Genomic DNA, 72,089 nt, shown 5'->3' with positions numbered 1-72,089 from the left:
ATTTAACTTATTTCCAATAAATATGCCACCAAAATTATACAAACATTACCCCCACAAGATGTAATACCATTTTGTAAAAAAATGGACCAAAACATCTTTGGAGGGGGTGAAGGGGGAGGGTAGGAAGGTGGAATTCTTGCTTTTTCTGGGACCCTAGAGGCAAAACTCTATCTAATGCCCTTTGTCCCATGTCTCTAGCCCTTCTAGATGTACCCGTACTTTTTACCACCTGAGAAGTAGCTATATATATATAATGTAAAATATGATGGTTTTTGAAGAGTTATACGAAATATGAATAAAATATAGAATTATAAAGGAAAATTCAAGGTACTGCGTACCCTAGTGGTTAGCGTGGTAGTCTCATAGCCAGAAGGTTATTGGATCAATGCTTGCCTGGATGTTGTATTTTTCTTTTTTTGGATTATTTTAAAATTTTTTTTTTTTTATTTTGTTTAAATTTTGTGTTTTATTTTTTTTAATATATAACAGATAAATGTTATATAAAAGTTTAAAGAAAATTTCCAAAAAAATATTCTTATAATAGTTTGGAAAAATTCGCAAAAATTTTAAGTACATAAATATGTATGTATGTATGTATATTTTTTTTTAAAGCTTCCTGAGTAATTTTTTTTAAGCTTTCTATATGAATTGAATAATATTCAAAACTGTAGAATATATAGAAATAAATTTTAAACGCATAATTATTAAATCATGGGAGTAAACATATAAAAATTAATTTTTCAAATAAAGAAAAGGTTTAGTCAAAAACAAAATAATAATTTATGTATGTAAAAATATGTGTATGAATGTATATATGAATATATGTGTGTTTGTATATATGAATGGATTAGAATTGAAGATTTTAAAATTTTTCGTTCCAACATATGAACGTATGTACATATTAATGTATTAGAATCGAAAATTTTGAAATTTTGCTGTTGGAAAAATTATAAATAAAATTATAAATGCAAACATACATAATTATGAATGGATACCTGTTTTTTTTAAACTGTGGGTAAACATATAGGATTGAATTTTAAACATAAAGAAGAGGTTTAGTCAAAAACAAAATAATAATTTATGTATGCAAAAATATGTGTATGAATGTATATATGAATATATGTATGTATGTATATATGAATGGATTGGAATTTAGCATTTTTTACAGGTTTTCGCTCGAACAATAAAAATAAAATTTTAGGTAGATACATATGTACATAAATTGTGTATGTATATTTTTTTAAAGCTTGCTGGCGAAACATAATATTCAAAACAATACCAAATGAAGCATTAATATTCAGTTGCCACAAAACATCTGATGTCTTTTATAAAATCTGACATTTATTTAATTTTATTTCGATTTTTCGAAATTAAAATATATGTGAGATCATTGCATTTTCAAATATTATTTATTTCTCGGTTTGTGTTTCTAATAATAAAAATAACGTAAAACGTATCATTTATTTCTTGGTTTGTGTTTCTAATTATAAAAAGTATAAAAGAAAAACGTGCTTTTGTTATACAAAAATTTTTTCAGAAAATCTTAAAATAGAGCTATTTCGGGGCTAAAAAGTTCCAATGTCAGATTTTTCTGGGACCCTGGAGGCAAAACTCTATCTAATGCCTTTTGTCCCATGTCTCTAGCCCTTCTAGAAGTACCCGTACTTTTTACCACCTGAGAAGTAGCTATATATATATAATGTAAAATATGATGGTTTTTGATGAGTTATACGCAATATGAATAAAATATAGAATTATTAAGGGAAATTGAAGGTACTGCGTAGCCTAGTGGTTAGCGTGGTAGTCTCATAGCCAGAAGGTTATTGGATCAATGCTTGCCTGGATGTTGTATTTTTCTTTTTTTGGATTATTTTAAAAATTTTTTTTTTTTATTTTGTTTAAATTTTGTGTTTTATTTTTTTTTAATATATAACTGATAAATGTTATATAAAAGTTTAAAGAAAATTTCCAAAAAAATATTCTTAGAATAGTTTGGAAAAATTCGCAAAAATTTTAAGTACATAAATATGTATGTAGTATGTATATTTTTTTTAAAGCTTCCTGAGTAATTTTTTTTAAGCTTTCTATATGAATTGAATAATATTCAAAACTGTAGAATAAATAGAAATAAATTTTAAACGCGTAATTATTATATCATGGGGGTAAACTTACAAAAATTAATTTCTCAAATAAAGAAAAGGTTTAGTCAAAAACAAAATAATAATTTATGTATGTAAAAATATGTGTATGAATGTATATATGAATATATGTGTGTATGTATATATGAATGGATTAGAATTGAAGATTTTAAAATTTTTCGTTCCAACATATGAACGTATGTACATATGAATGTATTAGAATCGAAAATTTTGAAATTTTGTTGTTGGAAAAATTATAAATAAAATTATAAATGCAAATATACATAATTATGAATGGATACCTGTTTTTTTTAAACTGCGGGTAAACATATAGGATTGAATTTTAAACATAAAGAAAATGTTTAGTCAAAAACAAAATAATAATTTATGTATGTAAAAATATGTGTATGAATGTATATATGAATATATGTGTGTATGGATATATGAATGGATTGGAATTTAGCATTTTTTACAGGTTTTCGCTCGAACAATAAAAATAAAATTTTAGGTAGATACATACGTACATAAATTGTGTATGTATATTTTTTTAAAGCTTGCTGACGAAACATAATATTCAAAACAATAACAAATGAAGCATTAATATTCAGTTGCCACAAAACATCTGATGTCTTTTATAAAATCTGACATTTATTTAAGTTTATTTCGATTTTTCGAAATTAAAATATATGTGAGATCATTGCATTTTCAAATATTATTTATTTCTCGGTTTGTGTTTCTAATTATAAAAAGTATAAAAGAAAAACGTGCTTTTGTTATACAAAAATTTTTTCAGAAAATCTTAAAATAGAGCTATTTCGGGGCTAAAAAGTTCCAATGTCAGATTTTTCTGGTACCCTAGAGGCAAAATTCTACCTAATGCCTTTTGTCCCATGTCTCTAGCCCTTCTAGAAGTACCCGTACTTTTTACCACTTGAGAAGTAGCTATATATATATATAATAATGTAAAATAGGATGGTTTTTGAAGAGTTATACGAAATATGAATAAAATATAGAATTAATAAGAGAAATTCAATGTACTGCGTAGCCTAGTGGTTAGCGTGGTGGTCTCATAGCCAGAAGGTTATTGGATCAATGCTTGCCTGGATGTTGTAATTTTCTTTTTTTGGATTATTTTAAAAATTTTTTTTTTTATTTTGTTTAAATTTTGTATTTTATTTTTTTTTAATATATAACAGATAAATGTTATATAAAAGTTTAAAGAAAATTTCCAAAAAAATATTCTTATAATAGTTTGGAAAAATTTGCAAAAATTTTAAGTACATAAATATGTATGTATGTATATTTTTTTTAAAGCTTCCTGAGTAATTTTTTTTAAGCTTTCTATATGAATTTAATAATATTCAAAACTGTAGAATATATAGAAATAAATTTTAAACGCATAATTATTAAATCATGGGGGTAAACATACAAAAATTAATTTTTCAAATAAAGAAAAGGTTTAGTCAAAAACAAAATAATAATTTTATTCATATATATGTATGTATGTATGTATGAATATATGTGTGTATGTATATATGAATGGATTAGAATTGAAGATTTTGAAATTTTTCGTTCCAACATATGAACGTATGTACATATGAATCTATTAGAATCGAAAATTAAAAAAGAAACAAAAACAAAATAATAATTTATGTATGTAAAAATATATGTATGTTTGTATATATGAATACATGTGTGTATGTATATATGAATGGATTAGAATTGAAGATTTTAAAATTTTTCGTTCCAACATATGAACGTATGTACATATGAATGTATTAGAATCGAAAATTTTGAAATTTTGCTGTTGGAAAAATTAGAAATAAAATTATTAACACAAACACACGTTATTATGAATGTATACCTAGTTTTTTTAAAACTGCGGGTGAACATATAAAAATAAATTTCTCAAATAAAGAAAAGGTTTAGGTTAAAATAAAATAATAATTGTATTCAAATATATAAATGTACATATGAATGTAATTTTTTTAAATAAAGAAAAGGTTTAGGCAAAAACAAAATAATAATTTTATTCAAATATATGTATGTATATATAAATGTATTAAAATTTAGCATTTTACAGTTTTCCGTTTGGAACAATAAAAATAAAATTTTAACTACATACGTACATACATATATTCTGTATGTACATATATTTTTTTAAAGCTTGCTGACGAAACGTAATGTTCAAAACAATAACAAATGAAATATTAATATTCAGATATCACAAAACATCTGATGTCTGATAAAAGCTGACATTTATTTACGTTAAAATTAATTCGTTTATCCGCAACAAAAATATGTGAGATCATTATATTTTCAAATATTATTTATTTCTCGGTTTGTGTTTCTAATAATAAAAATAATGTAAAACGTATCATTTATTTCGTGGTTTGTGTTTCTAATTATAAAAAGTATAAAAGAAAAACGTGCTTTTGTTATACAAAAATTTTTTCAGAAAATCTTAAAATAGAGCTATTTCGGGGCTAAAAAGTTCCAATGTCAGATTTTTCTGGGACCCTAGAGGCAAAATTCTACCTAATGCCTTTTGTCCCATGTCTCTAGCTCTTCTAGAAGTACCCGTACTTTTTACAACCTGAGAAGTAGCTATATATATATAATGTAAAATATGATGGTTTTTGATGAGTTATACGATATATGAATAAAATATAGAATTATTAAGGGAAATTCAAGGTACTGCGTAGCCTAGTGGTTAGCGTGGTAGTCTCATAGCCAGAAGGTTATTGGATCAATGCTTGCCTGGATGTTGTATTTTTCTTTTTTTGGATTATTTTAAAAATTTTTTTTTTATTTTGTTTAAATTTTGTGTTTTATTTTTTTTTAATATATAACTGATAAATGTTATATAAAAGTTTAAAGAAAATTTCCAAAAAAATATTCTTATAATAGTTTGGAAAAATTCGCAAAAATTTTAAGTACATAAATATGTATGTAGTATGTATATTTTTTTTAAAGCTTACTGAGTAATTTTTTTTAAGCTTTCTATATGAATTTAATAATATTCAAAACTGTAGAATAAATAGAAATAAATTTTAAACGCATAATTATTATATCATGGGGGTAAACTTACAAAAATTAATTTCTCAAATAAAGAAAAGGTTTAGTCAAAAACAAAATAATAATTTATGTATGTAAAAATATGTGTATGAATGTATATATGAATATATGTGTGTATGTATATATGAATGGATTAGAATTGAAGATTTTAAAATTTTTCGTTCCAACATATGAACGTATGTATATATGAATGTATTAGAATCGAAAATTTTGAAATTTTGTTGTTGGAAAAATTATAAATAAAATTATAAATGCAAATATACATAATTATGAATGGATACCTGTTTTTTTTAAACTGCGGGTAAACATATAGGATTGAATTTTAAACATAAAGAAAATGTTTAGTCAAAAACAAAATAATAATTTATGTATGTAAAAATATGTGTATGAATGTATATATGAATATATGTGTGTATGGATATATGAATGGATTAGAATTGAGGATTTTAAAATTTTTCGTTCCAACATATGAACGTATGTACATATGAATGTATTAGAATCGAAAATTTTGAAATTTTGTTGTTGGAAAAATTATAAATAAAATTATAAATGCAAATATACATAATTATGAATGGATACCTGTTTTTTTTAAACTGCGGGTAAACATATAGGATTGAATTTTAAACATAAAGAAAATGTTTAGTCAAAAACAAAATAATAATTTATGTATGTAAAAATATGTGTATGAATGTATATATGAATATATGTGTGTATGGATATATGAATGGATTAGAATTGAAGATTTTAAAATTTTTCGTTCCAACATATGAACGTATGTACATATGAATGTATTAGAATCGAAAATTTTGAAATTTTGTTGTTGGAAAAATTATAAATAAAATTATAAATGCAAATATACATAATTATGAATGGATACCTGTTTTTTTTAAACTGCGGGTAAACATATAGGATTGAATTTTAAACATAAAGAAAATGTTTAGTCAAAAACAAAATAATAATTTATGTATGTAAAAATATGTGTATGAATGTATATATGAATATATGTGTGTATGGATATATGAATGGATTGGAATTTAGCATTTTTTACAGGTTTTCGCTCGAACAATAAAAATAAAATTTTAGGTAGATACATACGTACATAAATTGTGTATGTATATTTTTTTAAAGCTTGCTGACGAAACATAATATTCAAAACAATAACAAATGAAGCATTAATATTCAGTTGCCACAAAACATCTGATGTCTTTTATAAAATCTGACATTTATTTAAGTTTATTTCGATTTTTCGAAATTAAAATATATGTGAGATCATTGCATTTTCAAATATTATTTATTTCTCGGTTTGTGTTTCTAATAATAAAAATAACGTAAAACGTATAATTTATTTCTTGGTTTGTGTTTCTAATTATAAAAAGTATAAAAGAAAAACGTGCTTTTGTTATACAAAAATTTTTTCAGAAAATCTTAAAATAGAGCTATTTCGGGGCTAAAAAGTTCCAATGTCAGATTTTTCTGGTACCCTAGAGGCAAAATTCTACCTAATGCCTTTTGTCCCATGTCTCTAGCCCTTCTAGAAGTACCCGTACTTTTTACCACCTGAGAAGTAGTTATATATATATATAATAATGTAAAATAGGATGGTTTTTGAAGAGTTATACGAAATATGAATAAAATATAGAATTAATAAGAGAAATTCAATGTACTGCGTAGCCTAGTGGTTAGCGTGGTGGTCTCATAGCCAGAAGGTTATTGGATCAATGCTTGCCTGGATGTTGTATTTTTCTTTTTTTGGATTATTTTAAAAATTTTTTTTTTTATTTTGTTTAAATTTTGTGTTTTATTTTTTTTTAATATATAACTGATAAATGTTATATAAAAGTTTAAAGAAAATTTCCAAAAAAATATTCTTATAATAGTTTGGAAAAATTCGCAAAAATTTTAAGTACATAAATATGTATGTAGTATGTATATTTTTTTTAAAGCTTACTGAGTAATTTTTTTTAAGCTTTCTATATGAATTTAATAATATTCAAAACTGTAGAATAAATAGAAATAAATTTTAAACGCATAATTATTATATCATGGGGGTAAACTTACAAAAATTAATTTCTCAAATAAAGAAAAGGTTTAGTCAAAAACAAAATAATAATTTATGTATGTAAAAATATGTGTATGAATGTATATATGAATATATGTGTGTATGTATATATGAATGGATTAGAATTGAAGATTTTAAAATTTTTCGTTCCAACATATGAACGTATGTACATATGAATGTATTAGAATCGAAAATTTTGAAATTTTGTTGTTGGAAAAATTATAAATAAAATTATAAATGCAAATATACATAATTATGAATGGATACCTGTTTTTTTTAAACTGCGGGTAAACATATAGGATTGAATTTTAAACATAAAGAAAATGTTTAGTCAAAAACAAAATAATAATTTATGTATGTAAAAATATGTGTATGAATGTATATATGAATATATGTGTGTATGGATATATGAATGGATTAGAATTGAGGATTTTAAAATTTTTCGTTCCAACATATGAACGTATGTACATATGAATGTATTAGAATCGAAAATTTTGAAATTTTGTTGTTGGAAAAGTTATAAATAAAATTATAAATGCAAATATACATAATTATGAATGGATACCTGTTTTTTTTAAACTGCGGGTAAACATATAGGATTGAATTTTAAACATAAAGAAAATGTTTAGTCAAAAACAAAATAATAATTTATGTATGTAAAAATATGTGTATGAATGTATATATGAATATATGTGTGTATGGATATATGAATGGATTAGAATTGAAGATTTTAAAATTTTTCGTTCCAACATATGAACGTATGTACATATGAATGTATTAGAATCGAAAATTTTGAAATTTTGTTGTTGGAAAAATTATAAATAAAATTATAAATGCAAATATACATAATTATGAATGGATACCTGTTTTTTTTAAACTGCGGGTAAACATATAGGATTGAATTTTAAACATAAAGAAAATGTTTAGTCAAAAACAAAATAATAATTTATGTATGTAAAAATATGTGTATGAATGTATATATGAATATATGTGTGTATGGATATATGAATGGATTGGAATTTAGCATTTTTTACAGGTTTTCGCTCGAACAATAAAAATAAAATTTTAGGTAGATACATACGTACATAAATTGTGTATGTATATTTTTTTAAAGCTTGCTGACGAAACATAATATTCAAAACAATAACAAATGAAGCATTAATATTCAGTTGCCACAAAACATCTGATGTCTTTTATAAAATCTGACATTTATTTAAGTTTATTTCGATTTTTCGAAATTAAAATATATGTGAGATCATTGCATTTTCAAATATTATTTATTTCTCGGTTTGTGTTTCTAATAATAAAAATAACGTAAAACGTATCATTTATTTCTTGGTTTGTGTTTCTAATTATAAAAAGTATAAAAGAAAAACGTGCTTTTGTTATACAAAAATTTTTTCAGAAAATCTTAAAATAGAGCTATTTCGGGGCTAAAAAGTTCCAATGTCAGATTTTTCTGGTACCCTAGAGGCAAAATTCTACCTAATGCCTTTTGTCCCATGTCTCTAGCCCTTCTAGAAGTACCCGTACTTTTTACCACCTGAGAAGTAGCTATATATATATATAATAATGTAAAATAGGATGGTTTTTGAAGAGTTATACGAAATATGAATAAAATATAGAATTAATAAGAGAAATTCAATGTACTGCGTAGCCTAGTGGTTAGCGTGGTGGTCTCATAGCCAGAAGGTTATTGGATCAATGCTTGCCTGGATGTTGTATTTTTCTTTTTTTGGATTATTTAAAAAATTTTTTTTTTTATTTTGTTTAAATTTTTTATTTTATTTTTTTTTAATATATAACAGATAAATGTTATATAAAAGTTTAAAGAAAATTTCCAAAAAAATATTCTTATAATAGTTTGGAAAAATTTGCAAAAATTTTAAGTACATAAATATGTATGTATGTATATTTTTTTTAAAGCTTCCTGAGTAATTTTTTTTAAGCTTTCTATATGAATTTAATAATATTCAAAACTGTAGAATATATAGAAATAAATTTTAAACGCATAATTATTAAATCATGGGGGTAAACATACAAAAATTAATTTTTCAAATAAAGAAAAGGTTTAGTCAAAAACAAAATAATAATTTTATTCATATATATGTATGTATGTATGTATGAATATATGTGTGTATGTATATATGAATGGATTAGAATTGAAGATTTTGAAATTTTTCGTTCCAACATATGAACGTATGTACATACGAATCTATTAGAATCGAAAATTAAAAAAGAAACAAAAACAAAATAATAATTTATGTATGTCAAAATATATGTATGTTTGTATATATGAATACATGTGTGTATGTATATATGAATGGATTAGAATTGAAGATTTTAAAATTTTTCGTTCCAACATATGAACGTATGTACATATGAATGTATTAGAATCGAAAATTTTGAAATTTTGCTGTTGGAAAAATTAGAAATAAAATTATTAACACAAACACACGTTATTATGAATGTATACCTAGTTTTTTTAAAACTGCAGGTGAACATATAGAAATAAATTTCTCAAATAAAGAAAAGGTTTAGGTTAAAATAAAATAATAATTGTATTCAAATATATAAATGTACATATGAATGTAATTTTTTTAAATAAAGAAAAGGTTTAGGCAAAAACAAAATAATAATTTTATTCAAATATATGTATGTATATATAAATGTATTAAAATTTAGCATTTTACAGTTTTCCGTTTGGAACAATAAAAATAAAATTCTAACTACATACGTACATACATATATTCTGTATGTACATATATTTTTTTAAAGCTTGCTGACGAAACGTAATGTTCAAAACAATAACAAATGAAATATTAATATTCAGATATCACAAAACATCTGATGTCTGATAAAAGCTGACATTTATTTACGTTAAAATTAATTCGTTTATCCGCAACAAAAATATGTGAGATCATTATATTTTCAAATATTATTTATTTCTCGGTTTGTGTTTCTAATAATAAAAATAACGTAAAACGTATCATTTATTTCGTGGTTTGTGTTTCTAATTATAAAAAGTATAAAAGAAAAACGTGCTTTTGTTATACAAAAATTTTTTCAGAAAATCTTAAAATAGAGCTATTTCGGGGCTAAAAAGTTCCAATGTCAGATTTTTCTGGGACCCTAGAGGCAAAACTCTACCTAATGCCTTTTGTCCCATGTCTCTAGCTCTTCTAGAAGTACCCGTACTTTTTACCACCTGAGAAGTAGCTATATATATATAATTTTCTGAAAAAATTTTTGTATAACAAAAGCACGTTTTTCTTTTATACTTTTTATAATTAGAAACACAAACCAAGAAATAAATGATACGTTTTACGTTATTTTTATTATTAGAAACACAAACCGAGAAATAAATAATATTTGAAAATGCAATGATCTCACATATATTTTAATTTCGAAAAATCGAAATAAAATTAAATAAATGTCAGATTTTATAAAAGACATCAGATGTTTTGTGGCAACTGAATATTAATGCTTCATTTGGTATTGTTTTGAATATTATGTTTCGCCAGCAAGCTTTAAAAAAATATACATACACAATTTATGTACATATGTATCTACCTAAAATTTTATTTTTATTGTTCGAGCGAAAACCTGTAAAAAATGCTAAATTCCAATCCATTCATATATACATACATACATATATTCATATATACATTCATACACATATTTTTGCATACATAAATTATTATTTTGTTTTTGACTAAACCTCTTCTTTATGTTTAAAATTCAATCCTATATGTTTACCCACAGTTTAAAAAAAACAGGTATCCATTCATAATTATGTATGTTTGCATTTATAATTTTATTTATAATTTTTCCAACAGCAAAATTTCAAAATTTTCGATTCTAATACATTAATATGTACATACGTTCATATGTTGGAACGAAAAATTTTAAAATCTTCAATTCTAATCCATTCATATATACATACACACATATATTCATATATACATTCATACACATATGTTTACATACATAAATTATTATTTTGTTTTTGACTAAACCTTTTCTTTATTTGGAAAAATCAATCCTATATGTTTACCCACAGTTTAAAAAAAACAGGTATCCATTCATAATTATGTATGTTTGCATTTATAATTTTATTTATAATTTTTCCAACAGCAAAATTTCAAAATTTTCGATTCTAATACATTAATATGTACATACGTTCATATGTTGGAACGAAAAATTTTAAAATCTTCAATTCTAATCCATTCATATATACAAACACACATATATTCATATATTCATACATACATATATTTTTACATACATAAATTATTATTTTGTTTTTGACTAAACCTTTTCTTTATTTGAAAAATTAATTTTTATATGTTTACTCCCATGATTTAATAATTATGCGTTTAAAATTTATTTCTATATATTCTACAGTTTTGAATATTATTCAATTCATATAGAAAGCTTAAAAAAAATTACTCAGGAAGCTTTAAAAAAAAATATACATACATACATACATATTTATGTACTTAAAATTTTTGCGAATTTTTCCAAACTATTATAAGAATATTTTTTTGGAAATTTTCTTTAATCTTTTATATAACATTTATCTGTTATATATTAAAAAAAATAAAACACAAAATTTAAACAAAATAAAAAAAAAAAAATTTTAAAATAATCCAAAAAAAGAAAAATACAACATCCAGGCAAGCATTGATCCAATAACCTTCTGGCTATGAGACTACCACGCTAACCACTAGGGTACGCAGTACCTTGAATTTTCCTTTATAATTCTATATTTTATTCATATTTCGTATAACTCTTCAAAAACCATCATATTTTACATTATATATATATAGCTACTTCTCAGGTGGTAAAAAGTACGGGTACATCTAGAAGGGCTAGAGACATGGGACAAAGGGCATTAGATAGAGTTTTGCCTCTAGGGTCCCAGAAAAAGCAAGAATTCCACCTTCCTACCCTCCCCCTTCACCCCCTCCAAAGATGTTTTGGTCCATTTTTTTACAAAATGGTATTACATCTTATGGGGGTAATGTTTGTATAATTTTGGTGGCATATTTATTGGAAATAAGTTAAATTCTATAAGTGTGAGTTATAACAAGAAAACAAAAAATTAATAATATCTACATATAGTTTTATAGCATGTACGATTACATTCACATTTACTTATATACATATGTATTCTTTTTGCAATTTGCTACAAAGGTATAATCAATTATACTAAGGTACAATCGGAAAGTAATCGATACAGCATTGATATGCAATCATGTAAAAGACCTGTATGAAAATGTTTTAACAAAGTTTGGTTCCCAAAAATGTCAAAAATACGCATAGAAATCGTATGCAATACATATTACCCTATATACGTTAGAATTGGTGTTAACTCATTCTACAGTCACGCGTTTTATTCGCATGTATTATAAACTTCAAATACATACGTGCATGAATTGTAGTTTATAATTAACAATAATTTATGGCTTAAAGTGTTTATTGTGAAAGGTAGTTTACGATTTTACGCGACATAACTGAAAGTGAAGTTTTAAAATAAATTACTCGAAAGGTATTAGATTTCAAAGGAACTAATTATTTGTTTAATTATATATTTTTGGGTAATTATTTCTCAGAACTTTTTTATTTTAAGTTTTAAGTTTTATCTTATTATTTATCAGGAAAAAACATATCTATATGTATATTATGGGTGTGTTTTTGAAGAAATAAAGTAAACTTAAAATATCTCAGCCACAGAATGGAACACAATTTCAAAACTACAGACATCATACTTGCAACGCTTGCAATGCAAGCACACACGACTAGTTATATATATATAGCTACTTCTCAGGTGGTAAAAAGTACGGGTACTTCTAGAAGGGCTAGAGACATGGGACAAAAGGCATTAGATAGAGTTTTGCCTCCAGGGTCCCAGAAAAATCTGACATTGGAACTTTTTAGCCCCGAAATAGCTCTATTTTAAGATTTTCTGAAAAAATTTTTGTATAACAAAAGCACGTTTTTCTTTTATACTTTTTATAATTAGAAACACAAACCAAGAAATAAATGATACGTTTTACGTTATTTTTATTATTAGAAACACAAACCGAGAAATAAATAATATTTGAAAATGCAATGATCTCACATATATTTTAATTTCGAAAAATCGAAATAAAATTAAATAAATGTCAGATTTTATAAAAGACATCAGATGTTTTGTGGCAACTGAATATTAATGCTTCATTTGGTATTGTTTTGAATATTATGTTTCGCCAGCAAGCTTTAAAAAAATATACATACACAATTTATGTACATATGTATCTACCTAAAATTTTATTTTTATTGTTCGAGCGAAAACCTGTAAAAAATGCTAAATTCCAATCCATTCATATATACATACATACATATATTCATATATAAATTCATACACATATTTTTGCATACATAAATTATTATTTTGTTTTTGACTAAACCTCTTCTTTATGTTTAAAATTCAATCCTATATGTTTACCCACAGTTTAAAAAAAACAGGTATCCATTCATAATTATGTATGTTTGCATTTATAATTTTATTTATAATTTTTCCAACAGCAAAATTTCAAAATTTTCGATTCTAATACATTAATATGTACATACGTTCATATGTTGGAACGAAAAATTTTAAAATCTTCAATTCTAATCCATTCATATATACATACACACATATATTCATATATACATTCATACACATATTTTTACATACATAAATTATTATTTTGTTTTTGACTAAACCTTTTCTTTATTTGGAAAAATCAATTCTATATGTTTACCCACAGTTTAAAAAAAACAGGTATCCATTCATAATTATGTATGTTTGCATTTATAATTTTATTTATAATTTTTCCAACAGCAAAATTTCAAAATTTTCGATTCTAATACATTAATATGTACATACGTTCATATGTTGGAACGAAAAATTTTAAAATCTTCAATTCTAATCCATTCATATATACAAACACACATATATTCATATATTCATACATACATATATTTTTACATACATAAATTATTATTTTGTTTTTGACTAAACCTTTTCTTTATTTGAAAAATTAATTTTTATATGTTTACTCCCATGATTTAATAATTATGCGTTTAAAATTTATTTCTATATATTCTACAGTTTTGAATATTATTCAATTCATATAGAAAGCTTAAAAAAAATTACTCAGTAAGCTTTAAAAAAAAATATACATACATACATACATATTTATGTACTTAAAATTTTTGCGAATTTTTCCAAACTATTATAAGAATATTTTTTTGGAAATTTTCTTTAAACTTTTATATAACATTTATCTGTTATATATTAAAAAAAATAAAACACAAAATTATATAAAATTATATAAATTAAAATAAAAAGTGGTCTTATAAATGGCCTGGGTACAGTAATTATACTTTTGTATAACTGGCAACATGGACGCCAATGATGTCCAAAAACTTAATCAAGAGATTGAAGCCACAATTAGGAACGAAAATACGTTAAATAAAAATCAACAAGTTCAAAACTTAATTAATAATAATATGGTAGAGAGATTCGAAAATATAACGAATCACATTAATAATGACCAAGATATTATAATGGAATATATAAATAAATTTCGAAATCAATTGGAAAACAGTATTAGATCTGAAAAATCTAAATTTAAATATATTCAATATCTCAATCAAATAAATTATAATATTGAGATGTTATATACACATTTAAACGATATAGCAGAAGCTGTGATTCTCGCTAAACTAAATATAATATCCAAACAAATCCTAAATCCTTCAGAAATTTCAGAAATACGTAATAAATTCTTAAAACAAAATGTAACCCTTAACTCTGATGAAAGTATGTACGAAGTATTAGAACTTCAAGCCTATTAAAATGGCACTAACATTATATTCAACATACAAATTCCTATAATTTCCCAAGAATCTTATTCTCTATTTCATTTAATTACACTACCAATTAATGAACACAAAACAATAATCATAACACCATACATACTTATCAATGATAATACTATTCAATATCTCAACACAAAATGTCCATATGTGGAAAACAACTATTTTTGTAACACTATTAATCATAAAGAAAAGTTAACAGATTCAAAATGTATTGGAAACCTCTTAAGCAACAAACCAGCCAATTGTGAACTATACAACAGAGAAGCAGACATAGAAATTCTACATTCAGAACCAAATTTCATAGTAATAATCAACATTCCAGAAACCAATATTACCACAACATGTCTTCCAAACAATATTACAATTAAAGGCACAATTCTTATACATTTCAACAATTGCGAAATCACAATTAATGGCATAACATACACAACCGTCAAGCATAATCATTGGGATGAAATCATTATTCATCCTGCAATATTCAATGAATTAAGTATCACATATATCAACAGTAACACAACCTTTAAAAAATTAGAGAACTACCAATTTACAAAAAGCGAACCATTTAACCCAATTGAGTTTCATGACAACAAATTACACAACACAATAAACATAACTATAATAATTACATTCAATATAATTTTGGTGACTTCAATAATCATCGTTTTGGCATTATACCTACTTCATCATCAAAAAGTATACATCGTCAACTCCAGAGCTTCAATCAACACAATGCAAGTTCCTGCCGTCGAACTTCAGAAACCTCAGTTCATCTGGCCGTAACTTAAATCTAGGGAAGGAGTTACTCCACTATATAAATTCATATATAATATAACTATAACATATAATAAATATATATATTAATTACCAATGATGTTTTTTCGGGTCGTCCAGTGGGAACACACGTTATTAGATGGTACGCAGATGGGGCTGAGTTGCACGCCATTAAAATGTGCGTGCGGTTCAGCCTGGAAAGGGGGTATCGGGGACAGGGGATAATGATTATGTCGGATATCCGGGCTGCGATCGGAGCGCTGAACTCGTTTTCAATATCCTCCGCGGCAGTATGGTGTTGTCTTGAGATGCGCTTGTAAGGAAGATGGCAAACACACCTCTTCTTGGGCCGGAGCCCTTCTGCGAAATCGGACTACATACTATTCGTTCGGAATTAAGGAAGGAATTAGAAACAAGGCGGTCGGAGCGTTGGAGAAGTCTTCCGGGGCTGCGGCAAGCCAAGGAGCTCCTGGGAGATTATGACCAGAAGCGATTTAAGAAAATTATAGGGATGGACAAGAACCATGTGAGAGTCTTCACCGGCATTTTGACGGGTCACTGCAGGCTTAGGGGATACCTCAGTCGGCTGGGCCTGGAAAATGAGGATACTTGCAGATTCCGTGGGGAGTATGGAGAGACCTCGGTGGTCCTCCTGGGGGAATGTGATGCTCTTGTTCGTAGGGGGGCGAGGTGCTGGGGGGCTTTGATCTAACGGTGGCGGAGTTACGGTCTTCTGGTCCTCACAAGTTGCTTGAGTTCATCAGCAGGGCCGCGAGCGTATGTTGTAGGGTATGACCCGCACTCAGATGGGGGCGCACAATAGATCCTTATACGTGGTCGCGGTGCACTGTTGCCCCCGTTGAACAAATCTACAATCTACAAATCTACTTTACTGACATTCCAATTTTTAATTTTTAGAACTAATAATAATAAAAAAATAATAATAACAGTCACTTTTAAGAATAAACACAAATAAAAGAATAATAAAAAAAAAGAACGATATAAGTATATAAAAATCTAAATTTAATACCAGTTTATTACATCAATAGTAAACGTAATTTAATATAAAGAAAAGAAATTTTATAGAAAAATTAATAATAATAAAAAACAAAAAAGTATAACAGAAAAGAAAAAAAAATAAGTATCAGGGAAACACAAAAGTATACAAAAACAAGTATATTAGCTCCATCTCAGTTTGATCATCCGAAGGAAACCAACAATAACACTGCGGCAACGGTTATGCAGGCTCCAACCACACGAGCGAGACCAAGTACATCGAAATTGACGCTAATGTTGGATTCGATGAGGTATATAGTGGACCTCCCAGATTTTAATGGTAAGTCAGAGGAATTATATAAGTTTCTAGATTTAGTCGAAACTATAATACCGTTAATGGCAAAATGTGATAAAAATAGTCAAATTATTTTGATCAATAGAATTAAGGGTATATTAACAGACAGAGCTAGAGAGGTTGTTGAAATAAACAACCATGTTATAACCTGGCTTGAAATAAACAAATTCTAATAGATAATTTTGGCGAAAGGAAAACAGCTTCGCAACTTTTCGAAGAATTGTAAAGCGTAAAATTCAAAAGAACAAATATAGACCTATATAATGAAATTGAAAAAGTTTTGCGTAGAAGTTGAGCCAAATGCGGACGCCATTATCCGAGCCAATACTCAAACTGGGTTGCGAATATTTAAGGAAAAAGAACCTGAACCAATGCGTTCAATAATTTTTAGTCGCAACGCAGCCTCATTAAAAGATGCTATTGAAGTCCTCTATGAAGGTAATTATGCGCATTTTAACCCGTATAATAAATTTGAATCCAAATAAAAATTTCTTTAAAAATAAGAGATCATATTATAGCAATATTTATATCAACAACAGTAAACATTATAATATTAATCCTAGTAATACTAATTCAATAAATAATTTTAGAATAAAACCAAATTACTCTACTAATCAAAGAAATTTCGATTGTGATAATAACGCAGAAAATAATTTACGTTATAACAATTTTGATTGTTATTTCCCCAATAACATACAAAACAAAAATAATAATTCTAGAAGTAATGTTGTTTCCCGGCCCCAACCGATGGATATAGATCCGTCACCGTCAACAATTTAGGAAGCAAATAATTTGGATATAAAGGGTGCATATTTTTCAGACGCTTGTACTTGTGCTGAAGTTAATAAACGGGGTGGCTTGGAAAAGTTTCAAATATCTGCCTCGGGATCAAAGCCCAACCAAAATTACCTTATATAAAAATTCAATCAAAATTTAGGCCCTTAAAATTTATGATAGATTCTGGTGCTTCGATGAGCATCATTGTTTTAAAAATTTGCAATATTATTTTTAAAACTAAAATTAGCTCAATTAAAATAAAGACCTTATATAATACTATTAGTTGTTTCCTCGAAAGTTTCCTCGAAATGAAGAAATTATCATATTCCTGAACCTAATAGTAATTTACATAGATGAGAAATTAAATTAGAGGAGTTTAATTTAGATATTGAATATTTGCAAGGAAAAGAAAATCATGTCACTAAAGGTCTGTCACGAATGGAAATTAATTCAAGTGAAAATGATGTTGAAGATGCGTTTACAATTGACCAACTATTCACTCAGCTGATAAGGATAGCTCGGAATATATTCCTATATCCGAATTTCCTCTAAAATTTCTATAAGACACAACTAATAATTAAAAAGGGAAATACAAAAAGCATAAAGCAAACTAAAATATATGGTAGAACACGAACAATAACTAAAAGTAACAATTTCAATGAAGAAACTTTCACCAACATTTTTAAAGATCACATACTAAGCAAGAGTATTATAGGGTTGATGATTGATGACATCAATATTTATAATATTTTCCAAAATACTAATGTAAAGCATTTCAAAAAATAAACTGCTAAGGGTAAATAAGTGCTCTAAATTTTTGCAAGATGTAAAAGATAGAAATGAGCTACAAAAAATTATTTTGCGGCAGCATTGCAAATTAAACCATACAGGAATTAATGATGTTTACCTCAATTTAAAAGAAAAATGTTATTATCCTAAATTTAAAATTGAGATTCAGAAAATAATAAAAAACTGTCATGTCTGCAACTCCAATTAAACCATTGCAATTGGTGCATACGGACGTGTGGTTTCATAGCAAGGGCAAACCTTATTTAACATTTATCAATAAGTTTACAAAATATGACCAAATTATACCCATAGGTTCAAGAAACTGGTTTGATCTGAAAAATGGGTTTTTACAATATATTGGTTTCTTTGGGAAATTCATCAATATCATAACGGATCAAGAAAAAGGTCACACGAGTTTAAATTTTCAAAATTTTCTGAAAAATGAAGGTATAGACATCCACTTTGTTACACCTAATAATTAAACCAGCAAGGCAGATATCGAAAGATTTCATAATACATTGAATGAACATCCTCGTATCTTGAATGTAATCGAAAAGGGACAATGTACGCCATAGGACGAGGACCCAATAATTAAAAGTTTGAAAGCCTATAATGAGACCATTCACTCATCAACTGGGTCTAGACCTATTGATTTCTTTAACGGAACCATCACCCCAGATCAATACCAGACCCTTAATAAGAAGTTATTCGAAGTAATAGAAATTTCAATAAACAAATTTAATCTTAAAAGAAAAAAAGAAAACCCAATAATTATCTAAAAATAAATAGAATAACCAAATTACAACCCTATCACAAAAAAGTAGATATTACCCATTCATTAAGAAGAAGTAAGAATCATTTTAAAATAAATAAAGAATCTCTACCACGCTATTTTAATCAATTTAAAAGAAACTTAAACTTGAAAGTTAAATTAGTTATTATTTTGACAATCATTTACTTACTTTATTTTTCTATTAGGTACTTTAAGACTTTTACCTACCCTTAATATACCACTTTTTACTCTGATATTGTTTGAAATTGAAGTAAACCCGATACCAGCGGGTAATAGTTATATTCTTTTCCAAAAATCAGAAGTAAAAATTATTCATAGTTATAAGCGCAAAATGTATGCAGTTAACTTTTCCTCATACGAAGAAAGTATTAACAAAATGGAATTTAACGTTATACGGTTGCATGAACAAACCAAAATACCTAATTCTCTTCTTCATAATTTAAAACAATTAAAGGAAGATTTCAATAGTATCATACCGCATCATGTCTCTAAGAGAGGTATAATAAATGTAGCTGGAAATGGGTTACGCTTCTTAACCGGAACCATGAATAACAGTGATGTAAAAGAAATTCAAGAACACTTTGATCTTATTGAAAAGAATAACGCTCAAATAGTAAATAATTTAAACTATCAAGTGTCTACAAATAAACAAATTTCAGACGAGGTTAAAAACATAACTAACCATGCAAATCTAGCCCAAAATCAAATTAAAAATGAAATTGATAGAATCAGAAATAGCGTAAATAAAATTAATGAAGATCTAAAGCTTTTTATAACAAAAACAGAAATAAACGAAAATATAAATTTACTAACTAAATAAAATTTCTGATATTAAAGAAATTATTCTTACATGCAAATTGGAAATTTAAACACAAAATGTTATAACACAAGAGAAAATAAAAGATCAAAACATTACAATTGATATGTTTTTATTAAAAATTGTGTGCTCTCAAGGAAAATACAATTATTTTTGTTTTGCCTATACCAAAATTTACTAAAGAAACTTGTTTTAAAACAATTGTTGAAAAAATTGCTAATAAGAATAATTTCTCAGAACTTAATACTAATATAAATGAAATAATAACAAGTTAACAAAATATTTTTAAAAATGTAGAGAAAAAAGAGATAATGAAAAAAGATTTACTGTCATTTAAAGACAAGTGTGTTGCAAACCTATTATATACAAACCAAGTGAAATATAATTATTAGGAAAATAGTTCGAAGGAAATCAAAATGTTATCAGATACAGTGGTAATTACAAAAAATTTTAATGAAACAGTGTTATTTAATAATTGAGAACAAAATCTACAAGAAATTCCTATTAACCGCAACAATATTATTAAATTAACAAACTGTAAAATTTCAATTAACTCCATTCGATTTGAAAATTTCGAAACGGAGTATTACAGTAAAATCTTGCCTTATGTAGGCCGAAATATAACTATCGAAAAAATTGTATAACTATCAAATGAAATCCATTTGAAGGATTTGTACTATAGTCATGTTAATAATACTAAGCATATCCAAAAAATAAAAGCTGATAATATTTAGGGATGGTATACAAACGTTACCACCAATGCTACAACTGATATTCTTGTTTTCATAGAATTTTCTATCGTAATAATAATTCTATGCAGAATTCTCAGTATAGAAAATTTAAAAGTAAGCGTTGAACTAAAAAATATTCGCCAGGAGTCGGATCTTAAGAGGCAGGAGTTACATCTCCATCCACTCAAAATACTGAAACCCATACAAATATCATTCATACTGAAAACCCTAATAAGAATAAAAACAAGTAAAAACGTTTCAGTCGGTATAAACCGATTGAATTATACCCTGCACCTTTCGTTATTGTGTAGGAATTACTCAAACCTCTGAAATCATTCAATAGAAACTTCACGGACATGTCTGATCTATAATCGGACACACAAGTGCCAAGTTTCATGAATCTGACTTTATTATTTTTCCAAATATTAAGAATAAGCTTTTAGACTTGTATGGGATCTACTCGAACCTGTTAAGCAATTCCACCAAAACTTCAGAAATATATGTGACCTATAACTGGACATACAACTGCCAAGTTTCATGAATCTGACTTTATTATTTTTCCAAATATGTAAAATAAGCTTTTGGAGTTGTATGGTAAGTACCCGAACCTGTCAAGCAATTCCACTAAAACTTCACAAATATATCTGATCTATAATCGGACACACAACTACCAAGTTTCATGAATCTGACTTTATTATTTTTCCAAATATGTAAAATAAGCTTTTGGAGTTTTATGGCAAGTACCTGAACCTGTCAAGCAATTCCATCAAAACTTCACAAATATATCTGATCTATAATCGGACACACAACTGCCAAGTTTCATGAATCTGACTTTATTATTTTTCCAAATATTTAAAACAAGCTTTAAGACTTGTATGGGAGCTACTCGAACCTGTCGAGCAATTCCACCAAAACTTTAGAAATATATTTGACCTATAATTGGACACATGACTGCCAAGTTTCATGAATCTGACTTTATTATTTTGCCGAATATAAAAAATTTGCTATTGGAGTTGTATGGCAGCCACCCGAACCGGTGCAGCTATCCCATTATAATTTTTAGAGCACGTGTAGAATATAATTGGACACACGTATACAAAATTTTATATTTATAGCTTTATTAGTTTTTGAAATATTTAAAATAAACTCTTGGAGTTGTATGGCAGCTACCCGAACCCGTTGTCCGAATTAGTCCAATAACAATAGGGCTCGTCCTTGGCACAAAAGAAAAAACTTGTGAAAGTTTGGTGTCGATTGCATTATTCGTTTTTGAGTTATCGTGCGATCGGACGGACGGACGGACGGACGGACGGACGGACATGTCTAAATCGACGCAGAATTTTACGCTGAGCAAGAATATATATATATGTCCATACCGCAGATGACTCCTTCAAGTAGTTACAAACTCCATACCAAAGTTAATATACCCTTCACGAAGTGCAGGGTATAATAATACAAGAATTGTTCTTTTAGATTACCCACTAAAATGTTAATAAATTCAATGACAAAGTTCAATCGTCACTTTCTTTCTTTTTATTAATTTTTTTTTCTTTTTTCTTTTAATAATTTTTCGTATATCTTATTTCCAAGCGAAATTTATTGCTTGAACAATTACATTAATGTGAACGAACGACACACTTAAGATCGTTTATGTTGCATTTTATAATTTTTTTTATTTTATTTATTATTGTTTTTAAATTATGTTTAAACCTAATGTCACACAATGCATAATGAGCAATGAAATGACTAACGATTGACATTTGGTTTGCATATTAAGTAAATATTTCAAATATTTCAAAATTATTATAAGTGTTATTTTAAGGATAAGCAAAGTTAACAAGAATTTTGTAATTTTTTCTAAATTAAGAAAGTATTTTTCTTTGTTTTGTATAACTTTTGTAATTTTAAAAAAGTTTTTAAATTTTTGTAAAATCAATGAAATCAGTTAACTCGTTACTAATAAAGCAATCAGTCGATCGAGTGAAAGTTAAACCGTTTATTTTTTTTATTCAATATTATTATTTTATTCTGTGCAGCGCCTTTGTGCTTTATTGTATATTCAAATTCTGTCTTGGATTAAAAAAATAACACAAATTATACAAAAATAGTTTTCACTTCGTAAATTTTTATAATAATGTAGGTACATAAATTTAAAAATGTAACATAAACTTTATTATTTTAGAAATAGATAATATACTACAATCAGTAACTTTCTTAATAACAACCTTTTTTTCTTTCCAATTCAAAGGGGAGCATATAGCTAGTGCATGATATCATGCCCTTGTTTCATTGCGGCATAGAGTTTTAACTAGGTAGATGGCTAGTCTGCCGTAGAGTAACAACCATAATTTCGTATATATTTATCCTCCACACCTAATCAACTTTTTTTTGACTTGATCAGATTTTTCTCTTATGTTATATTTTGTTTTCAATGTATTTATTTTTTTTTGAATCCGGTATGGTGATGTCACTTTTCACACCTTGCATTTCTTTGAAAAGTTCATGAAAACAGTTCTCTTTAGCTGCTCTATTTAAATGAAACCTTTTCACACCTTGCATTTCTTTGAAAAGTTCATGAAAACAGTTCTCTTTAGCTGCTCTATTTAAATGAAAACTGAAGTTTAAATTTTATTCCACTCAATCATTAATTGTGTTGTCAAATAAGATATTTGTCCTAAATACCAAATAAAAAATTTTAGCTTAAATTATGATTTTGTAACTTTTCCTCTAACTGCAACTAATCCCAATATATAAAAATAATTTATGTCGCGATCTCCTTGTTTAATAACTATTTGATTTAGGTACCGTGATTTCAATAATGCGTTATAAAAAGTTTAAGTTCGCTATTAATACGATTATACTACTGTCTCACAGCTTTCAATACCTTTAAATTGTAAAAAAATTGCTAAAGCTTTTAATATATTTTAGAAAACAACTTTTACAATATTAATACATACATTGATGTTTGTTTGAACATTTCAACTTAAAGTTCTGTATAACTGTTAATTTTTGCTAAACGTTATCACATCATTAAAAACATTGCATTTTTATGTTGCATTTTAGAAAAATTCTAATAACTAGCATTTTATTGCTGAAAATATGTACCAGCTGATTTAATGAGTTATTTCTGGCAACATTTATATGAATAAGAAAGGAATATAAGATTGGTTTCGAGAACGGAATGAAAATAATATAATGGGACTACTAAAATCTGTTGAACAAAAATATATGGATCGATTAAATGAATTAAAAAATGAACAAAAAAAAGAGATGGAAAAAGTGATTACAACCACCGAAATGTTTAGAAAGGAATGTGAAAAGCTAAATGCACTGCTCAACAAGCATACCGAGAAAGTAAATGATTGACTAACGAATTCAATAAAAAAAAGTGATGAAGTGTGCTCAATTTTAAAAATTTTAGCAAATAGTAACAAAGTAGGTCAAACGGTTTCATTCGCCGATGTTTTAAAAACAAATAAAGGAAAAAAACAAGCGGTACCAATTATGAAAAAAAATTTGCCATTAATAGTGGAAACGTAGTCAAAAACAAAGGAGTGATTGTTAAACTCACTAAAAAAGCATACGATAACGGAGATATAGTGTATGTGCCTTGTAGACTATGAGGTTATATGGCAACGTTAGGTTGTATTTATTATATTTTTATGATCAAGATGATGGCATGGCAAAAACGAGTTTGAAAGTGTTAATTGATTAAGAGGGTCTTCCAACGCAACATCAAGAATTGAAAAGAATATATTATACAACCCGTGTACCAATATTGGAATTTCAAGTGAAGAAGTTACGAAAGATTTAAAATATCACAGACGCCACATTGATAATAAATATATGGAACACTTTGCTAGAGTAAGAGAGAATTGGAGAAACTATATGATAGGTATTCCGTAATGCTCAACTTAAAAAACATAATAGAAATTGGCAACCTAAATATTTTATATCTGAATATATGCAGCATAAGGCACAAAATTTTTGAACTGGAAGCGCTGATTACAGAACTGAAGGATGTACACGTAGTAGTGTTAACGGAAGTGTGGATATATGATAATGAAATTGATTCACACAATATCCCTAATTTCACAGCGGTTTATAATGTAATTTGTAAAGAAGAGAAATATAATTATACGGTTGTTGAAATTCTAAACCAAAAATAAAAGTGGGTACATTATATAAAGTTCCAGCAGAGAACAACAACTTATTTATAGAATATTTAGAAAATAAACTGACAAATAATTCTGATCATTTGTTTTTTAGTGATAGCAACTTGAATTTATTTGAAAATAATAACATATTAGTGAAATATAAAGATATGATTTTACATAGTATACAAAATCACCAGTTAGCTATAGTTGCTCTAAAATGTGAGATGCACAAAAAATTGCCTATGAAAACACACGTAATACATAGAACAGATTATGATCGACTACGTCATATTATAAAAGAGAAAGTAGGTGAAATCACGGAAATTGATGTTTTAATAAAAATTGTTCAAGAAGCAAAAGAAATGTGTACTAAAACTACCAGTTTTAGAGCTAGAAATAACAGTTGAATGACAATGAAAAATTGAAACATAGAAAATCATTGTATGACAAGCATAAAAAAGACCCGAATAACTATGAAAAAAAAATTAAATATGTTGAAGCTAAAAAGAATATAGAAAAGTTAATAAAAGAAGCTAAAAATAAGCATATAACTTTAGCGATTGAAAAAGCAGGAAACGACTCCAGAAAACTATAATCTTGAACGCTACAATAAGTAATAAGAATGATGAAGTATCGGAGCAACTAATATCTGTAATTAAAAAAAGTGGAGAAAGCACAAACACTGACTTTGAGACGGCACAAACCATGAACAAGTTTTTCAATGAGATAGGGAAAAAATTGTGGAAGGAATCCAGAAACCTCCAGTGGAAAAAGATAATATCTACCAGCTACATAATAACAAAACAGTATTCCTTACACCGGTTACAGAAACGGAAAAACACGATATTATAATGAGCCTAAATAAAAATGCAGCACTTGGATTGGATAAAATTACAATTAAAGATTTACAGGAACTGGTAGGTATTATAAAACAGCCTTAAACCAAATTAATAAACAAATGTTTCATGAACGGCGAATTTCCGGATGAATTGAAAAAGGCATGCTTGGTTCCAATTTATAAAGCTGGCTTGAAAGAGGAATGTGGGAATTATAGGCCAATCTCAATTTTAAACTCAATATCAAAAATATATGAAAAAGCATTGAGCGTAAGAATTAGAAATTTTATAAAACAAACAATAGGTTTTGATGAGAATCAATATGGTTTTTTGGAAAATAGTGGTACAGCATCGGCAATTGCTGCTGCGTTAGAACAAATATATGATGGGCAAGATGAAAGGCACTATGTTGGAGCCGTATTTGTTGACTTAACAAAAGCTTTTGATGTAGTTAATCATCAGAGACTTTGTGATCTGTTAAGCAACATGGGAATAAGAGTTGTTTCAAATACTCTACTACAAATCTATTTGACAAATAGAACGCAATGTATTAAACTTCAAAATATACTTAGTGATGAAGTAACTATAAGAATGGGTGTACCACAAGGCTCCATATTAGGTCCACTTTTGTACCTGCTTTATATTATGAACATACCTAAAAACAAGTTTATATCAAACTATAACATTTATGCGGATGACACTAATTTGATTGCAAAAGCAAAATCATTATTAGAATTAGAAGATATATTAAATGAAGATCTTAAATGCTGCTGGTTTAAAACTCCTAAAAAAAGTTTAACGATTAAGGTTAAAGGTAATTCAATTCAAAGTATAGATAATAACAAGTATTTAGGAATGATAATTAATGAAAATCTGAGGTGGGGCAACCACATAAAAAAATTTAAGAAAACAATCATACATATAAGCATGGCTATAAAAAGATCTGGCGGCATACCAACACACGCAGCTTATCTTGTTTACAATTTCTATATTCTATAAAAAATCAGATACAACATATGTAGCTGGAGCCACTGTTCTAAATTTCATGTACAACAAATAGGTACAATAATGAATAAAGCACTAAAAACGCTTTTTAAATTTAGTCCTGGAACTAGTACTAAGGACTTATATCTCAGAACCAATAGTTTTGACATAAATCAGCTAATATATTTTGAAAAATATAAATACATTTATAATATTTTGAATAACAAGTTTAAGTCAAAATTAATTCTGACAAATATAGAAAATATTCATAATTATTATACTAGAAATACGAGAAACTTAAATATACCTAGGGCTAGGACAACGAAAAAATAAAATAGTTTAAAATGTTGTGCAATAAAATTGTTTAACAGTCTTCCTACAAGCATTGAAAATAGTAAAAAATTGGATATTTTTAAAAGTAAGCTGAAACATCATGTAAAAAATTTTAGAAATAAGAATTGATATTTAAATATTACTTATTTAGAAATAAAATGGATTGTTAGTTTAAATTATTTATAGCCTTAAAAATGAAAAGAAAAAAAAACGTGAATTATAATTAATTAATTTCTTATACATAATTTTATATTTTGTAAAGTTATCTGCAATTAATAAAGTCTTTAATTGAATTGAAAAAAAAAAAGCGTGCCCGATTTTTTCAATACCCGATTTACTTTTATTTACATATCCACTACGTATAGAGCGCATTCGGGAAAAGGGTACATTGTCAAGAGCTTTTTGGAACGTGATAGTTTGTAAAGTTTATGTTGTTCGCAACGTAAACTTTACAAACTACCACGTAACAAACAACGTAATATTAGTCACGGGTACTTTTTATTATCTCAATTTGGTTTATATGTAAGTATCTCATATTTAAAAGTTAAATGACTTGAAATTTTTTTTAAAGGCAAGCAAAACCAAAAAAAACACGCGACGATGTTGCTAAGTAAATTTGCCGTTTTAATTTGAATCGCAAATAATGAAACATGAAACAAGAGAATCGCAACAACTAAAGAAAATTTAATCGTTCTTCATTTTTTACATTTGTTTTACAACAACAAAATTTTACTGAAAACTGACCGTGTAATTTTCGCCTTTCAAAAATTATTATTTCCCAGCTATTCATTTACTTCCAGATCCATGGCCTGCACTACGACTGACAGAAATACTGATTTGGATCCTAAGAGAGACAGCTGACATGTATTCTTATGGGACATACAGGGGACCCTTTTTAATATCATAAATCTTCCACAAGATCAACTTTTTCCAATTTTTAATTAGAAAAAGTTAAAAGTCAATCTTTTCTATTCTACTAGCGCTTACATTCTTAAAGTTTTGTCAGAAATAAGTAAGAGATGCTGAATAGGAACATTTTTTGGTTAGATGTTCGGACGACTACACCGAAGTCAGATTTTTAAAACTGAAAATTAAAAAGGGGCTTTTTCCTTTTGGGCACAAAATAAACATAAAAACAGTAAAAAAAAAACGTTAAAAAAAGTAATTTTAATGTTTTGAGGATTTTAAAAAAATAATTAAATAATTTTAAAAATGATGTTGATGAATTTGATGCCAGTCATATTGATCATTTTGTCTTTTTATTTCTGTTTCATTTTTAAGTACTCTTCAAAAATTTTTAAAATAGATGTTTATATAGATGATTTCCCTCTGTTCGTGTACCCGTTTGCAAAATTTCTAGACCCTGGATAAAGAAAGCTGAAATTTCATAATATGTATATAAATGTATATTTACTAGAAACTTACTTCCGTAGAAGAAAAGTTTAAACTATCTCTTCCTTCCCCCTAAAAGTTATAACTTCTCAAGGAGCCATTTTAAAGAAACCAGAAGCATTCAAATGCAAAAAAGTTGTGACTGGCATTTTTTTACAGCGGCACAGCATAACGGAATATTAAAGAAAAAAGTCTGCTATGTTAGAATTAACCGTTGCCTAAAGCCCGTTCCTTTTCAAGTTTTTGATATCGGTTTTCTTCTATAAAATAGGTTGTAAAAGTCTGGAACTTTTCTAGCTTTTAGATACTAATAAAAAATATTTTCAACTCCACCCTTTTCATCTTTTCGGCTCTCCAAATTTGTAAAAGTCGCAATTTTTGTCAGCATAAATTTCCTAAACTGCAAGCTTTTTCAAATTTTTATGAATGAAAGCTAACAATAAATGATACAATCAATCCTTAAATTCGAGCAATGTGTTAAGGCCTCCATTTTTTTTAACCCTTTCTCTTACGATTAAGTCTCGAAGAATAGTACTCGTGCAGATAATTAAAATTAGCGCAATTTTATAAGTGGAATTATCATGAAATAAAACTTAAGTATCTTTGTTTTTATTTAATATAAAACCGTTATGTATAGTAAGGCCAATTTACCTATAAAATAGATCATATGCAACAATAATATTTTTATTTTTATAAGTTTAAAGAAATTCATATGATTTTAAACATTCAAATATACTGCGGGCAATGGCTGCAAAATTTGAATTTGGTACAGAAAATCTAGACAGGCGAGGCTCGTTATTTCTACTCAAGGGGTTAAAAGCAGTATTCCCACTTGGAAAATTGCTACTTCACAAACCATTTAAAGTTTTAAACAACTTTATTAATTTTATTAGTTATTTTTAAGAAGAAATCTTTTCGATTTGTAAATAATTTATTTTGTTCATAAAGAACTAATATCTATGTGTGATGGTCTATACATACTATGACAAAATATGTACATAATAACGCAGTCAGTAATTTTAATAATGAAATAATAGTGTTCTTTTGAAAAAAAATTCTGAAAATCATATCATTGAACTGAATAATTTCAAGACTTTGAAAATTTCTAAATTTTTGAAAAATTTTTGAATTGTATATTTATTACAAGCATGTGGAGATGTGTATTTCTAACAAAAATATTTGCTTTTGCGTTTGTATTTTTCATAAATATACGCTACTACTGAAACGCTTTTTATTAAAGTTTTTTAAGGGATATTTCTATTTTTCAGTTTTTTTAAAAAGAATATTGGTTCAAATCAGCAATTATAATTTCCGTATTTGATTTTTGCAACAAATTAGAAATCCTAAAGGAAGGAGCATTTTTTCAAACAATAAAGCCAATTTTTTTCCTAATTGTCTCTTTCTTTGCTCCGATCATTGTCAAAGTCGTAGCAGGAGCGTATTTATTATATTTTGTTATCTGGCCTCTACTATAAAATATGTGTAATTTGTAAGAAGTTGAAAATTTTTTTTAAAGTAAATACTAAAAAAATATTTTTTCTTTTTAAATGTCTGTAAAAAAAATCAAATTTAAGTAAAATTAATTTTTTTTTTGAATAAATTTATTTTGTGAATTATAAAATTATAAATTTTGGTAAAATATTTCAAATGCAAACTTCTTTATTAATATTTCTTACGTATAATGACAAAACTTTGGTTAATTGTTTTTTTTTTTGTAGGCGTTGTAAAACTGCAGGAAGAGTATGGAAATTTGAAATTCCAAAAGAAAAGAATGATCTTCCTTCTATTATTATTTCACAGTTATGGAATTTGAACAATAAGTTACCGTTTAGTTTTTGAGTGATAGAGTTTATTGAGATGTTCCCTCTAAAGTTGTTTAGCAAAATAATCTCTGATGTTATTTCATCAGAAATAACATCAGAGATTATTTTATTCATTTTCTGTTATTTGTTATTTCATTGTTTTAAAATGTTGGTTGTTACTGATGTTGCAATCAGCTGATATGCTTTTTAAAAGATTTGTTACACATGTATAATTCATTAAATTTATAATATCTTTTTCATTACAAATAAAAAATTTATTTCCATTATTGCAATTTTTTTTAAGGCAAAAATTTTATTTTTATTTTTTATTACATTATTGTATTGGAGGTTTATTGTTACATTTCCCCTTTTTATGGATTTCAATAAAATCTTATCATTATTATCTTCTTCAGCTATTGGAATATTTATAATATAAAGAGTAGTTGAGGTATTGGTTATTATTTTGATTTTAGAAAAGTTTAAAGCTTTTTGTCCAATGTATGGCATAATTTATATTGCGAAGGTGTTGCTTCAAGATTTTAAGGTTGTATGCAACGCTGGAAACGATTTCGCTGTTAACATTTGTCAGATGTTATTGTTTATTAAAGCCAAATTGTTTAATCTTTCGGTTAACTTGTTTATCGTTATTCTCTAGCATGTTGTAAGTTGCCCGTTTAATGGTAATCCAGCCCTCGTGATCTGGACTCCCAGCGATCCATTTCCAGGCGCTGGGTTTTAAGATTTCTACGTAATTGTCAATTTGGTTGGTTGTCAACATCTGTATCGTAAGTAAGTTTCATTTCGTTCAACACGTTCTTGTAGTTGTTTAAGTCTATGACATGTATTATTTTGTAAGTCCCTGTCTGTACTTTTACTTGTCCAGTGATTTCTTAAGGAATTCTCAAAATTTCCTTCTCGTTCGTCGCGTAATTTTCTTCGGTTTTGCTTAGTGTGCGCGTTATGAATGTTATAGGTCTTTTTTTTTGCAACAGAACCGCTTCTATCGCGTAACTTGATGCATCGGTCGTTAATTCAAATGGTTTTTCAAAGTTTGGCTGAATTAACATGACGTCTTTTTATATTAAAGTATTTTTTAGTTTTTCAAATACCTGAAGCGCATTGCTATCTAGCTTAATTTGTTTATTTTTTAAGTGTTTTTGGACACACGTCCGTCCCCGGATACAAGGAGTTTCGCTATTTTAGCGTAATCCATTATGAAGCGCCTAAGAATGCCTTAATTTGTTTAGGGTTTGGTTTCAAACCCTCGGTTCGAACTATGAACCTTAGAAATTCTACTACAGACCATAAGATTTCGCACTTGTCAAAATGTACGTTCATCATTGCTGCCTCTAAGATCTTAAAAACAAGTCGTAAATTGTTTAGATGTTCGTCTAGGTCTCTACCAAATATAATCATATCGTCTATATAGACGTAGCATCGCTTTCCAATGAGTTCTCTCAGAATATTGTCGAGAGCCCTTTGGAAAATTGATGAGGCATTCTTGTTGTTCTTGGTGCCCATTGTTTATAGATAATGCAGTCTTTTCAATATCTGAAGCTTTGAGAGGGATTTGGTGAAATCCACTCTTTAGATCAATAGTTGTGAAGTATTTGTTTCTCCGAAAAGGAGAAGATTCGAAAGGACTTCGTTAATCTCCGGGATCGGATATTTGTTTAGTATGGTGATGGAATTTATTTTTCGGTAATCTGTGACCATTCTGAACTTTTTCTTACCCGTGGCTTCCTTCTTCTTAGGGACGATCCAAACCGCTGAATAAGGGGATTTTGACTTTCTTATAATTTCCTCATCAAGTAGTCCTTTCACTTGTTGTGCGGATTTCTCCTTTAACTGTGGTGGTATTAGCTAGCATCTCGTAAGGGCCAGAGAAAAGGTTTGGCCATTCGTTCAGTATGTTATTTAATTTACTTTTTTTTCAGTTTGATTTAGGTGAGAAGTTCTGATATTAATATTATTGCCATTCTCCGTGAAGTGTTCGCGTAGTGGAATTTTTGTAATTGTATTTATTGTCATATAACTCTTATTGGCATGTATGATGGCTTTAAGTTCTTTTAAATTGTTACCTCCTATAATACCGTCTAAAAAATATATGTCATCTAATTGTTGTGTTTCATCTGGGCATAGTGTTCCTCTATATGTGACATACTAGGAGGGTAGTATGTCAATATGTAGGGATTGTTATATTATTCTATGTCTTCGTTCATAATTGAATGTTGTTCCAATTCTTCGTCCATCACCGGTTCGGTGTTATAGATTCTTTGGGTTTTATAAGGATTATGGGTTTGCTGGGAATTATTAAGCCTTTAAAAGTCTGGTGTAGGGTTTCTAAAGTGATAAGGTGGTCTGAAATTATGATTAGGGGTATTGAAAGATTGTCTATTCACAGGATTCCGTGAACGTGGATTTTATAATATTTGTGGATAAAACGGTTTCTGTTGGGTATTATTATTAAAATGTCATTTTGGGTGCGACTGCTGAGAGTTGGATTGATGTGGTGTCCTACGCGACGTATTTTGGTTGTTATTAGCATATTGCCTTCTAAAGTCCACATTTTGAAGTTTCAAACACAGATGCAAAGTCTGTGGAAGATCAGTCGGTTCTCTAATGTTGAGAGGTCATGTTACAAAGAGACTCATCTGACAATTCCATACGAGATAATTTGCTAAGTATTAGTGATAAATGTTTGTATACAGTTTGGTAAAGTTCAGGGATAGTTTGGTTTCCCTGTATTAGAGTAATCATTTGGTATTCTAGCGTATCCAAATCGCATTTATCGGCGTAATGAAGTGTTAAACATTTCGAAATTTTAGGTCAGTTGAGAGGTGTATTATAGGATTCTAGTATAATGTCGGCTTGTCCAATAATTTTATTTCTTATTGTACTCAAGATACCGCAATGTTTAGGTGAACCATGTATAGTTTCGTGAATTGTTAATATTCTATCAACTCCCTTTTTCCAGAAGCTGAATTCATCAGGGTTACCAGAAAATTCCCTTAGTGTTTTAACTATATCTGGAATAGAATCTAATTCGCGAAAATTAATACTTTTGTCCTTTTCTAATATTATTGGTTGGTCACCCTCGTCACAGGGGTTAGGTGCAAGATTTACTGTTTCTTATATTATTTGTCGGCACTCTTGTGATTTTAAGTAGAAGTTCGTAATTTGTTCTGCCAGGTTATTTGTGTTTCCGGCGTTTGCGTTAAGGACAACTGGTCGAATTATATCGTCTAGCATTTCGTTTTAAAAATAAAATATCTTTTATAGAAACAAAGCGAAGGAAAATTTAAAATTTTCTTAATTTCCGTTTAATTAAGGTATTATGTAAATGTTTTATTTAACAGGATAACTAATCTGAACCATTCTTTATTTACAGGATTTGTAGTTTGTGTGTAAAAATTTGTAAAAGGATAACACTGTTTTTATTTTAAATTTTTATAAAAATTTAATTTGTTTTTTTTTTTTTAATTTTTTTAAAATTTATTTAAATGAATTTATTTTAAAAATTTTATATAATGAAAAAGATTTTATTTAATCGTACCTATAATAATTTTCCGTTTATATTTGTTTTTGATTTTTGGTTTTGAAACACTTTATTTACAGATTCTAATTTTTAAAATTGTTGTTGAAAATTAAATTTTAACTTTTTTGAAAATCAAAAATTTTTTTGAAAATTATTTACATAATTTTTATCAACTTAATTTCTTTTCTTTATTATTTTTTGTTTTATTTTATATTGATTTATAACAAAAATTTTATATTAACAGATTGATTTGACCAAAAAAATTTAAAGCAAGTTAAATATAATAATAATAAATTTCTTTTTTATAATTAATATTAAATGTAATTGGTTAATCATGTAATCCGCTGAACTGGTTGCAAATCTGTGTTGCTGAAGAACTCCGTTTCTTCTCTTGTGCTAAAGCTATTCCGGGACTTCGTTCCTTCGACGTTTATCTGCCTTAGTTTCACACCTTGTGAAAAGCTGCTTTTTCTTGTCCTTACTTAGTCTCGCTATTATTCCATTTTGTTTTTATTTTTGCGATTTTTCTTTTCCTTTGAAAAATCGTTTTTAATTCTTTATATTTTATTATTATATTTTAATATCTGATTTGACTTTTGTAATTAATTATTTTGTTTTGTTTAGATTTTTTAACTTTTATTAAGTTCTGGTCACTACGATTTTATTTTCTGAAAAAAATTTTATTATATTTAATTTTTGATGTAATTTTATTACAATTTTATTTTAATTTTTAAAATTTATTTATAGTTTCTGTTTTCAGGAGCTTTCATAGTTTTCGCACTTTTCAACACTTGAGCCATTTTTCATCAACACTTTCAGTTGGGCGCCAATTAAAGTTATTTCTGCACTTTTTTTTATAAAATACTAATATTGAGATAATAAATATAAAATAAAATAAAAAAAAATAAAATAATATAAATATGCAAAATAAGCATATTTGCCTATTGCAACATATGGATACGATATACGATAATATGGGAAAATATTTGGAAAGTTATGATTCTCACGCCTGATCACGTGGCAATACAACGGTAGTTATGGAATTTTTGAATATTTGACGTTAAGTTATATATAATCTTTTCGAAGATATAGCCAAACTACTATTGAAGTTATATGACGGCTACCAGAAAGAGCCAAGCAATTTCAACGAATTTTATCAAACACATTGGCCCTAATAATATATTTACGTGCGCGAAATTTTAATACCACCACTTTTACAGTTTCTGAGATATAGGCAAATAAGTTTTGAAAAATTGACTACCCTAGGGTAGTATAGGGTTCTGGCACTTTGGTTAACTTAGCTCAATTAGTTTTTGAGTTATCGTTGAGACGGACGAACAGACAAAGCTTAATCGCCTCCGAATTGGACGCTGATCAAAAACATACACTTGAGTCTATATCTTAGCGTTATTGCTTAGCTTTACAAACGGTAAGGCAAATTTAGTATACCCTTCGAACATACGTTCGTACGGATATAAAGACCAATTTAAAATATTGTATGTAAGTTAATAGTGGATCAAATAACCGCTAGACTTAAACACGTTCAAACATGCTTCTATCAAACATATTTCAGTTAAAATATGTTCCCACAAAAAGTGCTGACGACATGTCTGCACTTTGGCATGAGAATATTTAGTTTAGGAAAATCACAGAGAATTAAATTTATTAAGTAAGAAAATTTATTAGTATAAATTAAGTAGAACTTAGAGTTAGAATTTAGTCTAAGAATTAATGTTCAATAAATAAAGCAAAATTTAACTCAAATAAAATTGTGTTGTAAAATAAAAATTGTATTGTAAATTAAAATTGCATTGTGTTATAAACGATCTTTCAAATTTGAATTAAAACTTATTTTTTTTAATCAAACCGAATTAAAAATTCTTAAATGGCGCGCGAGCAGGGACCGATCGTAAAAATAAAATAAGTTAAGAACGGTTAAACAATCCGTCGTACGTAAGCGCAACTCGTACAACAGTAGACCGGTAGTAAATCTCGAATACTACGAACTGAAAGTGAAGAATGCGGTGCCTACAATCACGACCGGAGAAAAAAGCAGAACACCTAAGACTCCTGAAATATAATTTCAGTAAACAAACGGGAACAATAGGACATTCGAACCTGCGCTGTAATAGTCCTCATTATAGCACTTAAGTAAGAAATTTTTATTTTATATAAAAAAAGTTCAATTAACATTTGAATAAAATTAAAATTGCTACAAAAAATGTAGATTTCTACAAAAATATAATTTTAAATACATACCAAAAATACTATAAAAATCTAATACAGAAATATAACATTAATAAGTTAATTAAAATTTAATTAAACTAAGATTTAATTACAATTAAAATTGCTACCAAAAAATAAAATTACTACAAAAATAAAATATTACGAAATAATAAAAAATCTAATAGAAAAAATATTACATTAGTAAATTAATTAAAAATTGATTAAACTAAGACTTAAATAAAATTAAAACTACTACAAGAACATAATATTACTAAACCAATTAAAATTTAAGATTTAAAACCGAAAAAAAGGTAACGAAGAAATTAAAATAAAATTATAATTTAAATAAGTGTTAAGACTAATGAAAAATATGAAGGTAGCAATACCGTATATTAGCGTGTAAAACGTAGAAACCCTACCACAGGAGAAAAAGAATTGATCCGCCTAATAAAAATCGAACTTACCTTCGCAAAAAAGATCAGAGTGTAAAATGAATGGACTAACCGTGGCAATCAACAACCTTACCGGCATCGTGAATAGGCAGATAGAACGAATCGAAAGTTTGGAACAGCGTATTACAAGTTTAGAACAATTCGCAACGGGTAAATCTTAATCTAAGGCAATTCTAGCATCGATTCGTTCTATGCTACTGTGAATCACCAATTTTCACTCATTGACAACAAACTAAAAGCGAAAACACACAGCGCCAAAACAATACTAGAGTTTATTGAAACATACAGAAATTTTTTTGTTTTTATTTTTATTTTATCAATCTAATACAATTTTTTGTTGTTTTATACAATTAAGACTTAAAAACTAACAAATAACTAATAATTGTATGTACATTAATAAATTGAAACTATACAGTAGTGTAAGGCACACTAGTGTTGTTTAATTTATATTGCATTTTTAAACTATGTTCAATTACATTTTAACTTATCTAAGTTTTTATATTATAAGAATACTTAAATTAGTACAATTCCAATTTTGGCCTAGGAAAAAACAAACAATACAAAGAACAACTAAGTATTTTTAAAATATAATACTACTTTTATGGGGTTTAAATTAGGGAGGGTATAACTTTCTACCTTACATAATGGATAAGTAGAACAGCATAAGTTATTCAAAATTTCTTTACAAATAATATTATCATAACCATCTTTATACTCGCATCCGAAGTACAAAATTGATATTCTTTTCTTAAAAGTCTCAATATCTTCCTTTTCGGAAATTCTTTTAATATGCATATCAATGATGTATTTAGGAATTTGCAATTTAGCCGGATTTATTTCAGAGTAAATTTCATTGAAAACAACCCAATTAAAATCATTGATATCTTCAACAGACAATTTTAGTTTATAATCAAAAGACACTGATTTGTAGCTTCTAGTAACATTACATAGAGGGGGAATAGTAACCTGTTTTTTAAAACTAAAATGAAAAACGTCTGCATTAATTAAAAGTTCCATCAATTCACAGCATGTTTTCAAACGTATCAAAGATGTTAAAAAGAAAATAACTTTATCTACATTCACGTTTGGCCGAAAATCAACTACTGATCTACCAGGAATAAAAATAGATTCCACAAAATTAAGATTGAAAGAAACTGTGATATTTCCGCAACATTTTAATTCTAGAAAAAATAAAACCAAATTAAGTTAAGGTTTCAAAAACATAGTAATTTGTTTGCAGTAACCATTCTTTAATAAGTTTCGCAAACTTTCTTAGTGAATTTGAGTTTCTAATATGCTAAAATGGAAGGTTATTGAAATATTTAATAGACATAGTGCAATAAAACTTCTTAAAATGGGTTTTATTGCACGTCGGCATATTGACCAATTTGAGATTATTTATCCTTAAATTATAAGAATTAGATATTCTTAATTCCAAGCTATTCCTATCCTTGTTTAGCTTCAGAAGAGAGTTATGTGCAAATAAATGCCTTAATGGAAGAATTTTTAGTTCCTGAAATAGAGGCCAACAACTGAAGTTACTACTCTTGTAGTGAATAATCTGAAAAATACATTTTTGCGCTTTAAGTACTGGACCTAGCGTGCTATAGTATCTACCACCCCAACTTATTATCCCATATTTTAATTTTGAGTGAACCAGAACATAATAAATTTTTATAAGGGGCTGATTCCTGATGCACAGTAATAAATATTTATGTAACTTATCAAAATGTGGTTTCCAATTTAAATTTTTATCAATAATAACACCCAAGTATTTGTAATCATCAACTGATTCAATTTTAATGCAGCTTGAAGAGCAGGAACCAGTTTCTGAAATAATATGACGGTTCCTATGAATATCGAAATTTATGCGTCCATAGTTTGTAGCGTGAAACGTAATGCTTGGGTCATATTTAGCGGATCCTTTGAGGTTAAACACGTATAATTTTGTTTTGTCGCTTATAATAAGTTTATGAACTAGAAACCACTTCCTAAGTAAGTTCACGTCATACTCTATAGCACTTTTGAGTGATACTAAATTTCGTTCACTATAAGATAGGGAGCAATCATCTGCATCTGTTATATCTATAAAAAGCGCCGAAGTACATTTACTTGCATTTATACTTGAGTATAACTCAGTACATAGTTTCAAAATTGCGTCCTCAGTATTTTTACCAGATAAAAAACCATATTGATTTTCGCTAAAAAAAATTTATTCTGTTTAAAAAATTCAATATTCTAATTTTAATTAATTTTTCAAATAATTTTGCCAAAGACGGCAGAAGTGATATCGGTCTATAATTACTTAGCAACAATTTTGAGCCTTTTTTATGCAAGGAAATTACTTCAGCACATTTTAAAGAATCAGGAAAACAAAATTGATAAATTAAAAATATAACTCAAAACCTCACATATTTCTGGAGCAATTTTTTTAAATAGGAAATTGTTTATATGATCACTAGTACACGATTTTTTATTATTTAAACCTAAGGTACTGGATACTACTTCACCAGGTGTGATTTCGCGAAAACCATAAGAATTACGTAAATATATATCAGAACGAACATTATGAGAGTTCAACGAACAGTTACAATTTGGTAAATCATTTTCATTTAAATTTTTCGCAGAGTCAGCAAAATAGTCGTTAAACATTTTTATAATTTCGCATTGATCAGAAATGATGGTATTATTAAATTCAATTTCGTTAATAACTGTGCATGGATTCTTTTCGTTCAAAATATCTCTAACTAAAACCCATCCCTTTTTGGAGTTGCCATCGCACTTACTGAGTTCTACCGAATAATTCTTACTAAGTTTTTCAAATAACTTTTTTAGAGACTCATTTTCAGGATTTCTTTTACTATTTAAACCAATTTTATTTTTATATCTTATCTTTTTTAAAACTTCGTTCGTCATCCACGGTTTTAGTTTTTCATTCCTCTTGGGTACTAAACCAGCTGAAGAGCAATTACCAATATGGAAATTTAATGTATATACAAAATTATCATAAGCTATAGATGGATTTGTAGCGTTATACATATATTGTTTCCCAAGTCTTTGCTCTAAGAACCTCACATAATTTTTAAAAATTTGTATTATTCACATGTATTGGATTCTTAATATTTTTTTGCATATTATGATCACTTATACCTAAATTACGGTTTTCAATCGCTAGTTCCATATTGAAATTTTTCTCACAAATTCTTAAAAAAATTTAATCAATACATGTGCTTGAGTAGTGTTCAAGCACATGTATTGATCTCACAATCAAAATTAAAAACTCATCTACTAGAGTAGTAGGTGAGTTTTTAATTTTGATTGTTTCATTATTTCAATGTTGATGTCTCCAATTACAATTAAATTTTTTGTTTTTTTATTTTTTATTAGTTCACCAAAATCATTTAAAAACATTAAGCAATCACTGTTTGCATTATTAAGTTTATAGGTACAAAAAATTGAAAATTTTATATTGTTGAAAGTATAATTAATTTTAACTATATCAGGAGAATTTATTTGAATTGAAGTACAATAACCAGAAAAGTCATTCTTTATATAAACTGCGACACCACCGAAAGCGTACGAATCATTACAATTACAATGTAGGTTATACCCATCTATATTATAATTACTTTGTTCATCACTATAGATCCATATCTCAGTATATGCAATAATTGTAGGAATATTATCGAAAGATTCTAAATGAGACAAGAACGAATCAAAATTTTTTCTAAGGCTACGACTTTTCTGATGTGTGATAAAAAATTTGTATTTAAAGAAGAAGGAGAAGTCATTAATTTTAATTTATAATTTAAACTTTGCAGCAATTTAACTAAATATTTTTTAAGCTATCTAAATTTTTTATAAATATGCGATTTTCTCATTCAGTTTTTCTAAGAAAAATCTTCCCGTTACTTATCCAAATATATTTAAAATTTTTTTATTTTTTTAATATCTAGAGCGGCTTTATACAACTTTCTATTTTTTTGAGTCAAAGAATCGTTAATATAAATATTCTTGCCATCATTCTCTCCGTGACTCCGTACTCTCCATACTCCGTGACCATTTTCTTAGAGAAGCTTACCGTGACCATTTTTCTTAGAGGAACGAAACTTGATCCTCATTACGTTTTTTGCTGATTTTCTGCCTTGCTTTGTGTTCTACATTGAGCAGCTTTCGATATCTTCAGGAATAACGGTAGTATTTAGCGTCGAATTCAGAATTTTTAATGCTTCACCAATTTTGTTTTCGCCTTCAATGGCCGGAACATTAACAATAAGGCTGTTATTGTTAAGCCTTATTAATTCTATAGCATTAATAAGGCTGTTCTACTCTAACGAGTCCAACTTTTCTTCCAAAAAATCGACTTTATTTTTCAAAGCGCCATTTTCCTGCTCTAATTGGAGTATTTTTTCCACATAAGCCTCATGAATCTTCTCTATGTTTTTCATCGTAGCTTGTAAACCGTCGATCTTACTCTCCAAGCTTTTGTTATCGTTGACCAAAGAGGTATTCGGCGTGTTTAAAAAACCCAAAGGTGATGCTGGACTTTTACTAGCAGCAAATTTTGGCAACATTTTATCTATCAACGATTTTTGCATATATCACATGTAAAAGGTGCTTTAGGAAATTCCACGCATGCGTTATGAAATTTTTTTTTGCACAAAGTGCATTGTACGTAGCAAACCATTTAAAATTGGCTCTGCAGGCGGCGATGTCCAAATACAGGAAAGAATCAACTCTAAATTCTTCAAATGTATCGGTAACAACAGTACTTTAGAGTTTTTCGCCATACCAGGACTTAAGTCCTTCGACGGTTTTTTTTTGTGACGACACTTTGAAAGCTTTAGAAGCTGTGATAGACAGGAAGAACATCCTAATGACGAGAAAACCTGGTTTCACCATACCTCTCAAAGAGAAAGCGTCCGTGGAAGTTAATAATATGGAAATCAAAGCTTGCCACTTTTGATATTTCACAACTATTGATCCCACGTTCGGGTTCCATAAGGTAAAACTGTCGGACAAAGATGTCCCGAAAATAGCACTTCCCACCATGAATGGAAAACACGAGTTCACCTGACTAGCCTTCGGATTGCGGAATGGACCGGCCATTTTCCAGCGGATGATAGACGACGTGCTGAAGAAACACATCGGGAAGCGCTGTTATGTCTACATAGATGATGTTATCATTTTCGGAGGAACGGAGGAAGAGCATCTGGCAAATATCGAAGACGTGTTCTCCACTTTGGAAGAGGAAATCTCACAGTAAACCTGGAAAAAACTCATTTTTTCAAGACAGAAGTAGAATTCTTAGGCCATCTGATAACAGCGACGATGGAATTTAATGTAATCCTAAAAAGGTCGAAGCCATCAAAAAATTAAACCACCAACAAATCTTTTTTTTTTTTTTTTTAATTTTAATCTCAAGGAACTAAAATCTTTCCTGGGATTAACATCTTACTACAGGAGATTCATAAAGGACTTTGCTAGAGTTACGAAAGCTCTCACCAATCTAACAAGAGGTCAGAATGCACAAAAAAGCCTAACCAGTTTAAAAAGGTATTAATACAACTGAACGAGTCAAAACTAAAAGTATTTAACAATTTAAAGAAGCTGCTGATGTCATCCGAAGTCCTGATCTTTGCAGATTTCGAGAGCCCATTTATAATAACGATAGATGTCTCAAATCAAGTTATTGACGCCGGTTTATCTCAAGAAAAGATAGGCCCCATTACATGCATCGCAAGATCACTGAGCAAAACTGAAGAAGGCTACGCTACTGATGAGAAGGAGATGATTAGAATCACACAAAAAATAGTAGAAGACGTCGTGAAGAAAGACGGCTCAACATCATTGAACGAGAACACGAAAGAGCGCGTAGGAGTTTTGTCGAAAACCGGGAACAAATAATGGAAAAGTACTATTTTTCATCCATGAACAGACTCATCAGAAAATATATTAAATTGTGCGAAATTTGCATTTGCAACATGAACGATAGACATCCTCTCTGGTCGCAGTTCCAACCCACGCCTATTCCAGAGTATATTACTCAGATACTTCATTCAGACTTAATGAAAATACGGGGTAAGAAGTACATTACGTGCATAAATAAATTCTTTAAATCTGTCAATATCTTAAGAATCAAGGACAAATCAGCATTACATCTAAGAGACAAACTCACCAAGATGCTTCATTATTTCACTAGAAATGATTGTCGCAGGCAATAAAGGTGAGTAATCGAAAGAGCGCATTCAACTATACTAGAAATCAGTAGGTGTCTACACAAAAAAACATCCACTATTGTCGCATAAAGAGTTGATCACCCCGCCGAAGAAACCCGCCGATATATTCTATGGAAGAACATAGAATATACTCAATATAATAGAATATACTCAACATCAGAGGAAAGATACACAGTGATCTAACAGAAGACTACAAAAAGGTTCAAGTAATATACGTTAAAGACAAGCAGATAAAATCTAAGCACAAGCCAATATATAAAAAAGAAACAGTATTGAAGAACAACAAAGCCACAATCACTACAATATCAGGAAACGAGGTTCATAAATCCCACATCAAAACACTCCTAACTTGAATTTCTTTTTTTTTAGATCCTATGTGACAATCGCCTCACTCAAAATATTTGAGGTTACAGCCACACTTAAACTGGGAGAAGCTCGCGTTCTGAATGGAAGTTTCATCCTGATTCACACCATAAATTTAAAAAAACTATGACGAAATCCTGCTTGAGTTGATACCCTTATTGAACAATGTTAACGATTCTAGCATTATTAAAGCTCAGCTGCAGTATCAAATCGATCAAATAATGAATTCCATGATAAGAATTAGAGGAACTCGAAGATCTCGAAGATCTATTATTTGGATCGGAGCAGCTTGGAAGTGGTTGGCAGGTACACCAGATGCCACCGACTGGACAAACATACTCCAAACCCAGAATCAACTGGCTCATAACCCAAATCAACAGCACAAAATAAACAACGAGATCGTGTCAGTAATCAACAACCTCATGGAATGATACAACCAGATATTAAAGCAATTGGGTAACACCGGCGATCACAGATTCGAACAGATGGTATTTAACAAACTTGTTATAATCAAAGAAGCAATAAATGAAATCATTAACGCGATTGAAATCGCCAAACAAAAGATCGTGAATACAAACTTGCTTAGTAGTGACGAAATTCGTAATATAATGAGAAGTTAGCACACTGCCATATTCTAATAACATCGAAGCAATCAAATATGCGGAACCAAAGGTGATTACTAATGGACTCAAAATCCTCTATGTAATTTCACTACCAAAGATAGACGAGTGGATATACGACCACATTTTGATCAAACCAACCATAACAAATGAAAGTCAAGTATATCTGGAGCATGAAAAACTGCTCGTTAGCGAAGAAAGTTGTGGTATAAAAGATAAATGCGAAAATTTTAACGATGTCACCATCTGTAGGAAAAACTCACTGGCAATACCTCTCCTACCTCTTACAATATGCTAACGATACCATTCACGTTAAGGGACTAACATTCACAAACAACGGAGTGAGATCTTCAGAGGTACAACAGTTGTAAACATCTAGCAACATCGCTGTATCAATCAACTCAGTCATCACCATTACAGCAGTTTTAACTATAATAACGATGATAATTTTTAGAAAGAAAAAAGTGCAAACAGAGAATACGTTCGTAGCGTAAATCACCTACTAATCTTACCAAACTTAACTTCGATCTACGGGACGTAGATCTTTAAAGGGGGAAGAGTTAACATTGGATCAAATAGCCGCCAGACTTAAACACGTTCAAATATGCTTTTATCAAAGATATTTCACCGTGAGAAATTTTAGCGTTAAAATATTTTACCACAAAAAGTGGTGACGACATGTCTGCACTTTAGCGTGAATATTTTTAGTTTAGGAAAATTATAGAGAATTAAATTTACTAAGTAAGCAAATTTAATACTAAAAGTTAAGTAGACCTTGCATTTAGAACTTAGTCTTAGAATAATATCGAATAAACAAAGCAGAATTTAACAAAGAAAAATTAAATAAACAAAGCAGTGTTGTAAAATAAAAATTGTGTTATAAAGTAAAATTTCATTGTGTTATAAACAATCTTTTAAATTTGAAATAAAACTTATTTTTTTTAACCAAACCGAATTAAAAATTCGTAACTTGTATGCTATATTTTATCAAAGACGAACTAATTTTGTTAAATCTGGCAAATATCGAAGACGTGTTCTCCACTTTGGAAAAGGAAATCTCACAGTAAACCTGGAAAAAACTCATTTTTTCAAGACAGAAGTAGAATTCTTAGGCCATCTGATAACAGCGACGATGGAATTTAATGTAATCCTAAAAAGGTCGAAGCCATCAAAAAATTAAACCACCAACAAATCTTTTTTTTTTTTTTTTTAATTTTAATCTCAAGGAACTAAAATCTTTCCTGGGATTAACATCTTACTACAGGAGATTCATAAAGGACTTTGCTAGAGTTACGAAAGCTCTCACCAATCTAACAAGAGGTCAGAATGCACAAAAAAGCCTAACCAGTTTAAAAAGGTATTAATACAACTGAACGAGTCAAAACTAAAAGTATTTGACAATTTAAAGAAGCTGCTGATGTCATCCGAAGTCCTGATCTTTGCAGATTTCGAGAGCCCATTTATAATAACGATAGATGTCTCAAATCAAGTTATTGACGCCGGTTTATCTCAAGAAAAGATAGGCCCCATTACATGCATCGCAAGATCACTGAGCAAAACTGAAGAAGGCTACGCTACTGATGAGAAGGAGATGATTAGAATCACACAAAAAATAGTAGAAGACGTCGTGAAGAAAGACGGCTCAACATCATTGAACGAGAACACGAAAGAGCGCGTAGGAGTTTTGTCGAAAACCGGGAACAAATAATGGAAAAGTACTATTTTTCATCCATGGACAGACTCATCAGAAAATATATTAAATTGTGCGAAATTTGCATTTGCAACATGAACGATAGACATCCTCTCTGGTCGCAGTTCCAACCCACGCCTATTCCAGAGTATATTACTCAGATACTTCATTCAGACTTAATGAAAATACGGGGTAAGAAGTACATTACGTGCATAAATAAATTCTTTAAATCTGTCAATATCTTAAGAATCAAGGACAAATCAGCATTACATCTAAGAGACAAACTCACCAAGATGCTTCATTATTTCACTAGAAATGATTGTCGCAGGCAATAAAGGTGAGTAATCGAAAGAGCGCATTCAACTATACTAGAAATCAGTAGGTGTCTACACAAAAAAACATCCACTATTGTCGCATAAAGAGTTGATCACCCCGCCGAAGAAACCCGCCGATATATTCTATGGAAGAACATAGAATATACTCAATATAATAGAATATACTCAACATCAGAGGAAAGATACACAGTGATCTAACAGAAGACTACAAAAAGGTTCAAGTAATATACGTTAAAGACAAGCAGATAAAATCTAAGCACAAGCCAATATATAAAAAAGAAACAGTATTGAAGAACAACAAAGCCACAATCACTACAATATCAGGAAACGAGGTTCATAAATCCCACATCAAAACACTCCTAACTTGAATTTCTTTTTTTTTAGATCCTATGTGACAATCGCCTCACTCAAAATATTTGAGGTTACAGCCACACTTAAACTGGGAGAAGCTCGCGTTCTGAATGGAAGTTTCATCCTGATTCACACCATAAATTTAAAAAAACTATGACGAAATCCTGCTTGAGTTGATACCCTTATTGAACAATGTTAACGATTCTAGCATTATTAAAGCTCAGCTGCAGTATCAAATCGATCAAATAATGAATTCCATGATAAGAATTAGAGGAACTCGAAGATCTCGAAGATCTATTATTTGGATCGGAGCAGCTTGGAAGTGGTTGGCAGGTACACCAGATGCCACCGACTGGACAAACATACTCCAAACCCAGAATCAACTGGCTCATAACCCAAATCAACAGCATAAAATAAACAACGAGATCGTGTCAGTAATCAACAACCTCATGGAATGATACAACCAGATATTAAAGCAATTGGGTAACACCGGCGATCACAGATTCGAACAGATGGTATTTAACAAACTTGTTATAATCAAAGAAGCAATAAATGAAATCATTAACGCGATTGAAATCGCCAAACAAAAGATCGTGAATACAAACTTGCTTAGTAGTGACGAAATTCGTAATATAATGAGAAGTTAGCACACTGCCATATTCTAATAACATCGAAGCAATCAAATATGCGGAACCAAAGGTGATTACTAATGGACTCAAAATCCTCTATGTAATTTCACTACCAAAGATAGACGAGTGGATATACGACCACATTTTGATCAAACCAACCATAACAAATGAAAGTCAAGTATATCTGGAGCATGAAAAACTGCTCGTTAGCGAAGAAAGTTGTGGTATAAAAGATAAATGCGAAAATTTTAACGATGTCACCATCTGTAGGAAAAACTCACTGGCAATACCTCTCCTACCTCTTACAATATGCTAACGATACCATTCACGTTAAGGGACTAACATTCACAAACAACGGAGTGAGATCTTCAGAGGTACAACAGTTGTAAACATCTAGCAACATCGCTGTATCAATCAACTCAGTCATCACCATTACAGCAGTTTTAACTATAATAACGATGATAATTTTTAGAAAGAAAAAAGTGCAAACAGAGAATACGTTCGTAGCGTAAATCACCTACTAATCTTACCAAACTTAACTTCGATCTACGGGACGTAGATCTTTAAAGGGGGAAGAGTTAACATTGGATCAAACAGCCGCCAGACTTAAACACGTTCAAATATGCTTTTATCAAAGATATTTCACCGTGAGAAATTTTAGCGTTAAAATATTTTACCACAAAAAGTGGTGACGACATGTCTGCACTTTAGCGTGAATATTTTTAGTTTAGGAAAATTATAGAGAATTAAATTTACTAAGTAAGCAAATTTAATACTAAAAGTTAAGTAGACCTTGCATTTAGAACTTAGTCTTAGAATAATATCGAATAAACAAAGCAGAATTTAACAAAGAAAAATTAAATAAACAAAGCAGTGTTGTAAAATAAAAATTGTGTTATAAAGTAAAATTTCATTGTGTTATAAACAATCTTTTAAATTTGAAATAAAACTTATTTTTTTTAACCAAACCGAATTAAAAATTCGTAACTTGTATGCTATATTTTATCAAAGACGAACTAATTTTGTTAAGAAAAAAATGCGGTCCTTGTAAAATTATGCCACTCAAAGTAATTTTAATTTAAAACAAAACAGATGTTTTCTTTGCAAAGTTAAAAACTTAATTACAAATTATGAATTAATCAAAGCACTTTTGAAAAAATATTTTTTTTAATTATTGAAATGAATAATATTCACATGTATATGTTGCAATAAAACTATTTGTTTTTACAAAATTTAGAACTATACACCTTTTTCTTTTTCAACAGATTGTTTTCTTTTTTACACTTGTTAAATAGTATTCTTTTTGCAACACTTATGAATAAATATTTTATAATTTTTTATTTACAAACTGCACTGATTTTATAAATACAATAACAAAATCTTCTTTGTTTACTTTTTATATAGCGGCGCCTAATTTTCTAAAAAAGAAAAACAATATTTTGGCATTTAATGTTAATTTCAGTTTGAAAATGGTCGCAGCATAGAAGAAAACCCAGCTGAAGTTTTTGGCTTCTCTATGATTTTTTCAAGATATGATTTTTTAGGAGTGTAAGAAAGATAGAAGCAAAGATGCTCCTTGCTTTAGTATTTCTAATTCTTTGGGTTTTTGTACCTACTTGAAAATTTTCATGTATTTTGTATTTTTCATTATTTTGTATTTTTCTTTAAAAGTTAAAATTAAAAACCTCCCATCCAAAAAAACTGAAAATTGCAATTTAAAAAGCTGAAAAGTGGAAAAATAAAATGTTCACGTTTTTTTATATGAATTTCTAAGTTTCTGGTTTTGTGTTATTAAAACATTAAAAAACAGATTTAAAAAAAACCTTCCAAGCTCTGTTCTTTTTTTAAGATTTCAATATATTGTATACTACAAGGAAAAAAATAGTACAAATTTTTTTTTTGAAGTATTAAGTAATTTTGGTGTATTTTTTTTAAATTGAAAAAAAAATGTTTTTGATATTAACAAGTTTTCCAACAATGTAACGTATGATATGTCTCCAACAACGTATATAATTTTTGTATAATCACATAAGTATATGTACATATGTACATAATATATTTATATATTTTTCATTTGTATACTATAATAATAAAATTTGTAATAAGCTTCATATTTCATAAAAATTATTGTATATTAAGTGTATTTTTTTAGCACTTTTCCAAAAAAATTTTGAAAAAAAGTGCTTATTAGTTTCACTCTGTCCGTCCGTCTGTCCGTGTGTCTGTTTACAAAACTTCTACACCCTTGAAGATAGAAAGCTGAAATTTTGTATGTACATAGATCTTTACTAGAAACTTATTTTCATAGAACAAAATTTTTATCTATCTCTCCCCCTCTGGAAGTTATACCCCCCCAAAACCCTAAAAATGGCCTTTTTTTAACTATTTGTTGCAATGAAACCATAAGCTTTTTTGAAATTTTGCTAACGCAGAAAGGCAGCGGCTTGCTTGCCCTTGCGTGGTATACTATAGTTAAACTTAGAAAAACAAAATGGCCGTTCAAATTTACCGTTATCTAAAGTCCTTTTTTTCCAAATTTTTGATTTATTTTTTCTTTTAAACCCTAGCCTGTAGAAGCTTGAAATTTTAGTGGCTTTTAGACATTAATAAGTAGTTCATTTCGTTAGAAGAAAATTTTTTTCCATCTCCACCCCCTCTCAAGTTATCGCCTCTTGAAATTTGTAAAATTTGAATTTTTGACACCTTATATTTCCGAAACCGCAAGCTTTTTCAAATTTCTATAAACACAAAAAGCTAACGGTAAACTCCATGACATTAAAAAATATAATTATTTTTCTTAACTCACACAATTAACCCTTAAAATCGAACATTATGTTAACCCCTCTTTTTATTAATTTTTGCTTTATTTCAAAGACTGCATGTATGCATCATTCTAAATATATATGCAATCCTAGAAATAGCTTTGTATATGAATGAAAATAATTTTAATAGTGTGATAGGAATACATAGACTGCATTTAAAACCAGAATTTTCACTTGTTGAAGGGAAAAGTGCTACAATACAAACCATTGGTTTGACCCAACTTTATTTTATTTTAAAAGTTCATGTAATTTTTTTTAAGTGTTCAAGCTTTCCCTACATAAAAACGAACTTAATAAAAATAATATAAAGAAACTTGAGCCCTTTGAAAAATGTAATATGATAAGCGCGGGATTTTTGCAAATGACCGTCATCTGCAAAGTTAACACTGCCATTACTTTGTAGTCATTTTACTTTTGAAATTAATTACACTTTCAAAAATTTGTTTGATATTTTTAAATTCAAATTTGATTACAAAAATCACGTAGATTAGTATTTTTATATATCTATAAAGAAAGAATCTTACTCAGTTTCATCCGTATCTGTATCTATTTAAAATTATATCTGCAGTTTCGATATATTTGACATTTTTAAATTAAAATTATGGCGTTTGTCTATCTTGCAGAATAGAGTTTTTAAGATTATAACAATTTTTATCTCAATAGAATATTCTTTAAAAACTCTCATCTTGAGAGTTTTTAAAGAATATTATTCTTATAGTTTCAGTCTTGTAGAATACTAAAAGACCCTAGTAAGATCGTTATAAGAACAATTACTTTAGAGCGTAGTCACTAGAGTTATTAATTCTTGTAATGAGAGTTAGGCTCCCATTAAAAGAGTTTTTAAAACATAAAACTCTCATAACAGAACTAGTGTAAGAGTGAGTTAAAGCATACCAAAATTAGTATGAAAATTACGAAAAATCTCGCAAGCCACTTATAACGGCGTTACTAGAAAGAGAAAGCAATACATTGTAGGATAAATACATATATCGGACTTACTTCGTACTTTATAAAAAATATATCTATTCCGCTTTTAACAATTATTTTATTAAAAAATATGAAACAAAATATAGATATGTTTACGTATGCATATGATATGTCATCAATAAATATTTGTAGTCAAAAATTTAATATTATAAATTTATAAATATGGGAAATTAAACAAGTTTTTTGCCATGATTATAAATCAATTAAAATTTTATTGACAAAAATTGGGATTGTACTTCGCATTTAAAAAATTTTTATGCATATTTTTTAACTCTATAATATCTTATTTCTTTTTTTTACATAAATTTTAAAATTTAAGAATTGTAAAACAAAAAATAAATATACTAATGTGCATAAATTCAGCTAAAGCTTTATTATATTCAAATAAAACTATAATTTTGCATTTCATTAATTTAAACTTAATATTTTCTTTCCAAAAAAAAATCCTCAATCTCATTAGGGTTAAAATTTAGATAAGAAAAAATGGCAATTCTAAAATGGCCGTGCCTAGATTTATGAGAATTAAATTCCTCTGATGAGAATAATGGATTCCTAAACGAATAATGTTTACAGGTATATCATCATTCGTTTCCATTTGAACACATAAAATGAAGTTGGCACTGACAATTCTCTACTCTAAAAGGTTATTATTTTGTTGTAGGTTTGTTATAACTGATTTATAACAATTAGAACCTTTTATAATATTTACACCAGGTTTTTTAAAATTTGATTATGCTCTTAACTCTAGATATTTTTTATGGACTTTTTTTCGAAAGCTATGATTTTATAAGATCTGACTGATAATAAATTAGATAGGAATTTATAAACATATTTTTTACGTCGCTTTTTGCATATTTTATTTGTCATGTTCCGAAATTTGCTTATAAAGGAATTCTTTTAAGAACAAAATTCTATAAGAGTTGACATCTTATAAAAAATACTTAGGAATTCTGCTATAAACGAACTACTTTTTTTCACTGACCGATTATAAAATTTCGTTCAATTGTTCATTTCGTTCACTTTCCTTCTGTATATATAATTGTAGGTTTTTTGGTTATAATTACATGGCTATTCGTATTTATGGTAAATTTTAAAGAAAAGAATATGTAATGGGTTTGTAAATTAATAATAAGTTTTGAACCACAAAATGTCTCTACTTATATAAACCAAAAAGGTTAAAACGAAGAGAAAAATTTAAAACTTACTTAAAAAACTGTTATAACAAATTGTAGGTAATTTTTTAAATTTGAAGAAATAAAAATTTTAAACCATTTAAGTTTAAATTTATTATTCCTTATAAGAAATTTATAGAATAAAAATAATTATAATTATCTTTATTTTTAATCCTCAAAAAAAACTTAAAATCCTATTCCAAATTTTTTAAACTTTTGTTTAATTTACTCTAATATTTTAATTTAATCCCTAATGGGTTATAATGCACGTGTGACGTGATTCGGTCAATTTTATTTGTATTTGAATTGCATTTTATTTATATTTGATCAGTTCTCGTTCGTTTTTATTGGATTTAATACATAGTTCAATTTTACCTGTATTATATTTATATTGGCAACTGATTCGGTCACTTTTGTACATATGTATAGAATTTCGTTCGTTGTACTTTACATTTGCTTTTATCAATATTCTATATAGGAGTATATAGTTCGTTTTTATGACTATTGGATTTAGTATATCGTTCAATTTTACTTGTACTGTATTTATATTGGCAACTGATTGTTCGCTTTTGTGTGTATAGAATTTCATTTATTTTACTTCTCATTTGCTTTTATCAATATTCCATATAGGAGTATATCGTTCGTTTTTATTTGTATTGGATTTAGTATATCGTTCAATTTTATTTGCATTGCGTAATATTAATACAGAAAGAAATAATAAAAAATATAAAGTGTACATCAATTACTAATGTATATGCAGTAATTTCTTTTTAATAACTAAAAAAGAAAATTGGAATTCTTAGAGAACGATGAACGATTCATTTTTGAAGAAGTGAACTAGTCAACTAAGTTCAGTGAAGTGATTTGTTCTTTATGATTAGTTTGTTCGCGAACGACACATGACTACTGCTATGAGAGTAGCAAAATTTTTAACACTACAAGTGCTAAGTTTTTATTGTAAGAACCTTACGAGAGTTGCATAAAAACAAAAAAAAAAGAAAAAAAAAATATGGAGTATTCGAGTGTGGTATGAGGGTTTTATGAGATTTTTGGTCGATTTTTTAGGTATTACTCATTCAAATTGTTACTTGGGTACATGATCATCGTGTGGCATTTTTAAAAAAGATCTTGTATAACGTTTTAGAACATGGATGTCAAGACTTTTGAAACTATGGGCCAATTTCCAATATTCTGTATGACAAAAGGGCCACAAAATAAAACAATTAATTCAATTTTTAAGGTGTATAAACGTTTATTTATTTTTTATTAGAAGTACTGGGAGCTGAGTGACACTGTTTCTGTTGAACAAGTCTTAAAATATTGGGTTGCATATTTGTAGTAGCCAATCGTAGAATTGCAAGTAGATTATCATAATAAAACCATAATAATATTTTAACAATTCGTTTTAGAGGGCCGCACCAAAATAAGAAAATGGTCGCATGCGGCCCACGGGCCGCACTTTTGACATCCATGTTTTAGAAGATCTGATATCAACAATCAAAGTATATCTATGCACTTAACAAGTAGTTCGACTCTGTGTTTACATCACACCATTCGATCACTCACCAATATTTGTATAACAAAAATTCACTTAGATAAAAGAGTTAAGCAATACACCTTCTTATTTTTGTACACATGGAAATTTTTGGGAGAGGGAAAGAGTACGCAATAGATGTCCACATGTTTTTACAATATATTTTTAAAGGCGTGAAAGTGCATTATTATCACATATAAAGTATAAGGAAAATAAAATTCTTTTATAACCATCTATTTCTAAATAAAAATAGAATATTTTGAAAATTTGAAAGTGGCAAGCAAACGAAAAGTAACTACTTAGGAAGATATACTTTGCTTTTAATATACTTAAGTATCCTTAACATGTAATGACTTTTATGATTTTAGTAATTTAAAGTGAAGCATATCAATTTGATTAATATATTATACAAATGAAAGATTTGTAGAGATGTACATATCGGATTATAAAGTACTCTAACCTAACTTAACACTTCCAAAAAAAAAAATGGCACAATTGTTTGTTCTTGTAGTATAGCATTTGTTGAAATCTTAAAAAAGAAAGGTTTTTTTTAAATCAATTTTTTAATATTTTAATAACACAAAACTAAATATGTAAGCCCTAGTAAACTACAAAAAGATTGAATTTTAACTTTTAAATATTTGAAAAAAATTACAACACCGTCATAAATTTCGTTCGTAACTCTGAAATTCGGAAAATTACGAATACCATATTATCAATTAAGAATTACTAAAATTCTGCTCCGATTATTCGTACTGCAGTAATAATAAATTACGTTCGTAGTAAAAAATACCCACAAAAGTTTACGAAAGAAATAAACACGGCATTTTAAAGAGAATAGTTGTATTAAATTTTTAATTTTGATTTTTTTTCGAGTTTGAAATACTCTGACACCATTTTTTCCATTTTTGCATTTTTCAAATATATTCAAAAATTAAAAAAACTACAAAACTTTCATATAAGTGGATATTTTAAAAAATATTCAGCCCTATCATGAATTTCGTTCGTAGCTCCGAAATTCGGAAAGTTACGAATTTCATATTCTCATTTCCGAATTACTAAAATTCTATTACGAATATTCGTAATCTCAATAGTCTACAATTTACACGATATTACTACGAACAAAAGGAATTTATGATCATTCAAAAGCCTACGTCGTACCTGAATTCGTAATTCTTAGAATTTTACAAGGGAAATTCATGATAGGGCTGATTCTTTTGATTGAATATTTTAAAAAATATTCTTTTGTATGAAATTTGTTTACTGAAATAGCAACCAAAAGATATAAACATTTAATAGTTGAAATAAAATACTGATTTTGATGAAATTGATGATAAAATACTGCTATTGATGTTCATAATTCGTAGGATTCTACGAGTGGAACTTATGGTAGAGTTGTTAATCATGCGAGATTTATGATGTTAAAAAGCGTTCCCCTATAGGTTCCATAAGATTAAGTGTAAATTCGACGGCTATGAATTGCCACTCTCTCTTAGAGTCTAAAAGTAGGTCTGCATTTCTGTCAGCAGTGATACTGATGGTTCTGGTTTTTTAAAGTATTTTAGAGCAGTAATACAATCGATAGAAGATATAGTATTGTAAGTTCTATAGCATTAAATATTGACAAATATGTATTTAAAATTTAAGTAGGCAGGTACTAATACCAATATTTTGGAAAAATTTAATATTTTCTAAAATTCAATTTAGAATATACAATGTTTATTTTCATTTTCACTTTTAATTTCAAAATCGTGTGTAGTTGTAATGTTATTTCCATTGACCTGATTGTCACTTGAATCTTCATTGGCAGCTGAATTTGCAGATTCACTTGCTTTTTCTGGGTTACAAATCGCCATTGAAGTTATGCTTGATTTAGAGAACAGTCGCTCAGCTTCTTTAAATTTTCTATTTCTTTTATCCGCTTTTGAATTAGTTCCTTTATTGGCTGTCAAATACCTATCCCAACCTCTAATTATATTTCCGTATAACTGAGTATCCTCCAAATAAGATCCTTCAAACGCGTATATTTGTTTTTCCAAATTTGCTAACTGTTCCTGAAAACTTTAATTATTATTTAGGCATATATTTTAAAATGTATGTATGTATACAGAAATTTCTGCCTTCCGTTTTATTAGGTCAGCCAATTCTGATGTTAAGTTTGATGTCATATTAACGTTTTTATTCTTCTTATTTTTTGAAACTTCGCTACTTTTTGATACGGCAGAATTCATGGTTAGTAAGAAAAATTAATAAATGTAATATATAATTTTTTTAGCTTGTTAAACATTAAAAGTATATTTAGCATTGTAAATAAAATCAACTAATTAAATTTAGAAACTGATTATATATAACTGGGAAGGAACAGCTGTTCTGTTGTTATGCATGCAGGGATGCGACAAACTTCCAGTCAGGGATAGAGACGAAGTGTGATTTTACAGTCTGTGATTTTATGAAAATGATTTAAGAATAATGGTTAATCAAAAATAATTAGAGCCTTTTGTTTATAACAGAAAAAAAAATTGTCAACGAAGAGCAGCATTAATTAATAAAATTGAGTAATTTTTGTTTTTGCTCTTGTAGAAGCATGAACAGTAAAGAAAAACAGTCTCTTTTCTGTGAATCGTATTTGTCTTAGATGTTTGAAAAGGAAGAACAGAACCTACGAGTAATCATTGTCAATCATGGTTGATCGAAAATTTGCTTCATCATATTTCTTTCTATAAAGTTTTTTTAATACAGCTCGGTATCTTGGTAACCAGATTTCGAGTAAACGTTATTCAAAAATGGTGTTGCAAGATTTTGCCAAAGAATTCAATTATAACAAAATTACAATCCCTCAACCCAGTCAAAAAAAAAAAAATTGCCCACGTAAAATGATGGCGCTTTTTAGATTTTTTTTTTGTTTTCTTGACTTTTGTTACAGTATCTGAAAGTACATGTTTCAAGTTAAGTTAGTAAGAGTTATGGTCACAGAACTTCTCTAATAAAAACGTGTTTCTTTTAATTACGACCGATTAGAAAAGTGATTGAAATTACTGCTTTTTTTCTATTTGTGCCGACAATCACATTCAGAGTCAATCACTGTGATTGAAGAATCAGTTTTTCCTCAAAATGAACCTATATAATGCAGTGCACCTTTGCGTCAAATTAACAATGTCAGATTTTATGTTTTAGCAAATATTAGAATTACCATAGTGTCTTATTTTCATTGCAATCAAATCTATTATCTTCCGTTCTTATAAAAGTGAAAAATATTTAAATTTAGATATTTTTTTGCGACTATGGAGAAAAATTTTCTAAAAAAATTAAGTTTCACTTTGTGGTTAAATCATGGAGTTGTCTTTATCAGTATTACAATTTTTTAAAAATATTAAAAATATTAATTTTTTTAGCAAGATATATATAATGTGTATATATATTTTTTTGAGTTGTAAAGATAAATTTTAAATAATTATTATTATTAATAATAATAGCAATATCTATAACATTAACAATAATAATAATAATAATAATAATAATAATAATAATAATAATAATAATAATAATAATAATAATAATAATAATAATAAGGGCCTGATCGTCTATTTCACTCACTTTTCGTTTCGCCTTTTTTTATGCACTCGCTGCTTTTGCAAAAATTTGGTATTCTGTATATCGCAAAATATAAAGTGAGAGTGAGTAAAAATGTGAGTGGAAATAAACGTCAATTCCAGTATGCTGACATGTATTTTGACAATATATTGAAAAAAAATTTCCGAAGTATTTTGACAGTACGTTAAATATTTTGAATTATACATATTTGATCATTTTTTCTATACCATAATTATTTTTGTAATTTCCATTTATGTACCTTTTTCCATTCTTTTATTGTGCAAGTTGGTGGAGCAATGTTGTCTAAGGAATCCGTTAAGTTTACCCAAAAGCCTTCATATTCGGCTTTACTAGATCCAAATTTGCAAATATTCTTTGCAATATCTGGATTGTTTTCCATTTCTTCCACCATCAACTCTAATTGTTTTCTTCTAGTTTTTTTCTAAGAACAAAATTAAAAAATTAATTTTTATTAAAATGCTTTCATAAAATATTTTACTTACTTCTTTTTTGTCAGCCTCTATTTTGCTATCACTCTAAAAAATAAAGTGAAAGAAAATAACAGTTCTTTGTTCAATTTTTAAGTAGGGGCGAGATATGCGATCATATTTTTTTCCTAGAAAAATAATAAACTTCCAGTCCTTTTTACTAGAATTCCAAAACCGAAATAGAAAATACCAAAATTGTATTCCCTCACTATTCTCTCACTAAGTGAGCTTAAAACGAGATAGACAATCAGGCTGTAAGAATAGTAATGATAATAATAACAAAAATGATTGTAATACTGACATAAATGTCGATAGCAATAATAACAATAATGCTGAAATTAACCAGAAAGGCAATAGCAATGATACAAATAATAACAAGAACAAAAATATTGACAATGGACTGAATACTCTAATTTTATTCAGTGTAAAACATTCATGGCTATAACACCCAATTTTCTATATCTATGCCCAACACTCACAACCTTCTCAATGCTCGCTTATTGCAGACACAACCGCCTACTTACTTAAGATGGCATACTCGTATTTTCATGACGCGGCAGAAAATATCCACCACGATGGTAAAACTAGATTAGGTGTTAAGGCTTTTATTGAAAGTAAGGGTCTTCCCTCTGACTATACTATTTTATATAATTTATTAAAAAGATTTTATGACACTACACTTTAAATATATCTGCCGCCAGTGTTGATAAAGATTTACAAACATTTAGGGACCATATCAAAAGAAAATGGATTGAATATCTACTGAGCATGAGAGAAGCAAACAACAAGTTTTTTCTTCCATCGATTTCAGCCAAATCTTCTAGAGGGTTCAAGTAGCTTTCATAGCAACAATAACTTGGTCTAATTAACTGGTTTTCGAAATAGTATGACAAGGAGTGTGAAATAACTTTTTCTGTACTATCAAAATGTTCGTGGACTAAGGACTTAAACTAACACCGTTCTGTTTAACTCTTCTCTTCTTTACTTTGGTATTCAAGCTCTAACGGAAACTTTGTTATCCCTCTCCATTTAAAAAAAATGAATTATTTAACTCTTAATTTTCTGTTCTTAGAAAGGACAGACATGAAGGTTGAAAATTGAAACTCTTAGAATTCCCTGATAACTTCTTAGTCTGGATAAAGTTATATCTCTCTGGCAGGACTTACAGAGTCGTCTTTCGTTCAGCAATTTCCTCGCCTCTTTTGTCTAATTCTGGTGTACCCCAGGGTAGTCACTTAGGTCCACCGCTGTTCATAATTTCAATTAATGATGTTGTTTCCATGCGAACGTACAGTGAGGTATTAATATATGCTGATAACATGAAAATTTAAAAAAAAATAAGCTCTACAAATGATGCGTTGTGTCTTCAGAATGATCTTAACCGCTTTTACGGTTTCTGTTCAAGTCCCTCTCTCTGCTGCCATTATCCAATTGTTGAATGTAAAGCGATCACATGTCTATTTTTTTTTGTTTTTACGTTTTCAGAGCCCTGCAACGATATTGCTGAATTGATCTCGAATACTTGCTAAGTGAATTAACTTAAGCAAGCTGAAGCATTGAAATAACTTCTGCGCCCATGTGTCTTAGAACTTCGATGTTAGAAATGTGGTCTATCCATGAGATCTTTGCATTCTTCTGTGTATTCACATGTTAAAGGCTTCAAGTAATAACCTAAAAATCAATGTACTACTCTAGGCAAAGACGGCCATTTTTAATTAGCTATATTTTGAATGGCCAAGCTCTCAGTCGAGTTGATTGCATAAGGGACCTAGGTGTTTGCTTCGATAACAAGTTATCATTCAAAAATCACTACAGTTATATCATATACAGATCAAGCCCGATGTTGGGTTTCCTTATGTCTTAAAATCGCTCTACACGTGTCTTGTCCATCTTCATCTTGAATATGCATCCCAAGTATGGTCACCCTATTACGATATGTGTATTAACAGGATTTATTCTATTAAAAAAATTTTTTTGAGGTTTGCACTGCACCTTTTTCCCGGCAAGACTCCATTATTCTTCTATTTTATGATCAGAGACCCAAATTAATTCACTTACCTTCACAGTGCAAAAGACGTGATGCTGCGGATTTGTTATTTCAGCTTTTCAGCTTATTAAAACTGACTTAATCTCTCCCGACATTTTAGATAAAATTGTGACTAACGCTAACTTTAGATGTCGTTCCCTTGTTCACGGTTCTTTTTCATAGGACCAATTATGGAAAACATGAACCTGACAGTAGAGTAGTTTATGGAGTATCAGTACTAATAAGTTTTATTTTGCATAATTTTTAAATTTAATTTTTAAGTCATAAATTTGTTACTGTCTAAAAGGAAATGTATAGAAATTAACGAAATCCATTTATATAAGATTAAAAAAATAATTTTATTTTTCAACTTAAACCGACATAGGTTTCACTTAAGACTAATTTTACAATATTAATTCCAAATTATTTATAATAATTTTTAGTTTAGGTTAACAATTTTATATTAGATATTTAAAATAATTGATTTTACAAAATAAGCATAATTAACATTTCATAATGTGGGAAAATTATTTTAAAAACGATAAAGCGGATGCGCGTGCAAAGCTTTGTGAGAATTTAGTTGAAGTTTTATTCCCATAAGTGTAAAAGTGCTGACTTAGCATATTAGCTGTTATGTTGGCTGTTAGCTGTTATGTTAACTTCTCCCCCTTCAAAGATCTGCGTCTCGTGGATTGGAAATTCAAGGTGATAGGTTGTAATCCAGTTTGGCCTGTTTCGCTTGTGTAATTTATTGGAGGCAAGACCCATTTCCTGCGATGATTGCGATGATTCTTGAGTAGGATGACCAAAAGTATAATGATGATAATCGGCCAACCGATAATGTTGGTGACAATAAAGCCTTGTGAATTCGTGAAAAGTGTTTGAAGCTTCATGACATTTGTGAGATGTAGATCGTGCAGGTATCTCAGGTTGAGTTTGATTCCCTTCTCAGTAATGTTCGATCGCAAAATTGGTGGTAAGATTTGTGACATTTTGACTTCTTTGTTACTGAACAGTTTTTCCTTAATTTGTAGAGATTTATTCTGATATCCTAATAGAAAACTTCCTTGCAGATATCTTGTTGAATTGTTACATATGATACTTCCATTGAAATTAGTCAAAAAGATAACGTTTTCGCTCAGTTGTTCGATGACTTCTTTGGTATTGAGTTCGTATTCACATTTTGCATTAAGTCCCTTCGTTAGCTGGTAGATGCAATGATCCTTTTTCACGTTGTTTGCGTTCGCATATGACAGTGTCCTTGAAGTTGTTACATTCCTTGACAATCCCTGCCATTTCGTCTTCATTGATTAGTAATTTTTCATATTCTAGGTGAATTTCCCTGCTATTATTGATTGTTGATCTTATAGCAATATGATTGTAATCTTTTGAGCTTGTCTTGGGGATTGCTGTTACATACAACAGTGTTGAGTTCTTCACCATTATCGCTGGCTGTGCATATTCCATTGCTTCTATTATATTGGAGTATGGAAGGGTTTCTAGCTCTGCTATCAACTGTGTAATTTCTGCTGTGTCTAACAAATTTGTGTTGATTATCCCATTTTTAGCAAATTGTACTGCCCGTACAATTTTTTTCACTTCTTCCTTTATTAGATTTACTCTGTTGTAGGTTACTTGTGTGCCATCTAATTTTTCGCCATATTCTCTTATTTTGTTATATTCTTTCAGGATTTGATGAGTTGTCTTCATTAATGCTTCGTTTACTTTATATTGTTGGTTGTTGTTTTCAATGATGTTATTTTGGCTTGTCAATATTTTTTCCAATTTTCTGCATCTGGGTTTCCTGCGATCCACTTCCATGCAGACCCTATCCAGTTTATTGACCGTTTAACTCTTGGTGCAGCTTCTTTTAGTTTGGTTGCTGTTATAAATTAGCTGGTCTTTAATGGGATTGCCAGGGTCTAGCTTTCGGATGTCCAGTGTTGTTTTTTCCAATATATCCACATAGGTTGCCAAGCTAATTACATGTACAATTTTGAATGTGCCATTGATGATGCGGCCACTTCCTTTTTTGATTGATACCACGGGAGTGTTGTATTCGTATATATTGAGTGCCAATGCCAGCGTACAGATTTCTAAACTAAGGATAAAAGGATTAATTATTTGGTATGTTTTTTATATGCGCCTTTCTGTATTATTCTTTGCAACTATTTCTTTTTTAAATTTCGGCTTATTCTTGCCCTGAATTTGCTTGACTGACGTGTAAATTGTATCTCCTGTTTCATATTCTTTAGGTTTGAGTCTTTTTAGGTTTTCTCTAGTAACTTTGCTTTTTTGATTTCTTTTTATACGCTCCACAAGATCTTCGCTAACTTTTTCCTTGAAGTCCGTCAAATTTTGATAGTTATTACGCTGTATTCTGCCAAAAAAAATGTCACTTGGTTTTTTCTTCGTGACTGAGTGCACCGTATTGTTGTAACGATCTACAACTATGTTTATTAGTTCTTTCATTTCAAGATCCTCATATTCGTTCTTCAGACATCTAACGATTTCCATAATTGTTGAATGAACTCGTTCCACAGTCCCATTTACTTCACTTCTTTGCGATGGCATTAAATAGATTTCGATGCCAAGTGTTTTCAAATAATCCGTATATATAGGACTAATAAAACTTTTCTCGTTATCCATAACAAGTGTTTTGGGCGATGTAAAGTAATGAAGGATTTCGATTATTTTATCTCTTACCACTAGGACTGATTTGTTCTCTATATGAAAAAATTTTGCAAATTTAGAGAATTTGTCCACACATGTATTGTTCGGTAGATTGGCTTCGACTGAACGATTTCATAATCCCCCAAGATAGTTTCTACATTATGGATCCATGAGATGTATTGAGATGGATCCCCACTAAATACTTGCAATTCTTTTACTGAATCTAGCAGTTTGCTAATTTTATTCAGGTCATCTTCGTTTTTGGGAGCTACTAATGTTTGTGAATTGCTTGTTGATGGTTGTGGTTGCGAATTACTTGGTGCTATTAATTTTGGTTGTGGCGTGTTTTCCAATGTATCTAGTCGTTTTTTGACACCTTTGATAAGTTCCATTTGACAGTTTACCGCGCCGGTTAACTGAGTAATTGCTTCAACTAATTCTTCGAGTTTAACCATTGTGTGTGTATTTTATTTGTAGTTTTTGTTTAAATTGATTAATATTTTATTATGCGCTAATTGTAAGTCGTTTTTTTGTTTTAGTTTCGTTTTAAATCAATTAATCAAAAAAATTGTCGACCTTGAAATTAGTTTTGTAAATTTGAAGTTTTAATCTTGATTTTTATTAATATTTATTTGATAAATTTGATTTTAATTATGTTTAAATTATGTTTAAAAAATTTTTTATTTATTTTTTATTTTCCGTTTATATAAAATTAAAAATTTTACTTACAGTAGTATAGAGGCTTTTATCATTTTTTTGAATGTGTAGCCTTGGTTGGAATGGTGAATGGGTATCTGACCATTGGTGCAGTGGTTATGGCACCGGTCCTTTAACCGAAGGATCTCGGGTTCAAACCCCGGTCAGGTCACTATAAAAATTATATTCAATATTATTATAACTTAATATACAATACTAATAAAAATATTATACAAGTAATTTTCAAATATTCCTAATATTCGATATTAAAAGAAAAAAAAAAAAAACTAAGAAAAATAAACAGTAAATATTAATAATCTCAAATAATTAATATAAATAAAAACTACGGCAGGCTAGTCACCTACCTAGTTAAACCCTATGACGCTATGAAACTAGTGCATGAGAAATCATGCACTAGCCCTATGCTCCTTCTAGGAGTGAACAAAGGAAAAAAAAAAAAGCCTTGGTTATCCCGGAAGGAAGAAATACAATTAAGATTAATTTTTCTCAGTGTATTTCACTTGCCTTGTTGAGCCTTAGTGAGCCTTTTTCTTTTGTCCTTTTGTGTCGTACTGTTTGGCCGGATGGACTGTATTTTTCCCGTTTAGATGTAAGCGTTAAAGTTGCAAACACCCTACTAATGGTACAGTTTCAATCACTTAAATCGGTTTTAATTTTATTTGAAAAGCACAGTTTTACAACAATTCTGACTGTTTCAGTTTTGATTTTTTTCTTTAAAGGGATTTTTGTAATTTTTATTATCTTTTTTTGGTTTTTACACAAATTTTGAATTTCACTGTCTTATTCAATTTCTGATAAAATAAAAAAAATCCCTTTTTTTACTATTTTTTAATTATTTTTTCCAATTTTTTAATTTTAAAATTTCAGTGTTCACTTTTTATTTTTTTTTTTTTTAAAAATTGTCACACCCTTTAATTTATACAATTTTAAGGTTTAATTTTAAAGTTTAGTATTAACTTTTTTTTTTCAAATTTGTCACAAACCTTTAATTTATAAAATTTTAAGGTTTTTAATTTAACCGATAACCGAACCGACACTGACTAACTGCTCGGCCGCCAATTAACGAAATCGATTTATATAAGATTAAAAAAATAATTTTATTTTTCAACTTAAACCGACATAAGTTTCACTTAAGACTAATTTTACAATATTAATTCCAAATTATTTATAATAATTTTTAGGTTAACAATTTTGTATTTGATATTTAAAATAATTGATTTTACAAAATAAGCATCCTGTATCAACAGGATTTATTCTATTCAAAAAATTTTTTTGAGGTTTGCACTGCACCTTTTTCCCGTCAAAAGTCCATTATTCTTCTATTTTATGGTCAGAGACCCAAATTAATTCACTTACCTTCACTGTGCAAAAGACGTGATGCTGCGGATTTGTTATTTCAGCTTTTCAGCTTATTAAAACTGACTTAATCTCTCCCGATATTTTAGATAAAATTGTGACTAACGCTAACTTTGGATGTCGTTCCCTTTTTCACGGTTCCTTTTCATAGGACCAATTATGGAAAACATGAACCTGACAGTAGAATGCTGCGTTTATGCAATAAACACAAACACAGACTTAACTTTTCACTGACGAAAGACACGATGAAAAAGCTTCTATTTATAGTTAAGTATAACCTTTTTTTTATTTTATGGAGTATCGGTACTAATAAGTTTTATTTTGCATAATTTTTAAATTTAATTTTTAAGTCATAAATTTGTTACTGTCTAAAAGGAAATGTATAGAAATTAACGAAATCCATTTATATAAGATTAAAAAAATAATTTTATTTTTCAACTTAAACCGACATAGGTTTCACTTAAGACTAATTTTACAATATTAATTCCAAATTATTTATAATAATTTTTAGTTTAGGTTAACAATTTTATATTAGATATTTAAAATAATTGATTTTACAAAATAAGCATAATTAACATTTCATAATGTGGGAAAATTATTTTAAAAACGATAAAGCGGATGCGAATGCAAAGCTTTGTGAGAATTTAGTTGAAGTTTTATTCCCATAAGTGTAAAAGTGCTGACTTAGCATATTAGCTGTTATGTTGGCTGTTAGCTGTTATGTTAACTTCTCCCCCTTCAAAGATCTGCGTCTCGTGGATTGGAAATTCAAGGTGATAGGTTGTAATCCAGTTTGGCCTGTTTCGCTTGTGTAATTTATTGGAGGCAAGACCCATTACCTGCGATGATTGCGATGATTCTTGAGTAGGATGACCAAAAGTATAATGATGATAATCGGCCAACCGATGATGTTGGTGACAATAAAGCCTTGTGAATTCGTGAAAAGTTTTTGAAGCTTCATGACATTTGTGAGATGTAGATCGTGCAGGTATCTCAGGTTGAGTTTGATTCCCTTCTCAGTAATGTTCGATCGCAAAATTGGTGGTAAGATTTGTGACTTTTTGACTTCTTTGTTACTGAACAGTTTGTCCTTAATTTGTAGAGATTTATTCTGATATCCTAGTAGAAAACTTCCTTGCAGATGTCTTGTTGAATTGTTACATATGATACTTCCATTGAAATTAGTCAAAAAGATAACGTTTTCGCTCAGTTGTTCGATGACTTCTTTGGTATTGAGTTCGTATTCACATTTTGCATTAAGTCCCTTCGTTAGCTGGTAGATGACAGTGTCCTTGAAGTTGTTACATTCCTTGACAATCCTTAGCGTTTCGTCTTCATTGATTAGTAATTCTTCATATTCCAGGTGAATTTCCCTGCTATTATTGATTGTTGATCTTATAGCAATATGATTGTAATCTTTTGAGCTTGTCTTGGGGATTGCTGTTACATACAACAGTGTTGAGTTCTTCACCATTATCGCTGGCTGTGCATATTCCATTGCTTCTATTATATTGGAGTATGGAAGGGTTTCTAGCTCTGCTATCAACTGTGTAATTTCTGCTGTGTCTAACAAATTTGTGTTGATTATCCCATTTTTAGCAAATTGTACTGCCCGTACAATTTTTTTCACTTCTTCCTTTATTAGATTTACTCTGTTGTAGGTTACTTGTGTGCCATCTAATTTTTCGCCATATTCTCTTATTTTGTTATATTCTTTCAGGATTTGATGAGTTGTCTTCATTAATGCTTCGTTTACTTTATATTGTTGGTTGTTGTTTTCAATGATGTTATTTTGGCTTGTCAATATTTTTTCCAATTTTCTGCATCTGGGTTTCCTGCGATCCACTTCCATGCAGACCCTATCCAGTTTATTGACCGTTTAACTCTTGGTGCAGCTTCTTTTAGTTTGGTTGCTGTTATAAATTAGCTGGTCTTTAATGGGATTGCCAGGGTCTAGCTTTCGGATGTCCAGTGTTGTTTTTTCCAATATATCCACATAGGTTGCCAAGTTAATTACATGTACAATTTTGAATGTGCCATTGATGATGCGGCCACTTCCTTTTTTGATTGATACCACGGGAGTGTTGTATTCGTATATATTGAGTGCCAATGCCAGCGTACAGATTTCTAAACTAAGGATAAAAGGATTAATTATTTGGTATGTTTTTTATATGCGCCTTATAAATTCGGCGTCCTGAAGCTGTTGTTGCAGTGACCGTATTATTCTTTGCAACTATTTCTTTTTTAAATTTCGGCTTATTCTTGCCCTGAATTTGCTTGACTGACGTGTAAATTGTATCTCCTGTTTCATATTCTTTAGGTTTGAGTCTTTTTAGGTTTTCTCTAGTAACTTTGCTTTTTTGATTTCTTTTTATACGCTCCACAAGATCTTCGCTAACTTTTTCCTTGAAGTCCGTCAAATTTTGATAGTTATTACGCTGTATTCTGCCAAAAAAATGTCACTTGGTTTTTTCTTCGTGACTAAGTGCACCGTATTGTTGTAACGATCTACAGCTATGTTTATTAGTTCTTTCATTTCAAGGTCCTCATATTCGTTCTTCAGACATCTAACGATTTCCATAATTGTTGAATGAACTCGTTCCACAGTCCCATTTACTTCACTTCTTTGCGATGGCGTTAAATAGATTTCGATGCCAAGTGTTTTCAAATAATCCGTATATATAGGACTAATAAAACTTTTCTCGTTATGCATAACAAGTGTTTTGGGCGATGTAAAGTAATGAAGGATTTCGATTATTTTATCTCTTACCACTAGGACTGATTTGTTATCTATATGAAAAAATTTTGCAAATTTAGAGAATTTGTCCACACATGTGATGAATTTTTCGTTTGTGACTTCAATGATGTCCATATGCAATATTTCCGTGGGATATGTTGGAATCGGTGTTTTTGCAGTTCTGGTTTATGAGGGTGCCTGTCATATTTATTGGTGTTGCAGATTTCGCAGGTTTTGGTGTATTTTCTTATTAGTGCTGCAATTTGCGGGAAGTAGTATTTCTCGAGAATTTGATCTTTGTTCTCACTGCAGTTGCGATGTGCCCTACGATGTTCTTCTTGTATAATTCTGAATTTATTTTCTTCTTCTAGTATATCCTGTACCAATTTTTGTGTAACGCGAATTCTGTAATTTCTGAAATGATCTTGGTATATTTCGTTAAGCAATTGAATATTTTGTTCCGGAATTTTCATGCCGTTAGTGGCTGCTGGATTTAGTCTTAATTTTAAAATTCTGGTTAACGATTCTTTATTTATTTCCGGCAAGGATATGAACTGTCGTCTGTATGACTGAAACGGTTCTTCTGTAGCGATGAATTCTTTCCCTTCTTTAATAATAATCTGATTTCTAAATACATTCAAGGGTGCTTCACAGTGTGGTATTAAATCCATACCGTCTTCTTGTGCACTATGGGCCGTGTCTGTTGATGATGTTGTTAGGACGTTGGCTTCCAGTTGCAATCTTGATAGGGCATCTGCTACTTTATTTGTGCATCCTGGCCTATAAATGAGCTCATAGTTAAATTTTTCAATTCTCGCCTTCCACCTTTTTAATTTGGCATTATTGTTTCTGTTGCTGCTCATTGTATACCATGTTCCTTTGCTGTGGGGTTATATTGTTGCTTTGAATTCTGCGAGGAAATTGGTGTTGTTTAGACATCTGATTTATAGGTGACGTTATAGAATTGCTGTAAGTTTGACTGCGTATCGTTAAATTTTGGAAATTAAGATTTTGGATCTCCAAACAAGCAGTATACGCTTCAGGTAGAGTTTGCGGCTTTTGTATTAAGATCAGTTTTGGTAGTTCACCATACAGCCCTCGAATAAATACATCTAAAGCTTTGTTTCTATACGTCTCTATTAAAACCCTTGTGGTTTCTGCGCTGTAATCCTCTGTTTTAATCTTGTCATCTATCATCTGCGAAACTAGATGGTTTATTGTAGCATAGAATTCGTCTACCGTCATCCTTCTTTGTGTTAGGTTGCTTAGTTTTCGCTCCAGCGTTCGCAGATCTCGCTTATCTGCGCAATGTAGCGACAATATCCTTTTCATTATGGGCCAATCGTCGTTAAATACATTATATGATATTAATGCTGCGTCAGCATCTCCTCTGATTTTTTGACGAATACTGTGTAGTATTGTTCGGTAGATTGGCTTCGACTGAACGATTTCATAATCCGCCAAGATAAAATTGTCACACCCCTTTAATTTATACAATTTTAAGGTTTAATTTTAAAGTTTAGTATTAACTTTTTTTTTTTTTTCAAATCTGTCACAAACCTTTAATTTATAAAATTTTAAGGTTTTTTAATTTAACCGATAACCGAACCGACACGGACTAACTGCTCGGCCGCCAATTAACGAAATCGATTTATATAAGATTAAAAAAATAATTTTATTTTTCAACTTAAACCGACATAAGTTTCACTTAAGACTAATTTTACAATATTAATTCCAAATTATTTAAAATAATTTTTAGCTTAGGTTAACAATTTTGTATTTGATATTTAAAATAATTGATTTTACAAAATAAGCATAATTAACATTTCATAATGTGGGAAACTTACTTTAAAAACCATAAAGCGGATGCACGTGTAAAGCTTTGTGGGAATTTAGTTGAAGTTTTATTCCCATAAGTGTAAAAGTGCTCACTTAGTATATTAGCTGTTATGTTTTCTGTTAGCTGTTATGTTAACTTAGATGTACGTATAGACGTTCTTTAATTTTAATTTTTTAAAATGCTTGAGCTAAACATAAATAACAAAATAAATAAATAAATAAAATAATGAAATTTTTTTGTATAAAATACTGTTCCAAATTTTTGCAGTTCAAATATTTTGCTTTAAACATCTTTGAAGAAGCTTTAAACAATGGTTTGTATTCTAGCACTTTTCTCTTCAACAATTATAAATACTCCTCTTAAAAACAATCTGTGTGTAACCCACCACACCATTAAAGATATTTTCATTCATATACGAAACTATTTCATTAAATGTTCAGGGTTAAAATAATGCTCAATTTTAAGGGCTAATTGCGTGAATTAAGAAAAATAACTAAATTTTTTAATGTCATGGAATTTAATGTTAGCCTTTTGCGTTCATAAAGATTTGAAAAAGCTTGCGGTTTTAAAATTATAAGTCGTCAAAAACTCAAATTTTACAAATTTCGAGTTTTTTACAACAACAACAACAACAACAACAACAACAACAACAACAACAACAACAACAACAACAACAACAACAACAACAACAACAACAACAACAACAACAACAACAACAACAACAACAACAACAACAACAACAACAACAACAACAACAACAACAACAACAACAACAACAACAACAACAACAACAACAACAACAACAACAACAACAACAACAACAACAACAACAACAACAACAACAACAACAACAACAACAACAACAACAACAACAACAACAACAACAACAACAACAACAACAACAACAACAACAACAACAACAACAACAACAACAACAACAACAACAACAACAACAACAACAACAACAACAACAACAACAACAACAACAACAACAACAACAACAACAACAACAACAACAACAACAACAACAACAACAACAACAACAACAACAACAACAACAACAACAACAACAACAACAACAACAACAACAACAACAACAACAACAACAACAACAACAACAACAACAACAACAACAACAACAACAACAACAACAACAACAACAACAACAACAACAACAACAACAACAACAACAACAACAACAACAACAACAACAACAACAACAACAACAACAACAACAACAACAACAACAACAACAACAACAACAACAACAACAACAACAACAACAACAACAACAACAACAACAACAACAACAACAACAACAACAACAACAACAACAACAACAACAACAACAACAACAACAACAACAACAACAACAACAACAACAACAACAACAACAACAACAACAACAACAACAACAACAACAACAACAACAACAACAACAACAACAACAACAACAACAACAACAACAACAACAACAACAACAACAACAACAACAACAACAACAACAACAACAACAACAACAACAACAACAACAACAACAACAACAACAACAACAACAACAACAACAACAACAACAACAACAACAACAACAACAACAACAACAACAACAACAACAACAACAACAACAACAACAACAACAACAACAACAACAACAACAACAACAACAACAACAACAACAACAACAACAACAACAACAACAACAACAACAACAACAACAACAACAACAACAACAACAACAACAACAACAACAACAACAACAACAACAACAACAACAACAACAACAACAACAACAACAACAACAACAACAACAACAACAACAACAACAACAACAACAACAACAACAACAACAACAACAACAACAACAACAACAACAACAACAACAACAACAACAACAACAACAACAACAACAACAACAACAACAACAACAACAACAACAACAACAACAACAACAACAACAACAACAACAACAACAACAACAACAACAACAACAACAACAACAACAACAACAACAACAACAACAACAACAACAACAACAACAACAACAACAACAACAACAACAACAACAACAACAACAACAACAACAACAACAACAACAACAACAACAACAACAACAACAACAACAACAACAACAACAACAACAACAACAACAACAACAACAACAACAACAACAACAACAACAACAACAACAACAACAACAACAACAACAACAACAACAACAACAACAACAACAACAACAACAACAACAACAACAACAACAACAACAACAACAACAACAACAACAACAACAACAACAACAACAACAACAACAACAACAACAACAACAACAACAACAACAACAACAACAACAACAACAACAACAACAACAACAACAACAACAACAACAACAACAACAACAACAACAACAACAACAACAACAACAACAACAACAACAACAACAACAACAACAACAACAACAACAACAACAACAACAACAACAACAACAACAACAACAACAACAACAACAACAACAACAACAACAACAACAACAACAACAACAACAACAACAACAACAACAACAACAACAACAACAACAACAACAACAACAACAACAACAACAACAACAACAACAACAACAACAACAACAACAACAACAACAACAACAACAACAACAACAACAACAACAACAACAACAACAACAACAACAACAACAACAACAACAACAACAACAACAACAACAACAACAACAACAACAACAACAACAACAACAACAACAACAACAACAACAACAACAACAACAACAACAACAACAACAACAACAACAACAACAACAACAACAACAACAACAACAACAACAACAACAACAACAACAACAACAACAACAACAACAACAACAACAACAACAACAACAACAACAACAACAACAACAACAACAACAACAACAACAACAACAACAACAACAACAACAACAACAACAACAACAACAACAACAACAACAACAACAA

General features: G+C 28.9%; 1 protein-coding gene across 1 annotated transcript; it reads right to left on the bottom strand.

The window, feature by feature from the left end:
- Positions 1–55,298: 55,298 nt before the first annotated feature.
- Positions 55,299–56,054, bottom strand: LOC129614902 (chromatin modification-related protein MEAF6). The gene is made up of 2 exons (XM_055529865.1): positions 55,789–56,054; positions 55,299–55,734 (listed from the first exon to the last, which is right to left on the bottom strand). The coding sequence occupies exons 1-2, from the start codon at positions 55,909–55,911 to the stop codon at positions 55,384–55,386; spliced, it is 474 nt and encodes a 157-aa protein (XP_055385840.1). The 5' UTR covers positions 55,912–56,054; the 3' UTR covers positions 55,299–55,383.
- Between the last annotated feature and the right edge of the window lie 16,035 nt (positions 56,055–72,089).

This window comes from Condylostylus longicornis, unplaced genomic scaffold (genome assembly GCF_029603195.1).
Source record: "Condylostylus longicornis isolate FDR11 unplaced genomic scaffold, ASM2960319v2 ptg000126l, whole genome shotgun sequence".
Classification (NCBI taxonomy): Eukaryota; Metazoa; Arthropoda; class Insecta; order Diptera; family Dolichopodidae; genus Condylostylus; species Condylostylus longicornis.
This window is presented reverse-complemented; position numbering and strand designations above follow the sequence as displayed.

What these genes read in the sequence shown, in the direction of transcription:
- LOC129614902 (XM_055529865.1), bottom strand. Translation starts at nt 55,911, where the DNA reads ATGAATTCTGCCGTATCAAAAAGTAGCGAAGTTTCAAAAAATAAGAAG. An exon ending in AACGGAAGGCAGAAATTTCT is followed by an intron (nt 55,735 to 55,788) that starts GTATACATACAT and finishes TAAAGTTTTCAG; the next exon opens with GAACAGTTAGCAAATTTGGA.